At 32.5% G+C, this 72,089-nt stretch overlaps 1 protein-coding gene across 2 annotated transcripts; it reads left to right on the forward strand.

Annotated features, from left to right (window-relative positions):
* Positions 1-5,906: 5,906 nt before the first annotated feature.
* LOC142322949 (histone deacetylase 8-like) lies at positions 5,907-36,891 on the forward strand. 2 transcript variants are annotated; one of them, XM_075362042.1, is made up of 9 exons: positions 5,907-6,262; positions 9,515-9,713; positions 10,761-10,902; positions 20,425-20,531; positions 21,797-21,989; positions 24,382-24,554; positions 26,504-26,601; positions 35,288-35,393; positions 36,725-36,891. In XM_075362042.1, exons 1-9 carry the CDS (start codon positions 6,104-6,106, stop codon positions 36,760-36,762), a joined length of 1,215 nt encoding a protein of 404 aa, XP_075218157.1. In that variant the 5' UTR covers positions 5,907-6,103; the 3' UTR covers positions 36,763-36,891. The 2 variants fall into 2 exon arrangements, with proteins under 2 accessions (XP_075218157.1, XP_075218158.1); XM_075362043.1 differs by having other exon boundaries at positions 24,382-24,551.
* Positions 36,892-72,089: the final 35,198 nt, after the last annotated feature.

Below are 72,089 nucleotides of genomic sequence, written 5' to 3' on the forward strand. Positions count from 1 at the left end.
GGTATAGTAACACTCAAGTCCCAAAGGCGAAACCTTACTCCTTTAGTTAAAAATTTTTATGAACTTTATTTTGGGTATAAAGTCGGGCACCAAACAAGGGCCTGGACCCCACATATCTGTTGTTTATCGGGTTCTAGGCTTTTCACTGCATGGAAAAACAGCATACACCAGATGCCATTTGCTATCTCTATGATTTGGAGGGAACCCAAAGATCACTCTTCTGTTATTTCTGCTTAACAAACATTAAAGGGATTATGTCAAAATCAAAACATACGGTGGTGTACCCTAACTTGCAATCTGCAATGAGACCAGTTACACACTGTAAAGAATTGCCCATACCAAAGCCTCCATAACGTGACATTAGATGAAGAGAGCTCAGAGTGTGATGGAAGTAAGGAAGAAGAAAAACAGTTTCTGGTGATACAATTTTTGAACAAAGCAGTTCATCTGAGCCTCATTTACTGATCAAGAAAATCTTAACGATCTCATATGAGATTTAAAGTTATCCAGAAAACAGGATGGAATCTTCTTCAAAAGAATGTACTTATCATAATCATCATTCTGAATTTAAAGACTATTTTTCTGAATAAAATTGTTTAATGTTTTGGGACATCGCTTCTCTTATGGAGACACTTTGTAATGAACATAACCCAACAGAATGGAGCTTGTTCATTGTATTCTCTAAAGTTAGTTTAAAAGCTGTGCTTCTGTGTAATAGCAATAAATTACCAAAAGTACTTGTGTCTCACTCTGCAGTGTGAAAGAAACATATGAAAACTAATATATTGGAGAAGCTTCAATATGCAATGTATGAATGGAATATTTGTGGTGATTTGATACTCTTGGTCTGCAGCTTGGTTGCACAAAGTACTGTTGTTTTTTGTGTGAATGGGATAGTAGGGACAGAAAAAACGATTTCATTGGAAAAGAATGGCTTAAACGTGAATTGCTCATTCCTTAACAGAAAAATTTGAAACTTGACCCATTGTGTAAAAATGAAAATGTGTATCTGCCTTTGTTACATATCCAACTAGGATTAATGAATTATGTAGTAAAGGCCGTGGACAATACTCCTAGTTTTTGTACTTAAAGCAAAAGTTTCCTAAAGTTAATGATGCAAAAACTAAAGAAGGAATATTTGTGGATCCATAAATACGATCACTAATGCATGATGAAAAGTTTGAGGAACTATTGAATACACTGGAGAAAGCAGCTTGGCAAACATTCAAAAATGTTACTAGAGTTTTTTGGGAAATCAAAAGGCGGAAAATTACCATGATATTGTCAACAATTTTATAACATATTATAAAAATGTGGGTTATAATATGTCCATAAAAGTACACTTCCTGTACGTGCACTTAGATTTCTTTCCGGAAAAATTTGGTGCACGGGGAACACTTTCAGCAGGAGATTTCATCTATGGAAAAGCAGTATCAAGGCAAATGGAATCCTATTATGCTGGCCGATTATTGTTGGACCATCAAGAAGGATAGTCCACAGGTGAAATATGGAAGAAAATCGTCAATTCTTACTTTCTAGATGAGTCAAATGTTTGAATATTGTGTACTAACAATGCAGAAAGTATTAAAATGTTTGAAATTATAAATGCCTCTCTCAGAAACCTTGTGTGATGGGGAAAAACCGATATCATATTTTGTGATTCGTTCATGTCTTTATCATCTGGTACTGTATCCAACATCAATCTCTCCATATGCTCACCGAATTTACTCCCTCATCTTGATTGGTCTGTTTAAGATGACTTTCATGGCAGTGATCACAGACCAATTATTGGTTTCGGTGTAAACTGTGAGGTGAAAAGAAGGCCACGGAGATGGATTGTTGAAAAGGCAGATTGGAATGAATACCATAAAGTCTTCCAGTCACAGTATGACGATGGTGTGAACATCCTTGACCCATGTTTGTCTTTTACATCCATGATACTTGAGAATGCCAACAGATATATCCCACAAACATCGGGCAATCCTAGACTCCTTCCGTTCCATGGTGGAATGATGATTGCAAATATGCTATTAGGAATCGACGGCAAGTACACGTAAATTTAATCGTAGGCCTACAACTGAACATCTAAATTTATACTGCAAGGGTAGAGCGGTATGCCGTTGAGTATTCTTGAACGCTAAGAGGAAGTCATGGACGAAATACGTAAACACTATCTCGCGCACTATTCCCACGTTACTGTGTGGAAAAGTTCCGTGCAATTTTCGGATCACCGAAACAATATATTCTCGGTGTTATTGATGAAGGAGAACTCCTTTCATCATCTTCGGCTGTGGCAAATACTTTAGCAAAATCTTTCCGCTCGGTGTCTCTCACTTCATCATATAATAACGATTTTCAAAAGTACAACAGATAGAAGTATTATCGTTAAACATTGGTGTTTCGGTTGGTGAATTAAACGCCCCATTCGTATATAAGGAATTGATAACACGCACTTAAAAACTCACGTGACACTTCCTTTGAACCAGACAATATTCGCATTAGTATGCTTTCACGCCTTTCTAATTCCGCATTTCAACATCTTTTAAATATTTACAATGGTTTATTCTCCGAACAAGTCTTCCCGGCTGGTCAGAAGCATTTATTATACCAGTACTAAAACCTGGTAAAGACAAAACCAACCCCTCAAGCTACTCCCCTGTTTCTTTGACAAGCGTTTTGTGCACGGTAATGGAGAGAATGGTAAACCGCAGGCTTACAAGGTACTTTGAGAGACATGGCTTTCTATCTCCGGAATAGTGTGGTTTGAGACAAGGACGATCTTCCATTGACCATTTAGTGTCAATGGAAACAGCCGTACAAAATGCTTTCCTAAACCACCTGTACTTCGTCGCTATCTTCTTTGATACAAAAAAGGCGTACGACACGGCCTGGCAAAGTGGTATTCTTGACACCCTCAAAGAATCGGAAATCAAGGGCAATATGCTTGCTTTTATCCGGGGATTCTTAAATCGCCGAACGTTTCGTGTTCGTGTGGACGATTCTCTCTCAGGTAGTGTCATTTTGGAGAATGGAGTGCCTCAAAGTAGTTTATTAAGTGCCACCATATTTTCTGTAGCCATAATTGCCTGCACAAATTGTGTGCAGGCTCCTGTCTCATGTTCTCTACTTGTTGACGATTTTGCTATTTACATTGCGAGCCGTTCAACACCCACAACAGAGAGACTTACAGAACACTATATCTCACCTTGAAGCTTGGTCCTGGATTACCGGTTTCATGTCTTCATTCGACAAAACAAAATGTGTAGTCTTTTCTCGGCTACGAAACCCTTCTATTCCGTAAGCTTTACTGAACGGAGAGCTTATTGCTATCTCTCCTTACGTCAAGTTTTTATGTTTATTTTTTGAAAGCCATCTTACTTGGGTCAAACATATAAAATAATTAAGAACAAAATGTTCCAAACTTTTAGATATGATGCGAGTCTTTAGTAACACCAATTGGGGAGCCGATCGCTCATGTATGATACGTTTTTATTATTCCTTTGTTCGTTCACGTTTAGATTATGGTTGTGTCACGTACTCTTCAGCTCGTCATACCGTGCTTAAAACACTGGATGCTGAAAATCATGCTTTCCTTCGGCTCGCCACAGGCGCATTTAGATCAAGCCCTGTCGCAAGCTTACTTGTAGATTGTGGTGAACCATCACTTTGGGATAGACGAGATCAGCTTTTATCTTATTTTGCTCGTCTCAAAGGACAGCCAAATCACCCGGCTTTTGACGCAGTCCTTAGAAATCCTAATTTAGGAAGATATGAGGACCATCCACGTTGTACACCTGTAGGTGTCCGTACCTGAGGTCTACTGCAGCATATAAACGTTGACACATTGTCATTCTTTCCAACGTATCCGTGTTCATATCCTCCGTGGGGAATAAACCTTATACATTTTACGTTTGACCTTACGAAATACAATAAACAATCAACACTACCTACTATCTTCCAGCAAATGTTTCAGTGTGTTCTCTCCAAGACGAACCCAGATTCGGTTCCAGGTAATGAACATGCAGATGTAGTTGCCAAAGAAGCATGTAATCAACCTCCTTTCACCACCCGAGTTGCTACTTCTGATTTTATTAATTATGTAAAACAATCTCTAAGAGCAAAGTGGCAAGGTGACTGGACGGCTACCGTTGATAATAAACTCCTGCAGATTTAAGATTCTGTGTTGCCATGGGACTCCTCATGCAGAAAAACTCGTCGTGAGGAAGTAGTCCTCTTCGATTGCGGATAGGAAATACGAGTCAAACACGAGTACCTATTGTACCTAATTACAACTTAAGGATGCAACTCAATCTATGCAGTCAACTCACGTTACATTTACTACATAATAAATAGTAGCATAAAAATTGTAACTATATTTTTAATAAATTTAATATTTCATAAGTATTTTGGTCACAGAGTGTACTTTATTAAATACTGGAGCCACTGATTATTTGTTGTAGTGCTAGGTTTATTTCTTTTTGACAATGTAAGAATGATATATGATAAAATTCTTCGAATGAAAAGGATAAGTTAGGTAAGAGTAAGTTTATTCATTACAATGATGTAAATATAATTGTGTATCTAATGTACTGCAGCCATTTAGATAGAGCCTGTTCAGTGCGTTTATCGTGAAAGCAGTTAAATTACGCTAAAGACAGCAGTTTACGCTAAAGACGTTTTTTGTTGTTTTGAATTTGCTGATTAACGAACATGGTGCCGTTGAGTTCCTACATCTGTGATCCTTGTTGACTTCCTGATACCGAGAGTAAGGACATGTCACAACCTATGCGTCTTTACGAAACTGACGGTGTTGTAAGAGTTTGAATAAACGTACTTTCTGGTCGAAAAGTCAATATGTATATCAGAATATTGACTCGAACTGGTGGCTACCCAATTTGAACCACAGCTTTATGCGTGATACATTTTCTATACAGAAAATGTTGGACATTCGAACTGACAAGTGTTACTCGATGTCATGGTGAATTGGGTAAGGGTCCGAATACAGTAGTCGAATGAAATAATTTCGAGAAGTATTTGTCAACTATATTGAACAGCATAGGCAAGGTAAAACTGGAGGAAACGGTATAGTCGTCGAAATCGATGAGAGGCGTTTTCGGGACGCAAACTCGTGCTGGTCGCCTCTATTCATATAATGGGTTTTCAGTGGCATTTGTCGTGAATTTGGCAAGTCTTTCGTTATGAAAGTTGCTGACAGAACGATTAAAATCCTGCTAATTGTTACCAGAGACAATGTTGATGACGAGAATATATTATACTCGGATTCCTGGCGTACGTATCAAACCGATGTACTGGAAATGGAAGGGTACCGGCGAATCAGCAGTACCATTTCGTTGATTCTTACAGCGGTGTTCATACTCAAGCCATTGAATACTGGTGGGGGTCGCTGAAATGGGGGAATAAAAAACACAAGGGAACTGCCAAACACCACATGGAATCCCCAGTTCACTGAATTCACGTGGCGTCGCATGATAGAGAACGAGAACCCGTTCCAGAAAATACTCATTGCAATAAGAAACACCTGGCCACCGAAAGTCGCCATGTGGCAATCAAGTAAATTTTCCTTGATCTTTAAGTTGGGATAATTAAGTAGTCCGTAAATTAATAATGAATAAAGAAATTCATTTGATAATGCCATCGATTTTAAGGGAACAAGTGGTGGCGCTGGCTTTCAATAAAAATACCTCACAAAGTAAATATTTAAATAGAGTCAATTCTTTTTTTATATTTAATCATGTCTTAATAAATGAACTAATTTGAGCTACAACCGTCGGCGAAAAAGTTAGTAGTCGTAATTAAAATCACTAGATTTATTTGATGTTAATTATAAACTGAAAACGAAATGGTTCATTCAACGGAATGGTTCATTCTTTACCGAGTGTCAACTTGAAGAAGTTAGGCGGCATAACCTCAAAATTCTCAAAGAAGATGTTGTGTTCCCGCAAAGGTTTAGCTATTCAGATTCAGTAGCTGATTTTCTATAAAAAAAAACCATCGTGACTTTTAAATAAGTGAACCTGTTGTGATAAATACATCAGTTATTAATCTTAGTGTAACTAATCGTCGTATATGTATAAAAATCATCATGAATAGTTCTGATTGTAAATTAGGAGTAACAAATATCAAACGGAAAAGACCGGTAGAAGATGCAGATGAAAGTAGTGGTTTTCGTCCGAGGGTTGTTTATGTTATAGATATGAAACTTCTGTTTGAAACGACTAAAATACCCCACATTAAAAACAGAGTAAGTTATCTTAACTTGTGTAGTGTTAGGAAGTAATGCACAATTAAGTGACATTTATGCATATTTTCAGTATCGGATGCTTTGAATTTAACATTATATGCTGTAGTAGTAGTAGTAGTAATAGTTCAGATGTTATATATTTTAAAATTATCCTGTTGTGCTTCTCTGTACTATGATGTCTTGATATTATATAACATTTTGTAGATATATTACTGAATTGAAAGGTATACATTTGTATAAAATAAAATCCTAACCCATTTACATGTCATTCTATTATCTTTTTGTAAAGCTGAAAATTGGACAATAAATTATCATGAAGGAAAATTAAATTTGTTAGCTATTTGCTTTGAAATGAAGCTTGTATAATTCCAATATGTTGCTACCATAATAATCACACAGGTAGTATAATCAGCCCACTGGGCTAGTTTAGTGATTAACACATCATTGTAAATCAGCTGATTTTGAAGTCAAGAGTTCTAAGGTTCAAATCCCAGTAAATTCAAATCCTACGGATTTGAATTCTATATTGTCGATACCAGTGTTCTTTAGTGGTTGGGTTCCAATTAACCACACATCTCAGGAATGGTTGACCTGAGATGGTACAAGACTACACTTCATTCGCATTCATATACACATCATCCTTTGAAGTGATACCTTATGGTAGTTCCAGAGGCAAAACTGAAAAAGAAACAATTAGGATTTTACATCAAACTTTTCTGTTTTTTTAGGCAGTCTGTTTTCATTAAATGAGTGAGAGTGAAAAATGGCAGAAAGTTATATGTTTACATTTCTTATTAAATTTTCAAATTTTATGTTTGCTTTATTTTCACTAGCCTGAACAATTTACACGTTAGCTCTTTTGGTATAAAATTCTTACGTTTATCGAAATTTTATTCTTTTTTTAATAGAAAATAAAATTAAAAATTTAGTATTGTAATTTTTTAGTACGTTGTATTTTATGTATACCTCATAAAATAAATAAAGTTCAGTGCTACTGAAATTGATGAAATTGAATCATTTACTCTTACAGAAATTTTATTTTAATTAATCATATTTTATGATTTATTTATATTATATTATATTTATTACATTCTTTAATTTATGATTTCATGAAATCATAATTTTTAGTTTTATCATTTTCCTACCTAGTAAATTAAATAGAGATAAAAATTTTGATATATTAACATTAGAGAATGGTAGAATCGTTCATGGTTTTCACCATTTCAAATCTTGGTAGTACTGCAATTTTTAAAAATTAGTTTTTTCTAAATCTTAACAAATTTTTTGTTATGGAAATCCTTTGTTCAAGATGTGGTTTTACAAAATGTTTTGTCTTTTTATTTAGTATGAGTGGTCACTCTGTGAGTGGTGTTTTATATGGCTGTGTAGTCAAGAGATAGTACTTTCAGTATATTGTTGAGGTCATTCTTAATTTCCCGCATCTCTGCTAAGAGCTTAAACCAATTTTCAGTCATATATATTCATAATTATGTTGTTGACAGTCTGTGAGTAGATTGAGTTATTTATGAAAAATAAATGAAAGAGAATTTTATGTGGTAATCAAACTTATTCATTTTTAAGGTCAAACTACAAATAAAATTAAAGCCAAGCTGGTAAATATTATTGTGAGTCAACTCCATTGGTTAGAATAATTTGTAAGATGTTTGATTATTTTTAGAATGGTCATATGAGCACAAACAATGCTGAACTTTTCAGATGGGTTGTTGAAGTTACAACTACAAAAAATATTAAAAAAAGTGTGATATGGTGATGGATGAAAGAAGATTAAAAGTATATGAGATTGTTAAGATAATAGGATCTAAAATGAATGAGTGCATCATATTTTACATGAATATTTATTATGCAAAAACTGTTTGCGAAATGGATACATGTTTGCTCACAATTGTTCAAAAATGTAAACATTTCTAAGCATGGTTTGGGGCTATTTCAACGTAATCAATAGTAATTTTTATTTCATTTCATAACAGTTAATGGAAATTGGGTACATCACTACCAACCTGAAACAGTCAAATCAAACTAATAATATCTGATTAAAGTTGAAGAATTTTCCCCAAAGAAGGCAAAAACAATTCCATCAACAGGAAAGGGACACTGACGTTTGGGATACTTATGGCATAATCTTCAGAGACTTTCTGGAGAAGGGTAAAGTGATAACTAAGCAATATTATGCATCTTTTTGCTGGATCAACTAATTGAGGAAATAGAGATAAAAATGATAAAATATTAACAAAAAAGAAATCTCCTTTTTATCAAGACAATGCACCAGTTTATTTTTCTGCAGTTGTGTCAACAAAATTTTGTGATTATAAAATTCTTCCGTATCTTCCTTACTCATCAGATGTACCACGTTTGACTTCTTATCTTTTTCACATTTTGAAAAAGTGGGTTGCTGGAAAGAAATTTACACAAAAGGGTGTAGTTACTATTTTGAAGACTTGGATAAATCATATTATTAGTATGGGATCAAAAAACGTAAGCATCATTAGATGAAGTATATAGATTTGAAAGAAGATTATTGAGAAATAAAAAAGATTTTTCCTGAAGAATTGTGTCTTTAATTTTGCGTGGTCTAATCAAACACCCCTTGTAAACTAAGATAAGTTGAACCATCCTTCTCTGATATTGATTTTATGGCCTTAGTTCAAAATTTTTTGGCTTGATCAGTAGTAGATATATAAAAAAACACTTTTGTCAGCACGTTTACCATATATATATATTTTTTTTTTTTTTTCGGACATCTTTTGGTAAACAGTGTTTATGGTTAAAATAAATTATAAAAAAATTGTAGTCATTTCATCAATTGGATTAAAATCCAGCCCTCTGTTAATAGTTTTGTTCTATTTAGCTGCTATGGGTGTTACTTCATAATCTAAGAAATCTTTTATTGATGATTTCATCACTTTCCATTTAACTTTCACATTTTCACCATGATTTATATTTGTGGAAGAGAAAGTTTGTTTAGGTATTGGCATAGCTTTTATTTTCTGACCAACAGAATTGTGTGAAAAATCACCAAAAATGATGAAAAACTATATAAATAATGCAATTATGAAATTATATACTTAAATGCAGTTAATAGGGCACCCAGATATTGTTTTTAGTGTTGACACCCTTACTTGAATCAGTATTATGCATGTGTAACATGCATAATACTGTATGTGCATGTACTTTATAGGTTTTAATATGATGATTAAAAACTGGGTTATTCTTATTTTTGGTTTTTAATAACAGAATTTTGTTGTTGATCATCTTATTGAATCATATAAATTGAAGCAATTTATGGAAATTTGTGAAGCAACACCAGCAACTGAAGATGATCTTAGATGGTTTCATGCTTCTAATTATATTGAACATTTGAAAATAGAACGAAATATTGATGATGATGATGATGACAATTATACTGATGAAAATGATTCAGAATTTGGACTGGGTAAATTTATTTATTATTATTATCTTATTTGTTAAAATTATTTTATTTAGTCTACAATTTATTTTAATTTTATTAATTTGTTTTAATTATTACTCTGTTAATTTGGAATGAAATCTCTATATTTGCCTTCATATTCCATACCTTGTCAGAATTAATTAAAATTGAAAATATATTATTTTATGGTGTGGTTAATCTGAACAGAAATTAAAATTGTCTTAAACTTAATCTACAAATAGTTTAAGGGTGTAATGTAATTTTTTTTAGCAATCAATATGGCCAGCTTTAACATCTGTGATTTATTTATGCACGCACTCCAATAGTTTTTCCTTTTTTATTTCTTCATTCTAAGAATATATTTTTAATGTGCATGAATCAAAAATGTTTCTTTCATAGTCTTCTTTTGAGATTATCCTGATTTGTTTAACAGATTCAGATTAGGGAATTGGAATGTAGTATTAAACCTTCTAAAATTTTATCAGAGATAATTTTGAATTATTCTAGTGAATGCTAAATTGTGATTTTTTTTCAACACATCACTCTAGATAGAAGATAGTGGAACATGTACTTTAATAAGTATGAACTTTAAATTGTCTTCCCCAGGTGGCTTAATAGGGAGGCGTACAGAGTAGAATTTTAGAATTATTTCTTATCTCATTTTCTATCTTTCAACCATTCATTATTCTTTGTAGACAGATAATTATTATATCCAACTGACATGTGCTAATTTTATAATCTGTTATCCCGGAAAAGAGAACAGAATTGTACACTGCGTTTTCTTACAAACAAATACTACTTATACACTTCGAATTAAAAAAAAAAAATATATAAAAGTCAGTGATTAAAACAATGTTTAGTAAGCTGATTATTATTAGTTTTTAGCATACTGTGTGCATTTGAATTTATGTGCATATTGTATACATATTAATACTCATACATTACTGCAAATCATTGGATAATCATCATTGCTGGTATTATTAAAAAAATATGTTTACTCCTTTTAGATTTAAAATGAGAATATTGTCATTTGAAAGTTTTTTATGGTTACAGGTTATGATTGTCCATTACTAAAGGATACTTTTGGATTTGTATGTAGTATTGCTGGTGGTACATTAACAGCAGCTGATAAATTAATTAATCGTACAGCGGATATTGCTATAAATTGGGCAGGAGGTTGGCATCATGCTCAAAGGTAAGTGGTATTTATAATAATAGCTTTTACTCATTCAGAAATATCTAATATTATGGATTGTGTGTAATTGCCACTGACAATTTTTGTATAAATTATGGAGCAATGGATGGCTTTATTTTTATTATGGACATTGCAGTTTTATAAATGTTGATAGTAAAAGTGCTTGAAGGAACAAGAAATGAAGTTATAAAAATCTAATGTTTGCATGTGAATTTCATAGTTAAAATGTGTTGTTTTTATGGTCAGAGTTATATCTTGTGTAAAAATTTATTTTTTTTAAATTGAATTTGATGTTTTAAAAGAGTTAATCACCCTTTTTAACTCTGAAAAATGAAATATTTTCTTAGTGAACATTCAATCGGTGGCAAATATGTTTCAGAATATAGTGAATCAGACAAGTCTTAAGAAAATAAATGTGCAGTGTATAAGAAGAAATATAATCAAGAGTACATAAAAGAATTATCATGTTTTATTTTGATGGCCAAGTTGACAAATTTCATGTTTTTTACTTTTGTTAATGAGATTTTTAATTGTGCATGATGGTTGCAATGATTACAGGTGATAGTTTTTTTCATTTTTTTTTTTTTTTTTTTTTGTCTTCAGTCATTTGACTGGTTTGATGCAGCTCTCCAAGATTCCCTATCTAGTGCTAGTCGTTTCATTTCAGTATACCCTCTACATCCTACATCCCCAACAATTTGTTTTACATACTCCAAACGTGGCCTGCCTACACAATTTTTCCCTTCTACCTGTCCTTCCAATATTAAAGCGACTATTCCAGGATGCCTTAGTATGTGGCCTATAAGTCTGTCTCTTCTTTTAACTATATTCTTCCAAATGCTTCTTTCTTCATCTATTTGCCGCAATACCTCTTCATTTGTCACTTTATCCACCCATCTGATTTTTAACATTCTCCTATAGCACCACATTTCAAAAGCTTCTAATCTTTTCTTCTCAGATACTCCGATTGTCCAAGTTTCACTTCCATATAAAGCGACACTCCAAACATACACTTTCAAAAATCTTTTCCTGACATTTAAATTAATTTTTGATGTAAACAAATTATATTTCTTACTGAAGGCTCGTTTAGCTTGTGCTATTCGGCATTTTATATCGCTCCTGCTTCATCCATCTTTAGTAATTTTACTTCCCAAATAACAAAATTCTTCTACCTCCATAATCTTTTCTCCTCCTATTTTCACATTCAGCGGTCCATCTTTGTTATTTCTACTACATTTCATTACTTTTGTTTTGTTCTTGTTTATTTTCATGCGATAGTTCTTGCGTAGGACTTCATCTATGCCGTTCATTGTTTCTTCTAAATCCTTTTTACTCTCGGCTAGAATTACTATATCATCAGCAAATCGTAGCATCTTTATCTTTTCACCTTGTACTGTTACTCCGAATCTAAATTGTTCTTTAACATCATTAACTGCTAGTTCCATGTAAAGATTAAAAAGTAACGGAGATAGGGAACATCCTTGTCGGACTCCCTTTCTTATTAGGGCTTCTTTCTTATGTTCTTCAATTGTTATTGTTGCTGTTTGGTTCCTGTACATGTTAGCAATTGTTCTTCTATCTCTGTATTTGAACCCTAATTTTTTTAAAATGCTGAACATTTTATTCCAATCTACGTTATCGAAAGCCTTTTCTAGGTCTATAAACGCCAAGTATGTTGGTTTGTTTTTCTTTAATCTTCCTTCTACTATTAATCTGAGGCCTACAATTGCTTCCCTTGTCCCTATACTTTTCCTGAAACCAAATTGGTCTTCTCCTAACACTTCTTCCACTCTCCTCTCAATTCTTCTGTATAAAATTCTAGTTAAGATTTTTGATGCATGACTAGTTAAACTAATTGTTCTGTATTCTTCACATTTATCTGCCCCTGCTTTCTTTGGTATCATAACTATAACACTTTTTTTGAAGTCTGACGGAAATTCCCCTTTTTCATAAATATTACACACCAGTTTGTATAATCTATCAATCGCTTCCTCACCTGCACTGCGCAGTAATTCTACAGGTATTCCGTCTATTCCAGGAGCCTTTCTGCCATTTAAATCTTTTAATGCTCTCTTAAATTCAGATCTCAGTATTGTTTCTCCCATTTCATCCTCCTCGACTTCCTCTTCTTCCTCTATAACACCATTTTCTAATTCATTTCCTCCGTATAACTCTTCAATATATTCCACCCATCTATCGACTTTACCTTTCGTATTATATATTGGTGTACCATCTTTGTTTAACACATTATTAGATTTTAAGTTATGTACCCCAAAATTTTCCTTAACTTTCCTGTATGCTCCGTCAATTTTACCAATGTTCATTTCTCTTTCCACTTCTGAACACTTTTCTTTAATCCACTCTTCTTTCGCCAGTTTGCATTTCCTATTTATAGCATTTCTTAATTGCCGATAGTTCCTTTTACTTTCTTCATCATTAGCATTCTTATATTTTCTACGTTCATCCATCAGCTGCAATATATCGTCTGAAACCCAAGGTTTTCTACCAGTTCTCTTTATTCCGCCTAAGTTTGCTTCAGCTGATTTAAGAATTTCCTTTTTAACATTCTCCCATTCTTCTTCTACATTTTCTACCATATCTTTTTTACTCAGACCTCTTGCGATGTCCTCCTCAAAAATCTTCTTTACCTCCTCTTCCTCAAGGTTCTCTAAATTCCACCGATTCATCTGACAACTTTTCTTCAGGTTTTTAAACCCCAATCTACATTTCATTATCACCAAATTATGGTCGCTATCAATGTCTGCTCCAGGGTAAGTTTTGCAGTCAACGAGTTGATTTCTAAATCTTTGCTTAACCATGATATAATCTATCTGATACCTTCCAGTATCGCCTGGCTTTTTCCAAGTGTATATTCTTCTATTATGATTTTTAAATTGGGTGTTGGCAATTACTAAATTATACTTCGTGCAAAACTCTATAAGTCGGTCCCCTCTTTCATTCCTTTTGCCCAGCCCGTATTCACCCACTATATTTCCTTCCTTGCCTTTTCCAATGCTTGCATTCCAATCTCCAACTATTATTAAATTTTCATCTCCCTTTACGTGTTTAATTGCTTCATCAATCTCTTCGTATACACACTCTACCTCATCATCATCATGGGCGCTTGTAGGCATATAAACGTTAACAATCGTTGTCGGTTTAGGTTTTGATTTTATCCTTATTACAATGATTCTATCGCTATGCGTTTTGAAATACTCCACTCTCCTCCCTATCTTCTTGTTCATCACGAAACCTACTCCTGCCTGCCCATTATTTGACGCTGAGTTAATTACTCTAAAATCACCTGACCAAAAGTCGCCTTCCTCTTCCCACCGAACCTCACTAATTCCTACTATATCCACATTCACCCTATCCATTTCCCTTTTTAAATTTTCTAGCCTACCAACCTTTTTTAAGCTTCTAACATTCCACGCTCCGACTCGTAGAATGTTATTTTTTAATTTTCTGGTTTTTTTCATAATGAACATAAAAAATTTTGAACTGGAAAGTAGGTTTAAATCATTTACATCTTCTCAGCCATACAAATCTCCTCTTTCGTGTTCGTTTCTGGATTACAAAATATGGATGCATTACTTACAGAAGCCCCTGGATAATCCAAACTAATAAAAATCTGTGGCTGTTCAGATTACATAAATTTGGATTATCAAGGGTTCAACTTAAAGATATAGGATAGGTTGTTGAGGCGAGTTTTGGAAGTTGAAATAAGTGCTGTAACTCTTTATTTTAATATACAAACAATACTTTTATTACTGTATTGATATTTTCATTCTGAAAATGGATTTTATTATTGTTCCATTAAAAAGTTGGTAATTTTTGTCTGTTTCATTGCAGTTAGTGATTTTTCTACTGTGTTTTTCCGTATTTGAGCCAATAAAAGTAGTTTATGTGGTGTAGTGCGGTTCTCTGTTGCTCACTGAATACTGAATACAAGTTGTAAAACATTTCATTGCTTCTTCTTGCTTTATGCTCTTTGATCCTACTTCTGTTTCATCATCATCATAATTTTCATCTAACCCTTGTAATGCTTCAATAATGACATCATCAGATTTAAGTTGGAAACATTCTTTTATGTCTGCGTTAATCCAGTTCGTAATATCTTCTTTTCTTATTTCCGGTTCAAGGTTAACAGTTCTAGTCACTTCTTCCACACTTTCTATTTGTTTACTTAGACTAGTGCCTACATTTTCATTATCTTTAATCATAGAAGGTAAAAGTTTTTTCCATGTTGCTTGAGTTAAAGCTTTGTCAATGAAATCCCAAGCAGCAGCAAGAGAAATCACAACATTTTTCAGATTAATTTTTTTTAAGCACTTTACCATGTCATCATTTTGAGAAATGACTTGGAAAAGAAGGTCTTTTCTATTTTTAAGTTTATTTGACTGGATCATGTTTTGGTCCATTTGTTAGTCTACTGTGCTATAAATCAACATGAGTCATCAACAATCAAAACCTAGTTAAAAAATCAGTGTAGAGAGGAACGTGATAAACACATGGCAAACTTATGGTTTGTTGTAGATTTGGAAAATACCAAATGTAAAATTAATTTTTTTTTGTATTTTCTCGTTTTGAGTTTGGATTACCTGGTATTGTGGATTACCCAGGGTTTGGATTATTCAGGGGCTTCTGCATTTGTCTCCAATGAATTACTGATGGACTATCCCAAAAACTGGTGATTTTTATATTGAAAGATCTTTTTATACATCTACTGTACTGCTTCTTTTTAACATTTATTTGCTATCCTCTCATAGTTTTGTTTAGATGTAGTTCTGTTTTGAAAAATCGAAGCAAAAGCATTTAAAATTCTAATCCTAACTAATTTCAATTTCCAATGTGATACAAACTTATATATATTTAAAACTTAAAACTTATTGTATACTGCAAATTGGATTAAGTACCTAATGCAGTAAAAATCAATTAATAAAATTAAGTATTTTTAAATGTGAAGTAGACTTCATTTCACAGAATTTAGTTTTATTGATCAGACATTTTTTCTTGTTTCTTTTAATTTTCTTTAAATATGTGAATAAATGTTGACTTAATATGAATACGTTAGTAAAAATTGTACTTGTATTCATAAATTTGATATATTAAAAAAAATTATATATATAAATTTTCATCAGTTAATCTTCAGTAGTTTTTTTTTAAATTATGAATTACTCTTGATTTTATGTTGTTTCATACATACATGTGCGCGCACACACACACACACACATATGTATGTATGTTTTATATATATATATATATATATATAAAATCAAAAAATATAATATATATATATGTAATAAAAAAAATAAACTACTGAAGAGAAATTGATGAAAATTTGTACACACATTCTTATGGTGTAAGTACATAATCAGAAAGGATTTTTTGAAATTCCAGGTTTGAAGGGTTAAAATGGAGTAACAGTGAAATTTATTATTTTTATGAATTTCTCGGTAACAATTGAAGATATCAACATAATTTTTGGTGTGTGTGATCTTTATGTGAATATCTAAAATCCAATTTCTACATTTTTTTGAAATTTTAGGTTTCAAGGGTTAAATCATTGAATTTTCTTATTTGTTGAATTCTCGGTAAAAAATAAAACTGCCAACTTGATTTTTGGTGTGTGTAATCTTCATGTGTATATCTAAAAATCAATTTCTGAATTTTTCAAAATTGAACCTTAAAGGGGTGAAGAAAGGTAAAAAAATGTTGAACAGTGATTGCAAATTTTCTCCATTTCTAGCTACACTAAATTAGATATTCAGTAGATTTGGGCTTGCAAATACGCTTCAGATAACTATCTAAAAACCATTTTTGGGGTTTTTGAATTTCAATTTTATAAGAGGGTGCGTCAGTGCATGGTGTGGTGGCTTAACCAACACAGCCACTGCCGCTGTTATGGTATTTGCAACATGACTGACTCTCCCTGCTTCCAGTTACTTAACTAAAAAACATAAAGTAAAAAAAAATTGACCTTGACAGGAAACGTAAGTAACCGTATAGTGTGGGCAAAGCCTTGACAGGGATGTTAATAGATACATGCTATATACTATGTACTCATGTTTGTATATTTACATCTAGATATATATAAAATTGTTTGTAAAATTCCTACATTGATTTAGTTTTGTGCTAGGCAATTTTGTCCTATTGTTCAAGCTAACAACTCTTGATTACTGGTAGTTAATTGAACCATAGTGACTAAATCTTGATTGTTAGCATAGATATTCAAATCTAAATTAATGCTAGATGTTTGATTCGGGATCTAATAACCTGCAATTTTTCCATAGTTAAAAATATGCAAAGTAGTTGCTGATTTCTTTTTTATCACCTTATTTTTTTTAAATCAAGAAATTTTCATATAACTTTTATTGGTAGAAAAAATGTATGTTCCTTATTGTACCTCAAGAACTATGTATATTCAGCTGATTTCCATTGAAAGAAAAACTAAAATGATTTCATTGTAAATTTAATTAAATACTCTGTTAATAACAAAGTTCATGTTAGTGGTACCATTTTATGCTCATAATTTCGTTAATGTTTGAGTAACCCAATCATAAAGCCTTCCCTAAACTTTGTCCTATGCACATGGTTTAAATTGTTGTATTGATAAGTGATTATTAATTCATAAAAATGAATATTTTAAAATTACTTCTACTTCAAATAATTTGAAATACAGTTAATCAAAACTGTATGAAATAATTAATTCTTATCTTGTTATTAATTTTTAAATGTATTGAAGATAAGCAACTAAAATTATCAATATTAAATTATCATACTATATTTTTGTAATTAAAATGTAAACGGCCAAAGTCATTTTCAATGTACCAATTTTTGTTAATTAATAAAGTTAAGAATGGGTTGATGCAGTTCACTGGTTGCTGTTTTTTAATGACTGACGAGCATAGCAGTTAATTCAATTAAAAAATATATATATAATTTCAAAATATTATTTAGTATAAGGAGCTGAACATTTTCAACTACAAAAATTAAAAAATAGTTCAAAAACTCATTGAATAATGCATATTTTATGAAAATTTATCAATAAGCAAACATAACCTAATTTCAGTATTTTATTTTATTTGCCTAAAATGGACATTAAATATTAACAATATGCTTTGTAATATAATATAATAAACAAATATAGTAGCTTGTTTAGTACAAATGTTTAAAATCATTCCGTCCTGTTGTAAATTGAACAAATTTCATTCTTTTAGTAAAAAAAAATGTTCAAACAATATGAAAAAAATCTAAAAATAACATTGTTTTTTTTGTTGAAGAAAAATTTGTTGCAAGCTGGAGTCTAGTACACTGTTGTAGATAATGGCCACATTTTAAAAAAATTTTTACTAGCTACTGAAGAAAAAAAAATACTAATGATTTTAGCTGGTGTAAATTAATTTATCTCTGTAATCAAGCAATAAATTATATAATAAAAGTACGAAAGGTTCTTTTATATAATATTTTATGAATTTATTTTATTAAACTATTTCAATATGTAATTCCTTTTTTAGAATAATCTTACTACAATAGTTTTTAATTTTACCTCAGTTTGCGTATTTATTAATATTCAGATATTCTGTTGTAACCAAGATCAAAAAACTTAATTTCGAACAAAAAATATTTAATGGGAATTAAATCTTTTTTTTTATATACTTGGTGTATCTTATTGAATCCAACATTTTGATTTTCATAGCTATAATTTCATTATCATTCTTATCAGCCTTTTAAAAACGTCATAAAATTTGTAATATTAACCAACCTTCATGGAGCATCTGTGCCTTTCATATGTGTATAAATATTTCATTTTTGTTTGTGATTTTTATATCATTTTTATGTTTAGGTTTAAGTTTGCTATATTGAATCTACTACTTTTAATTTCATAATTCTGAGATCATAATAATTTTCTACCACTGAAAGCCTGTAGTTATAATATTTTTACAAATATTATGTAATTTTTTGTTTTGTTTAATCATGTTATATGCTACATTTGAAAATTTTCATTTTTCATTTTGACTTCAGCAACTTCAAAAATCTCTTATTGTAAATTTTCATGATAACATTATTTAATTCTATGGGTTATGAATTTTTCAATGTGATCTTGTGTTTAAAAATTTTTACTTTCCTGGCATCATAACTCTAGAGCTTTGCAGTAAGAAACAAATTATAGTAATCAGTCAAAAAATGGGATATGGATTTTTTGCATTTCTTGACATTTCATAACCCAAGGACCCCAAAAAACAAAGAAAGAGTGGGAGTAATGTTCATATGTTCCATGCATGTGTTTGAAGCTTAATAACATTTGACTGGAATAACCGATTTGATGAAATTTTGTAGACTCATGTATATGGGGCAGTTTGTTGGTAAAACTTTAGGGTTAATATCTACAGTTGGTGAGGGGTTTTTTAGGAGGCAAATTTCTCAAAATTTTATGAACATAAAATGTACTGAGATTAATATAAAGTGGGGACTTTATATTAATCTCAGTACGTGCTTGCTTGCTTATCTTAACATTAAAAAAAAAAAAAATTGCCCCAAAATTCTCTCTTCCTCAAAAATTGAAAAAAGATATCCTTATTTATTGCAAATTTTTTAATGTTTTTATAGGCATAGTAGTAGTGGTGTAAATGACCCCAAAAAATAATACTTTGGTTGCATTGTGGTGGTGGAGGAGCCAATCAAAATTAAAAATATAGATTTTTTGAATTAAGCCTTTTGGGTTTATTTAAACTTTTAACATTATTACATAGTAACTTTTTAATATTTTAAACTTTTTTACCTTTGTTAACTTTTAATAGTATTACAAGTTTAAATAATAAACTTTTAGTAATAATATTGCAATAACATTTCATTATAATTTACTCCAAAAGAAGAAATCCAAGGTAAATTTTATTAGTGGTACATTTTTTAGTGGAAGTTTTTTAGTTTCTTCTATATTGTTTTTACATAGTAAACGAAGAAAGTTCAAAAAAAAATTTCATGGAAGATGATTTTAGTGAAAAAAATGCAGATTTTTAAATTTTTATTTATTTAATTATATAATGTTAACATTACAATAAAACTTTATTAAAATTACCCCCACTCCAAAAAACAAATCTTAGGTAACTTTTTCATATATAATATTATTTTTCCATTATATAAGAATAAATAATTAATGCCAGGAAGTATTACAACTTTGCTGTCAGATTTTAATTTTTGTGTTTTTGCCTTTTTTTTTTTTTTTTTTAATGAATAAACTCTGCTATTTAAAAGAGATTACAAAAAATGTTGTTCAAATTCATGGACTGACAATTTATTTTAAAACAATATACTTTTTATGTGTTAATTTTTCTAATTTTTAAGTTGTTATATACTTAAAAATAAAGATAAGTTCAAAAAAACTAGTAAAACCTTCCAGTTTTTATAAGACTATGATATGTAAAATTATCAATTTCATCTTAGAATTCATTGTAGAATACTTTTTTTAATTTAGTATTTAAAAAAAAATTATTTTAATTTTTTTTTTGTAATTTCTATCAGAGATGGAGCAGAAGGATTCTGTTATATTAATGATATTGTTCTTGGGATACAACATCTTCTTAAAGTATTTAATTATGTTTTGTATATAGACTTGGATGTGCATCATGGTATGTATTTATAATCACTATTGTTGCTTTATTCCTCCTTTCATACCTAAAATATCTGCAAACATTTGGTAGAAGATGCTCCTTTTTTAGCTTATGAATCCTTTTTCTTTTAATATTAATATATATTTTTTACTTTGATTTTTATACACTACTCTTTGTATATAAATCACTTTTATTTTAATAAAAATTGTGTAAAAGATAATTATTTATTTTAGATTTACCATAGCTGTTAAATTTTGTTTTATTTAATTACCTGTTGGAAGACTTAAAAAGATTTTGGTATGTACCAACAACTTCAATATTACATTGTCTTATTTATGTTTAAATATGTGTTAAAATAAGAATGTCTTGTCAGTATGGTCGTGCTGTGTGACAAAATGGTATACCTTTCACTTATACTGTTGCTCTAATTTATTAGACCAGTTGAAACATGTTTTGTATGTTTTTGTTCCACTAAATTGAATTTACTGTTGATTTGAAGTAGAATTTTCCTATTGTGTATGACATTGTTTATGCCATTAGTTTGGATTTTTGTTTTTTGATATTTCTCATTATACCTAATTTGATTTTGGGCTTACTGATCCCATGAAAAACTTGGGGAGAAACTAACTTGGTAGGTACTAACATCACTTTACAGAGATTATCTTCTCATCTTCCTGACAGTGGCTAATTTCTACTTGACATTTGTTTTTAACTTTTTCATGTGATATCAAAGAAAAACATGGTTAGTTAATAAATATCCTAATAAACTAAGATCTTGATACTTAGGGATAAGTACCACAAAATTCCCTTCTTACAAGAACAAATGAATAACTTGGATTATTTTCTTTTTTTAAAAAATTCATTAATCGTGGTCAATGACTACGTAGCATAATTAATGACTAATATGTAACATAATTAATGTTACAGTAGTGTTCTAAAACAACCCAAGAGGCTTCTGCACCTTGTTTGGCCAGGCAGGTTTATTATATCATGTGCAGATATACTATTGTTTCCAATGCACCCCATCAGTTCACTGTTGATAACTAGCAAGTTCATTAAAAGAGTTGTAAATCAGTAGCAAATCAGCCTTGACTTATCTTATGTGCTTATGGAGCTTTCAGAGCTGCTGTACGGAAAAGCGTAGATATTTATTTGCATGAGCTTATTTTCTAGCAGCAGTCTTGTATAAGATGGACAGGCTATTAGACTGAGACTGTTGATTGTATTGGATTGAGGTTTATTATTTTAATGGAATATAATGTTTTGTATTTTGTAATTTTTAGGTAATGGAGTAGAAAATGCATTTGCTTTTACTCGGAAGGTTCTAACATTATCATTTCATGAATTTGAGCCTGGATTTTATCCTTGCTCTGGTTCAGTAAATGACATAGGATTAGGTAAAGGGAAATATTTCACAGTAAATGTACCTTTACGTGAAGGCATTTCTGATTCACTTTATTGTGCTGTCTTCAATAGGTAAGCTAATTAATTTATTCTCTCTACAATTTGTAAACAAATGAAAGTTTGTTTGGGCACCAGTCCTAAACAGCTTATTTGTTTTTATTGAAACTTATATGTTGATTTGATTTTGGTGTGATCTGAATGTAGTGTATACAGAACTTAAACTGAAAAAAAATTAAATAAAAAAAAATAGTTTACTTCTACTAAAAAAGGATCATTTGTATGTTAAAAAATGTACTAATTTTAACAAATAAATACTTAAATGTTTGTTACCTGTTTTTTTATTTAATTTTAAAATTAGTTGATCAAAATAAGAATTATGGTTGCTTCTCTTAGGATATTTTATGAAAAAGAATTTATTAAGTACAGGATTAATTGTACTAGAGCTGTGGCATATGTACTTTTATTTATGAGTATATTTCTTTTATATCTTTTTATAAGCATGAAAAGCTATAAGTTAATATTCAGCCATTCACAGATCTTTTGTAACATTTCCTGCTCTATGGAGCTGTTGGTTTAAGAAATATTATATTTTATAATGTATTTTTATCCATTATAATAGCTGTTGAAAACTAAACAAAACTATTTCTTTCCTGGCTATATAGCTGTACTGTAAAGCTCAACACTATACTATGTAAGTAAAAGTATACTAATAGGGTCAAATTTTGCATGTCAGGATTTGTTTTATGATTTTCTAACAAAAAACTCTCTTCTAGCATTGAAAAGTTGATTTCTGTATATGATTTTTGTCTATGGGGAATTGATGCCATTTAATTTTGGTCAAAGTGGGCTGCGAAAAGGACCTTATAAATTCCATATTTCATATTTCTACTTGAAGAGTAGGTAAACTTTTTCACATGATCTACTTAGTTACTTTCTGATGGTGTTTTGTCTTATTCAAACCCCAATAAAGGATTGGGGGCAGTAAATGCTATTTTCTTTTTTGTTACTTTGGTTATATATTTGAGTAATTTCATTCAGGGGCGGGGATAATTTTTTAATAAGCTTAATCTTTTTTTGATTGATATCTTCAAACTGGAGTAACCAATTTTGATGAACTTTTACAATTTCTAATGGATAAGGGTCATTGATTTCATTTAGTTTTGGTTACAATTAATCTTAGTGGTAGATTAATATATATGTATCTAAAAACTTATAATTTTACTTACAAAGTAGAATAAATTTGTTAATTCAGTATCTCTTAAGAACATATACTTTTGGTCTATTGGTATACCCCATTTGACGTTAAATTAAAAGGTTGAGGGTAAAAAGTTTTTTCATATGTAGTAAAAATGCCCTTACTTATTGACTAATGCTCTTAAATAGACTGCTGAAGTTGAAGTCCTTGAAGCCAGAGTTTCAAACTCTTCCTGATTCACCGGGAAAATAATGCAACTCATTGCCAGCTTCTTTTTTGACCCAAAAGAAATTTACAATTAATTTTTTTAATTAAATGTTACACTTTTAGCTGCCTTTCAGTGACATTGGCACTACTTTTGCCAAACTACTGTTAGTGCAACAAAGCTGTTGTCTAGATGTTATTCATTATTGATAATTTATTTTAATGATAAGTTCAAAGCAGTAAAGGAGGATTGGTTAAAGGAAATTGAGTTGTTAAGAAAAAAAAAACTGATTACTTTGAATGTAGGTGATGTGTAGAAAAATAAGAGAAGATTTAACAGAAATGAATCCAAACAGAATTCCTTTCAGAAGTACTAGTAGAAAGAAGAAAGAGATGGCCAAACTGCATTGAGAGATTAAACAGTGGAAAATTATCTGTTGAAGTTTTGAAGATTGAAAAAATTGATGATAATCTCCAAGGGGCTCTATTCTGATATAAGAATTTTATTAATTTCTAAAGAATTATCCTTTCTTTTTTTTTATTCACTGAATTAGTTCATGCATATTTCTTAAATTTTAGTAAATGAATACTAACAACAAAAAATATGTAAAATATATTTTTTTGTTATAAAAAAGTGTTGAATCTCTTGTAGTAATTTACAATTACATTTTCAGTTTTATAGTAGGTTTAATAAAGATTATTGAAAGCATCAGAAAAGATGTTAACAAAACCATAAACTTTTAAACACAGTCAGTTCATTAAAAAAAAGAGATACAAAATTTTATTTATGTATTTTTACTTCATTATTTTTAATTTTTGTTTATTTCTTAGAGTTATTAGAAACAAGAAGTGGGGAAAATAAACTTAATAAATAAATGACTATTTGTTAATCATAAGTTTGTTTTATTAATACTTTACAATAATGTAATTTGTTTCACTATAAAAAAGTATTTAAAGAAACATTAGTTTGGATTTATACCATATTATTCATAAAAAAAAAAATAAAATAAAAAAATATATATATATATTTTACTGTTATGTTATCAAAATGCATTTTTGTTTAAGGGTTGCTTGTGCTGTTGAATCAATATATAAGCCAGATGCTGTTATTGTTCAATGTGGATCAGACGGTTTGGCCCATGATCCTATTGGTGAATTTAATTTAACACATGAAGGTTATGGTCAGTGTGTACGTACTATTCTGAAATGGAAGAAACCAACATTATTTCTTGGAGGTGGTATGTTTTTGTTTTAAACAATTCATAGAAGTGAATGAATCATTTATAGATTGGTTAAGTTATAACAGAGGAAAAAACCTAAAAGTAGGAAATTAAACTGAAAGTAAATCAAATTATTAATTTTTTAATAAAAAAAATCCATGATGGTTTTGAAAAATTACAAAAGACTGAAGCTGTGGTTAAGATTGTTGCAAACAATTTTTACTTAAAATATTTCAATTTTTTTCTTCTTTTTTGACAAATTAATAATAAACTCTGATTAAATCATTCACGTTCTTTCATTACTTTTTTAGAGGTAGATCATATTCAGAAGAATTATGAAATTTTAACTCTGACAATTAATCCTAAAGGGAGAAAAACCTATTAATGTTAGCATTTGTTTGTGTGTCATAAAAGTACAGATCCATGTTGATTACTAAATCTACTATAATTGGCTGATATTTGCTGATGATTGTTAGTCAGTGTTATTGCATTCAGCTACTGGAACAGTTACAGTAACCACATGTTTTACTAATAAGACTGTGAACAGATTCATTTTCTCTTCAGAACACTTTAATATGCTTAAACTCACTCTGATGTATGTACACTTTTAGTAGTATGAGTTAAAAGTAACCCTACTCCAATTATCTTCTTCCTTCTCCCACTACTTTCTATATTTCTGTCATCTGAAGAAAATATTTTCCTCCTTTAAAATTTGTATTCTGTCCTTTACAATGATGTAATTTGCATAAATTTTCTGCTACTGTCTAAATATTTAATACATACAAAATTTTTTTAGAAATAATATGAGTGAAACTTATTCCTTCCATTTTTTCTCCACCACTTATTTCTCAGGTATTTGGAAAAGGTTTCCTAATATTTTTCCTGATTAGTTAAGTGCAAGTTACATGACAAAGGGATTAAATTAGTCAGGATTGAAAACTAAAACTTTATTCATTCAATTTCAAATGAACTTTTTCAACAGTACATCTTATCAAAAAATGCTAAACTATCAAAATTTCATAATTGGTTTTTTAGTTTTTTCAATGAAGATATACTGAAGCTTTTTTAAATGAATTGGTTTTTTAGTTTTTTCAATGAAAATATATTGTTGAAGCTTTTTTAAATGTTAAAATTTATCATTTTTATATTTTTCTTGTATGATGACAATTTTTAAGAAAAATGCAAAAAAAAATATAAATTTGATTCTGCTTTGTGAACTACTATTGTGTTTATTTAGATTGATGTCTAGCATTTTTTTTCTGTTAGCTTTAATTTTAGATCTGTAGCAAAATTTGAACTTCTCATTATTGGACTGCAGAGTTAAACTATAATGTAATTTGAAAATTAATATTAAATAGTTTTTATAAAAAAAATTTAAGGGGTTTATTTATTTTTTTTTTTTAATTAAGCATTTGTGCTACAGTTTTTTATTGAAATGAATTTGAAAACAAGAAAACACTCAAAAATGGTTACAAAGAATGTTTCTAAACTGTTAAAAATCATTCTAAAACTGCTATTAGAGTGTTTTCTTGTTTTCTAATTCATGAATTGTTTATATTATCAGTGACAAGAATGCAAAAAGTTGTTTTTTAATGTGTGAAAATTATTTTCAAGTTGATGATTGTGTCATCTAGAGATTTTAAAGAATCCGGTGCGTGAATGAAGGAAGTAAAGGATATATTACGCCAACTTTATCTTTCTAAAATTTGCTATTGTCTTTGTATGAAATTTAACTTGCGTATTTAGAATACAGATGATGAACTTTTCTTTATAAATTGAATTTATGCTATAATTTTTTTCAGTGCTGTCTAAGCTTTATATGATCTTAGGTGATAATAACATTCTAAGAGTCATTGTAGCCTTATTAGTATATTTGTATGTTTAAAAATATACTAATTTTGTTTATAAATCTTAAAAATTGCAATCATTTTTTTCTTTAATTTTAAAACTAAAAATTCAATTTTTAGGTGGTTATAATATTGCTAACACTGCACGATGTTGGACCTATTTGACATCCATTATACTCGACGAAGAAATAAGTTCAGATATTCCTGATGATTTTAATGTAAGTGTAAATTATGTAATTATAAACTAACTTTAGTTGTTATTCTTTGTAAGTTAGCTAGATTTATAATATGAATTATTTTATGATGCTTGATTTCTACAGTATTACAATAGACACTTTTAACTGTTATTAAACACTTATTAACAGCTGTAATATCTCTGTAAAGGATCATGTTTTGATTAACTAATACTACTTTTTCTTTTATAATTTGGATTAAATGTATAACATAATGCAAATCATTATTTTTAAGATCATGAGAAAATGTGAATTTTTAATTTTTTTAAATTAACAAATGAATATTATACTAAGTGTAAAATACAGTGGATATAATTGAAAAATTAAAAGCCATTTAGAATAAAAATATTGAAAATGATTTAGTAATTATAATAAAAATCTAATTGTAAACCAGATAAAAGTTCCGTTGAAAGATTCATTCAAGAAAAGATAGTAATGTTTTTTTTTTTTTTTTTTTTTTTGTCTTCAGTCATTTGACTGGTTTGATGCAGCTCTCCAAGATTCCCTATCTAGTGCTAGTCGTTTCATTTCAGTATACCCTCTACATCCTACATCCCCAACAATTTGTTTTACATACTCCAAACGTGGCCTGCCTACACAATTTTTCCCTTCTACCTGTCCTTCCAATATTAAAGCGACTATTCCAGGATGCCTTAGTATGTGGCCTATAAGTCTGTCTCTTCTTTTAACTATATTCTTCCAAATGCTTCTTTCTTCATCTATTTGCCGCAATACCTCTTCATTTGTCACTTTATCCACCCATCTGATTTTTAACATTCTCCTATAGCACCACATTTCAAAAGCTTCTAATCTTTTCTTCTCAGATACTCCGATTGTCCAAGTTTCACTTCCATATAAAGCGACACTCCAAACATACACTTTCAAAAATCTTTTCCTGAGATTTAAATTAATTTTTGATGTAAACAAATTATATTTCTTACTGAAGGCTCGTTTAGCTTGTGCTATTCGGCATTTTATATCGCACCTGCTTCGTCCATCTTTACTAATTTTACTTCCCAAATAACAAAATTCTTCTACCTCCATAATCTTTTCTCCTCCTATTTTCACATTCAGTGGTCCATCTTTGTTATTTCTACTACATTTCATTACTTTTGTTTTGTTCTTGTTTATTTTCATGCGATAGTTCTTGCGTAGGACTTCATCTATGCCGTTCATTGTTTCTTCTAAATCCTTTTTACTCTCGGCTAGAATTACTATATCATCAGCAAATCGTAGCATCTTTATCTTTTCACCTTGTACTGTTACTCCGAATCTAAATTGTTCTTTAACATCATTAACTGCTAGTTCCATGTAAAGATTAAAAAGTAACGGAGATAGGGAACATCCTTGTCGGACTCCCTTTCTTATTAGGGCTTCTTTCTTATGTTCTTCAATTGTTATTGTTGCTGTTTGGTTCCTGTACATGTTAGCAATTGTTCTTCTATCTCTGTATTTGAACCCTAATTTTTTTAAAATGCTGAACATTTTATTCCAATCTACGTTATCGAAAGCCTTTTCTAGGTCTATAAACGCCAAGTATGTTGGTTTGTTTTTCTTTAATCTTCCTTCTACTATTAATCTGAGGCCTAAAATTGCTTCCCTTGTCCCTATACTTTTCCTGAAACCAAATTGGTCTTCTCCTAACACTTCTTCCACTCTCCTCTCAATTCTTCTGTATAAAATTCTAGTTAAGATTTTTGATGCATGACTAGTTAAACTAATTGTTCTGTATTCTTCACATTTATCTGCCCCTGCTTTCTTTGGTATCATAACTATAACACTTTTTTTGAAGTCTGACGGAAATTCCCCTTTTTTATAAATATTACACACCAGTTTGTATAATCTATCAATCGCTTCCTCACCTGCACTGCGCAGTAATTCTACAGGTATTCCGTCTATTCCAGGAGCCTTTCTGCCATTTAAATCTTTTAATGCTCTCTTAAATTCAGATCTCAGTATTGTTTCTCCCATTTCATCCTCCTCAACTTCTTCTTCTTCCTCTATAACACCATTTTCTAATTCATTTCCTCCGTATAACTCTTCAATATATTCCACCCATCTATCGACTTTACCTTTCGTATTATATATTGGTATACCATCTTTGTTTAACACATTATTAGATTTTAATTTATGTACCCCAAAATTTTCCTTAACTTTCCTGTATGCTCCGTCAATTTTACCAATGTTCATTTCTCTTTCCACTTCCGAACACTTTTCTTTAATCCACTCTTCTTTCGCCAGTTTGCATTTCCTATTTATAGCATTTCTTAATTGCCGATAGTTCTTTTTACTTTCTTCATCATTAGCATTCTTATATTTTCTACGTTCATCCATCAGCTGCAATATATCGTCTGAAACCCAAGGTTTTCTACCAGTTCTCTTTATTCCGCCTAAGTTTGCTTCTGCTGATTTAAGAATTTCCTTTTTAACATTCTCCCATTCTTCTTCTACATTTTCTACCATATCTTTTTTACTCAGACCTCTTGCGATGTCCTCCTCAAAAATCTTCTTTACCTCCTCTTCCTCAAGCTTCTCTAAATTCCACCGATTCATCTGACAACTTTTCTTCAGGTTTTTAAACCCCAATCTACATTTCATTATCACCAAATTATGGTCGCTATCAATGTCTGCTCCAGGGTAAGTTTTGCAGTCAACGAGTTGATTTCTAAATCTTTGCTTAACCATGATATAATCTATCTGATACCTTCCAGTATCGCCTGGCTTTTTCCAAGTGTATATTCTTCTATTATGATTTTTAAATTGGGTGTTGGCAATTACTAAATTATACTTCGTGCAAAACTCTATAAGTCGGTCCCCTCTTTCATTCCTTTTGCCCAGCCCGTATTCACCCACTATATTTCCTTCCTTGCCTTTTCCAATGCTTGCATTCCAATCTCCAACTATTATTAAATTTTCATCTCCTTTTACGTGTTTAATTGCTTCATCAATCTCTTCGTATACACACTCTACCTCATCATCATCATGGGCGCTTGTAGGCATATAAACGTTAACAATCGTTGTCGGTTTAGGTTTTGATTTTATCCTTATTACAATGATTCTATCGCTATGCGTTTTGAAATACTCCACTCTCCTCCCTATCTTCTTGTTCATCACGAAACCTACTCCTGCCTGCCCATTATTTGACGCTGAGTTAATTACTCTAAAATCACCTGACCAAAAGTCGCCTTCCTCTTCCCACCGAACCTCACTAATTCCTACTATATCCACATTCACCCTATCCATTTCCCTTTTTAAATTTTCTAGCCTACCAACCTTTTTTAAGCTTCTAACATTCCACGCTCCGACTCGTAGAATGTTATTTTTTAATTTTCTGGTGACCCCTTCCTTAGTAGTCCCCACCCGGAGATCCGAACGGGGGACTATTTTACCTCCGGAATATTTTACCAAGGAAGGCGCCTCCATTGTTGCTATGTGAAAATGCAGAGAGCCACATTTTCTTGGAAAAAAAGCAGCTGTAGTTTTCCATTGCTTTCAGCTGCGCAGTACTCAGAGGACTGAGTGATGTTGATACGGCCGTTTAAGTCATTGTGACTCACGCCCCTAACAACTACTGAAAGAGCTGCTGCCCTCTTTCAGGAATCATTCCTTAGTCTGGCTCTCAACAGATACCTCTCCGATATGGTTGCACCTTCGGTCCAGCTACTCTGTATCCCTGAGCACTCAAGCCCCCTCACCAACGGCAAGGTCTCATGATTCATAGAGGAGGGATAGTAATGTACAAAACATAAAATTCATAATCATTAAAAAATTAGCACATCAAACACAGTTAATAACTAATATAATATTTTAATAAAATAAAAATAAAACTCTAATATATTATTGATCCTCCTCTATGAATCATGAGACCTTGCCGTTGGTGAGGGGGCTTGAGTGCTCAGGGATACAGAGTAGCTGGACCGAAGGTGCAACCATATCGGAGAGGTATCTGTTGAGAGCCAGACTAAGGAATGATTCCTGAAAGAGGGCAGCAGCTCTTTCAGTAGTTGTTAGGGGCGTGAGTCAGAATGACTTAAACGGCCATATCAACATCACTCAGTCCTCTGAGTACTGCGCAGCTGAAAGCAATGGAAAACTACAGCTGCTTTTTTTCCAAGAAAATGTGGCTCTCTGCATTTTCATATAACAATGATGGAGGCGCCCTCCTTGGTAAAATATTCCGGAGGTAAACTAGTCCCCCGTTCGGATCTCTGGGTGAGAACTACTAAGGAAGGGGTCACCAGAAAATTAAAAAATAACATTCTACGAGTCGGAGCGTGGAGTGTTAGAAGTTTAAAAAAGGTTGGTAAGCTAGAAAATTTAAAAAGGGAAATGGATAGGATAAATGTAGATGTAGTAGGAATTTGTTAGGTTCGGTGGGAAGAGGAAGGCGACTTTTGGTCAGGTGATTTTAGATTAATTAACTCAGCTTCAAATAATGGGCAGGCAGGAGTAGGGTTCATAATGAACAAGAAGATAGGGAAGAGAGTAGAGTATTTCAAAACGCATAGTGATAGAATTGTTGTAATAAGGATAAAATCAAAACCTAAACCGACAACGATTGTTAACATCTATATGCCTACAAGCGCCCATGATGATGATGATGATGATGTATACGAAGAGATTGATGAAGCAATTGAACACGTAAAAGGAGATGAAAATTTAATAATAGTTGGAGATTGGAATGCAAGCATTGAAAAAGGCAAGGAAGGAAATATAGTGGGTGAATACAGGCTGGGCAAAAGGAATGAAGGAGGGGACCGACATATAGAGTTTTGCACGAAGTATAATTTAGTAATTGCCAACACCCAATTTAAAAATCATAATAGAAGAATATACACTTGGAAAAAGCCAGGCGATACTGCAAGGTATCAGATAGATTATATCATGGTTAAGCAAAGATTTAGAAATCAACTCGTTGACTGCAAAACTTACCCTGGAGCAGACATTGATAGCGACCATAATTTGGTGATAATGAAATGTTGATTTGGGTTTAAAAACCTGAAGAAAAGGTGTCAGATGAATCGGTGGAATTTAGAGAAGCTTGAGGAAGAGGAGGTAAAGAAGATTTTTAAGGAGGACATCGCAAGAGGTCTGAGTAAAAAAGATAAGGTAGAAAATGTAGAAGAAGAATGGGAGAATGTTAATAAGGAAATTCTTAAATCAGCAGAAGCAAACTTAGGCGGAATAAAGAGAACTAGTAGAAAACCTTGGGTTTCAGACGATATATTGCAGCTGATGGATGAACGTAGAAAATATAAGAATGCTAGTGATGAAGAAAGTAAAAGGAACTATCGACAATTAAGAAATGCTATAAACAGGAAGTGCAAACTGGCGAAAGAAGAGTGGATTAAAGAAAAGTGTTCAAAAGTGGAAAGAGAAATGAACATTGGTAAAATAGACGGAGCATACAGGAAAGTTAAGGAAAATTTTGGGGTTCATAAATTAAAATCTAATAATGTGTTAAACAAAGATGGTACACCAATATATAATACGAAAGGTAAAGTCGATAGATGGGTGGAATATATTGAAGAGTTATACGGAGGAAATGAATTAGAAAATGGTGTTATAGAGGAAGAAGAGGAAGTTGAGGAAGATGAAATGGGAGAAACAATACTGAGATCTGAATTTAAGAGAGCATTAAAAGATTTAAATGGCAGAAAGGCTCCTGAAATAGACGGAATACCTGTAGAATTACTGCGCAGTTCAGGTGAGGAAGCGATTGATAGAATATGCAAACTGGTGTGTAATATTTCTGATAAAGGGGAATTTCCGTCAGACTTCAAAAAAAGTGTTGTAGTCATGATACCAAAGAAAGCAGGGGCAGATAAATGTGAAGAATACAGAACAATTAGTTTTAACTAGTCGTGCATCAAAAATCTTAACTAGAATTTTATACAGAAGAATTGAGAGGAGAGTGGAAGAAGTGTTAGGAGAAGACCAATTTGGTTTCAGGAAAAGTATAGGGACAAGGGAAGCAATTGTAGGCCTCAGATTAATAGTAGAAGGAAGATTAAAGAAAAACAAACCAACATACTTGGCATTTATAGACCTAGAAAAGGCATTTGATAACGTAGACTGGAATAAAATGTTCAGCATTTTAAAAAAATTAGGGTTCAAATACAGAGATAGAAGAACAATTGCTAACATTTACAGGAACCAAACAGCAACAGTAACAATTGAAGAACATAAGAGAGAAGCCGTAATAGGAAAGGGAGTTTGACAAGGATGTTCCCTATCTCCGTTACTTTTTAATCTTTACATGGAACTAGCAGTTAATGATGTTAAAGAACAATTTAGATTCGGAGTAACAGTACAAGGTGAAAAGATAAAGATGCTACGATTTGCTGATGATATAGTAATTCTAGCCGAGAGTAAAAAGGATTTAGAAGAAACAATGAACGGCATAGATGAAGTCCTACGCAAGAACTATCGCACGAAAATAAACAAGAACAAAACAAAAGTAATGAAATGTAGTAGAAATAACAAAGATGGACCACTGAATGTGAAAATAGGAGGAGAAAAGATTATGGAGGTAGAAGAATTTTGTTATTTGGGAAGTAGAATTAGCAAAGATGGACGAAGCAGGAGCGATATAAAATGCCGAATAGCACAAGCGAAACGAGCCTTCAGTAAGAAATATAATTTGTTTACATCAAAAATTAATTTAAATGTCAGGAAAAGATTTTTGAAAGTATATGTTTGGAGTGTCGCTTTATATGGAAGTGAAACTTGGACAATCGGAGTATCTGAGAAGAAAAGATTAGAAGCTTTTGAAATGTGGTGCTATAGGAGAATGTTAAAAATCAGATGGGTGGATAAGTGACAAATGAAGAGGTATTGCGACAAATAGATGAAGAAAGAAGAATTTGGAAAAATATAGTTAAAAGAAGAGACAGACTTATAGGTCACATACTAAGGCATCCTGGAATAGTCGCTTTAATATTGGAAGGACAGGTAGAAGGAAAAAATTGTGTAGGCAGGCCACGTTTGGAATATGTAAAACAAATTGTTAGGGATGTAGGATGTAGAGGGTATACTGAAATGAAACGACTGGCACTAGATAAGGAATCTTGGAGAGCTGCATCAAACCAGTCAAATGACTGAAGACAAAAAAAAAATATTATTGATGTTTACATTAATACAAATGATGTTGAAATTCTAATCCAAGATTTCCAGTTTTTCAACTCCAATTTTTTTTGGTTCGCCTAAATTTTTTTTGGTTTTGGAATAATTTTCTCAGAAAATACTGGAAATACAGTTCTGTGTTCCATTGTTTTCAATCTTTATTTTGAGGATTGCATTTAACCTCTAATTTTGCTCAGTAATTTATGTCTGTTAGAGTTTTAGTATACAATTATTTCACCTTTATAGCAGAAATCTGAATGAAATATTTAATCAGCCATAACTTGGAAACAAAGCATTCCTAGACTTGTTTGTATGAACCTTTTTCACGTTTTTAATAAGAGGAATTTGCATATATAGTATGCCAGAAACTTAAGTACAGTTCTCTTCATACAAGAACAACAATCAAGATTGAACGACAAGCTGATTTGATTATATTTTTGATTTTAATGAAATTGTAGAAGCTAAGGTTGTACTAAATGGTAAGCTCTGTTTATTAAGTGCTTATTAGAGTATTGAAAGATGATCTGCGTATAAAACGAATGAGAAATTGTCAATTTTTCATGTGAGAAATAGTCATTGTTGCTTCTGATATAGCAATTTTTGTCAAATAAAAATATTGCAACGTGTCTCATTCATCTTGCTCACCAGATCTAGAGGCTCTTTCTCTATAAAGACAGTATGAAAATTAATGCATTCAGGACATAAAAACAACTATGGTCCTTCAATTAGACACTCATAAAAGAGAATTTCCACAACTGTCTTAGAAAGTGGCAAGATCAATGTAATAAGTTTATTTGAAGCATGGGAGAGCAAATTAAGAACTAATGTAAGCTAGCATAGTTTTTTAATAATATTTTTATTTATTTTTTTACTTAAATATTCACAATATTTCTTTATTATTCTTAAATAGTGGCATGTGAAGATTTTTAATAATTTTAGAAGTGTTCTTAGCTCATTATTGTAATACTTATGGTAATTTCAAGTTCAGTTGAAGGGGCTGAACTATGATAGAAAAACTATAAAAACAGTTAATTATGCAATTCAAGTAGCATAAACATGTTTTTATTGTTTTTAGTATAAGTTAGTATTGAGTTTTACCATCTACTTATTTTCAATACACAGAGACACTTCTTCCCTCTTTCATCTTGAAGGTTAGGGATTTATAATTAGTTAGTTTGTGACATTGTTTGTACTCTAAAAAATTAATTTTCGTCATTTAAGTAAAGGATAGCTGTAAATTAAGCAATAATCTGTAATTGCTGAGATGAATAAATAAATAATAAAAAAAAAATTGCTATTCAATAACTTGTATATGTACTATAAGTATATTTTTTTTATTCTTTAAAGATAGCTGCTGACCATATATGTTTGTTATTTATGTTGGCATCTGGGTTGTAAAACTTATCTGTTGGATGAAAATAAAACCAAAACTATATGTTTTAGGTTGATAGATGCATGCAGTATTTCATTGTCTTTTGTTTTTATAATTATTTCTTTATGTTAATATCCAGGTTGTTACTATTTTCATTTATTTTATCTTTTATAGTATTTTAGACTATTTGGTCCTGATTATGAATTGAGAGTGACTCCATCAAATCGTAAAGATATGAATACTTCAGAATACATTGATAACATTGTCACCACTATTATGTGTAAGTTTTAAAATAAATTTTTAAATATAGTTTACAGTCTTACCTAGGTCCTTGTAGTTAAGTAACACGTTTTGCTAATATGTCTGCAGATTTATAGGTGTATATGATACTCATATATAGGATTACATATAATAATCGATAAAAACTCTAAAATATTCAGAAATTTGGTTAAGTAAAGGTTTTCTTAGCAATCTTGTAATCGTAGTCTATGTAATGGTTGCAGTCATGATCAATTATTTGTTGTGTGTAGTGTCTGAAGTAGTTTTAAACAAATTTTTTGTAGCTGAACTTAGAAATTTTCTAGAAAGGTTTTTGAGAAGGGAATTTCATATCTTGCTTTATAAATCATTAAGAATAAATTATTGAAGTTTTATCTGAAAAATGTTTCAAGAAAACTAAAAAATTACGTTTATAAAACAAAAGCTAATGGTACAGGTTATGTATCTAATAAACACACCTTTCCTTAAATTTCTCTTTTGTAAAATGCTTAGTAAAATTATGAATAAATGCTTCAAAGTTCTATGAAAAAAATATTGTAATTTCATTGCAGTCTACCCTTAAAATGTGGAAATGTTTAAAGAGGATTTATATTTCAAAACTGTTGGGAAGATATAACAAAAGCATTATGTTAAAGACAAAACTTTAATATCAGAGAGCCATTCACATTTTCCACTCGCAGATCAAATTTCAAACTGATCTGAATACACTAATCACTGTATAGATTTACTGTTATGAGATGTTTTATTTGGATTTTTAAGTTACTGAAGAAATCCAAAGAAGAACTTAAAAATTCATTATCTGCCTGTGCAGATATAGATTTTTAATTTATATAATTTTTTGGTACAAAAAAGAAAACGTGATTTGATTATTTTATGTACTTGACATCTACATTTAATAAATTGCGCCATTTCATTCATTTTGATGCTTTATTCCGATATTGTTAGTTGTAATGTTTTCAAAAATCAAATTTTTATAATTGTTTAATTTTACTAAATGAGGTCTTATGAAAGATTGTTTAAACTGAACTATTTTGAAAGTTTTCCTGGTGTTATGGTTAGCTTTTCAAGTTCTTAATCTACTGGTCTTGCAAGACTGAAATTTTTCATCTGTTAAATTTTACAGTATATTTTTATTTTCTTTTAAACCTTACTTGTTGAGAAACTATAAATCTTTATTATGTGAAATTATTTTCCTCAATAAAAAATATGTCAACTTATCACAGTATTATATTAAAAATATTTTTAGAAAAAAATAATTTTTTATATAATGTTTTAATTATTTTCATTGTAATTTTTGGAAACTGTTCATAAATATAAACTTTTTTTTTGCAGGTAATGTGAAGAATATTACTGAAAATAGCATGTCATAAAAGTTACTATTTGTAGTAGGACTCCTCTGAGAACTGAACTAATTTTATTACACACAAATGTTAAAAAATGTTATATTAGTTTTTTTTTTGTTTTCAATATGTATTAAAGTTTTGTCATTTTTTTGGTAATGTGTGTTCTTTACTTTGTTATGTGCTGTACAGTTGTATGAAGTATAAAAACAAAATTTAGTAAAATTTTCAGTTATATATACTAAGCCTTTCTTTTGAATCATGAAACTAATTAGAAAATTAATAATGCTTATGAAAGCCGTGACTGTATTATTTAGTATGAGAGAAAAAACTTGCCTATGAAAAATTGTAAGAACCACTTGATGGAAAAAAACTGATTTTATACCTTATTCTATTCTGTATTATTCTTGGATTTTTTTTTTGTGTTCAAGGTGAATTATGTTTAAAAACCAGTCCGTTTTCATGGTCGTGTAATTTCAGTATTCGATAACTTTAAGTGATTGATAAAAAAATTAATGTATGAGTATTTAATAAGTTTACCTATTATATGAATATTTGTTTTTCTCTTGGTTGGTTTAGTATGCTGGACATTTTAAAAAACCTCTTCGGTCTAAGCTAAGATAGGATATGTTTTTTTACTTTGAACTAAATGTTTTGACAACACTACTGTAGTATGTATATCATTTTTACCAATTTAACAGTTGGATAGTAAAAGGGTTTTGAAGAATTCTTAATAAAACTGGTGGAATCACATAGGAAATAGTTGTATAATGAATATCATTACCCTCAGAAAAAGGAAATAATGTACTAGTTTAACATATACTAGATAGGTCATAGGAATAACTGAAAGCGGAGACAGATAATATAAAACAACATAAATGAACTATTTCGTACGAGATACAGTACATTATATACATTATTTCTACTCAGCAGTAGAAAAAATATAATAATGAAAATAAACGCAAATTTATTTTTCCTAAAAGCTAGATATGAGTCAAAACTTTGAAAACATATTCAAAATACAGTAAAAAAATTTAAATACAGTAAAATATGAAGAGTGCACATAATCAAATAACAGATGCTATAATAGCTGATAATAATTGTAATAACATGTCTAACCAATGCATCGGATGATTGTAACTTTTATAAAAGAGAATGGTAGAATGAAATTTGAGAATCCCATTTAGATTTCAGTTGACCCAATTGAGTCTCTGATGCTAAATGTATTGAAACAACTGGAATGAATAATATTTTTTTAAATTTTGATTGGTAAGAACACATTTCAGTCTGAGTGAAAAAATAATACTTAGAAGTTCCTGATTTAAGATTTTTTTATCATGAAGCTTTACCAACTAGGAGAGTGAAAGAGATAGTATTTATTATTACTAAACAGGTGGTAGGGTAAACAACAGCACAGTTAACAGATTCTTTTGCTTCTGTGGAAATCACCAAAAAAAAAACTGCTTTACATGTACAGGTATGACCTGCAGGAGTGGATGTATAATTTGAGTTTGACTTTTGACTTAATTGGATAACAACATTATTAATCTTTAAGGCTGTCTACTCATGAAGCTACTGAAAACTGATTAGTTTTCATGATACAGTTTTACCAATCCTCTTACTAAAGTTTATCATGGCATTTAACTAAAGTTAGTATTCTGAGTATATCCAAAGTTTAGTTTATCTGAGTGATCTAGTTTTACCAATCTCTCTTGTTTGTATTTTGCTATCATGTGGCTGGAGCAACCAATCGTAAAACTGTTTCTACATGTGGCAGAAAGCAATAAATTTAGAGCAATAATTTTTTTTGCCAAACAGATAAATCTAAAATCTTTTTGTTTCTTTTAAAATAATAAAACATCTTCATCACTGGAAAAAGTACTGCCTTGCACATTGCGTGCATTTGACTGATGCAGTTTCTGACATGACTGAGTAGCACTACTTATGCAGAACCATGTCAATAGCCAGTTTATAATTAGTTATTGATTTGAATACTAACCAATTACATTTTTTTGACTAGTGTTGTGTGTGTGGACAGCTTTAATTTTGTTTTTCTTTTACAATCTTAGTTTTAATGAAATTCTAATTATAATAATAGTAATAATAATAATACAGAGTGATAGAGTGAGCAACATAAAACTGAACCCATAACGTAACCACTGCAGAATTGATAGGTTATGTTGGAATGAAATTTTATGAATGATACAGATAAATTAAATAAGAAAAACATAAAGCATAATTTAAGTGTTGAATTTATTTACCTTATTGTTACAAAATATGTTCAAAATAACCACCCTAGGCATCAATGCACTTTTGTGCTCAACTGATCAAATTGAGAGTCATCTGACACAAAGCTTTGTCAGTTGGGTTGATTTCTTGTTGAATGTTCATCAATGTTGGGGAGATTTGATGCATAAACTTTCTCCTTTAGTAGCCCCAAAGGAAAAAATCCCAAGTTGATAACTGTTGGAAACATTGAGGCCACAGTCCTCTGCTGACAGCTTGTTCATTTGTGAAAGCTGCATGAATGCAGTTCAGTGAAATGTTTGATGTGTGACACATTGCTCTGTCTTGTTAGAAGAAGCTGTTTTTTTCCATTATCAGTAAGGTAAACTTGTATATTGACAGTTCGGCCAAAAAATATTGGTCCCACTATACGATTACCGGAAACGGCACACCAAACACCAATTTTCTCAAGGAGAAGTAGACACTCAAATATCTCATTAGGATTCCTTGTCATCTAATACCTGGTGTTCTATAAATTAACATGGCCAGGTAAATGAAATGTAAATAATGTTTTCGAGAAGCCAGTTATAATAATCAAGTCGTTTCGGTTTGTCTGTCTTTTTCAGTTGTTGCACAGTTGTAATGCAGTATGGTTTAAATTTTAATTCATGAAGAATTTTATGACAAGATGTATATTTAACACTAGATTGTTGGGATAACTTGCATAGTAAATTTGTTGGACTGGCAGTAATTCTCCTTTCAGTATCGGCAATGACCTGTGTTGTCCTAATGGAAGGTTGCTTATTTTGTTTTGCATTTCAAATCGAACCTGTTGTATGCCATTTTTTAAACTAAATTGTATATACTACTCTTCGCAGGGATACAGGCATTCAGAAATATTCCTATGAATGCATGGCGTGATTCTTCAAACGACCCAGAACGAATATAGGCCTCAACTATAGCTATCTTCTCCTGGATTGCTGCACTCACAATTTTACACTGCAACAAAACATATACTGCACTTACACATAACCACCTGTCAAATGGCAGCAACAGTCAGTAGTAATATATACATCCGCTAGTTACACTAGTTGAACCCACGAGGTTGGTCTAGTGGTTAACGCGTCTTCCCAAATCAGCTGATTTGGAAGTCGAAAGTTAACAGTGTTCAAGTCCTAGTAAAGCTAGTTATTTTTACACGGATTTGAATACTAGATCGTGGATACCGGTGTTCTTTGGTGGTTGGGTTTTCAATTAACCACACCATCTCAGGAATGGTCGAACTGAGAATGTACAAGACTATACTTCATTTACACTCATACATATCATCCTCATTCATCCCCTGAAGAATTATCTAAACAGTAGTTACTGGAGGCTAAACAGGAAAAAGAAAAAGTTACACTAGTTGTATGAGAGTCTTTTATAAATAGTGTTGGGTAGCAGTTTCAGTATGGTTTTAGTTTTATGTTGCTCACTCTGTATAATATAGTGTAATTATAATAGTATAATAATAAATTTTTTCTTGTTAAAATGAAATGGAGTATTACATGAAAAAATTATAAACCTTTTAATGTCTTCAATTAAAATTCTAACATCTATAACAGTCACTATAAAAAACAATAATTTGAGTAAGTCTACTGACAGTGCCTAAAAAAATTGTTATAGCAAATTGTCATAATTATAATGTGCAAATCAAATCTAACACCTATAAAGTATGACTTAAATTCTTATAGTAATATATACTAAGCCTTTCTTTTGAATCATGAAACTAATTAGAAAATTAATAATGCTTATGAAAGCCGTGACTGTATTATTTAGTATGAGAGAAAAAACTTGCCTATGAAAAATTGTAAGAACCACTTGATGGGAAAAAACTGATTTTATACCTTATTCTATTCTGTATTATTCTTGGATTTTTTTTTTGTGTTCAAGGTGAATTATGTTTAAAAACCAGTCCGTTTTCATGGTCGTGTAATTTCAGTATTCGATAACTTTAAGTGATTGATAAAAAAATTAATGTATGAGTATTTAATAAGTTTACCTATTATATGAATATTTGTTTTTCTCTTGGTTGGTTTAGTATGCTGGACATTTTAAAAAACCTCTTCGGTCTAAGCTAAGATAGGATATGTTTTTTTACTTTGAACTAAATGTTTTGACAACACTACTGTAGTATGTATATCATTTTTACCAATTTAACAGTTGGATAGTAAAAGGGTTTTGAAGAATTCTTAATAAAACTGGTGGAATCACATAGGAAATAGTTGTATAATGAATATCATTACCCTCAGAAAAAGGAAATAATGTACTAGTTTAACATATACTAGATAGGTCATAGGAATAACTGAAAGCGGAGACAGATAATATAAAACAACATAAATGAACTATTTCGTACGAGATACAGTACATTATATACATTATTTCTACTCGGCAGTAGAAAAAATATAATAATGAAAATAAACGCAAATTTATTTTTCCTAAAAGCTAGATATGAGTCAAAACTTTGAAAACATATTCAAAATACAGTAAAAAAATTTAAATACAGTAAAATATGAAGAGTGTTTTTAAAGTCCATTTTGAAATAAAAGCAAAACTGGAAAATATGAGCAAACTATAATCTACGCTTAAAAACTACATTTATTTGCTACTTTTCTACATAGCTGTATTCAACTTCCAATACATATTTCATAGTGCTTCACTAACTTCTTCATTCCCTCTTCAAGAAATTCCACCCCTAATGATTTAAACCACACAATAACGCCATATTTCAATTCATCGTCATTGTCAACTCTTTGTGATGCTAGCTACTGTTTAAAGTGAAGAAAAAGAAAATCACTGGGAGGTAAGTTGGGGCTTAGGGTGGATAATTGAAGATTTTCTAATGAAACTTTTCCAGTTCCCTCACTATTTGTTTTGTCATGTGTGGTTGGGCATTACATGTAAAAAAAAATCCTGTGGAAAGGCATCTCATGTCATTTGTTTTTGATAATGCTAAGATTTTTTAATGTTTTACAATATATGTTGGCATTTATCAAATTTGCAGTTCATAAATTCAACAAGTGAAACACCCTTGTCCAAAAAACTGTAGCCATAAGCTTCTTTACTGAATGTTCTTGAACTTCTTCAGTTTATGAGATGATGAATGCTGTCATCACATACTGCTGCTCTGTTTTGATGTCAGATAAAAAATCCAGGTCTAGTCTCTGGTATCAGTGTGATACTAGAGACGATTCATTACCCCATTTTTGTAATGCTGCAAAAATTCATGTGCTGCAGCAAGATTTTTTTCTGTCAGGCATGGTAATGCTACAAAATTTCCATTTCATATTCTCATGCACAAACTTCCAGCTTATATGGTGAATTAATCACAAAACAATTGTGGAGCTGTAACTCCTGCCTTCTCGAACATTTTCATCAACTTTCGCCGCTAAATTCTTCATCATGAATGTTTGTTCACTCTTCTCAAAATGAATGGTACCACTGTTTACTGTTTTACTTGTCACTCATATTTGGCTTGTAAACATAAAAAATTTGCCTCTGATTTCCAGCTGGAGAACTATTTTTTGCCATCAAAAATCGGATTACTTATACTTCCACTGGGAAGGATCATGTATGGTAGCAATCATTATAAATGAATGAATAAATAACTAATAAAAAATGACTAAGCTGTTGTTCTAACAACTAAATATTGATCGAAATAATTGAAGTACACAAGGGCCATCTGTTTGTGTATCAGAAAATTCAAATTGGACTTCAGTTTAAAAACATGGCTTGTACTTATACCTTATACAATAAAATTATATAATTGTAACATGTTTGTTTCAAAAATATTTATTAGTAAGAAGAGATATATGCTTATAATAAAAAGTTAAAAACCTATGTTTATCTATTATTACTGACAATCAGTGTGGATTGAACATTTTAGTTCAGCAAAATACACAAGTGTGTGTGTGTGTGAAATGCATGTGCATTTCACACACATACAGACACCCAGACAGTGAGAGGGTGAGAGAGAAGATGGTGTGCTTTTTATCAATAGGTGTCGTCAAAAACTAACTTAAACCACTTTCCATAATTAAAGATTTAAATATTTTAATTTTTTTTTTTTTTTAGTTATCTATAAATGGTGTGAAACTCATATTGGATATGTTTAAATTAGGGGTGAATGATTAAGCTATAATCAATGATAATAGTAGATAGATGTTAGATAGTAGATAGATGACATGGAACAGAGAAGTGCGATAAATTTTGTGTTTGACTTTGAAAATCTTTCATTAAAACTTATTCTATGATACAGCAAGGATTCTGTGATGAATCATACTACAGCATATAGTTGCCCCATCAAATCTACGAGGTTGTGGCATCATGTGCTGATATCTCATATTGTTTTCCAAAACATCATTTTTGCGCATAATTATTATTTTTATTTAATTTTTAACTTATAAATAATATGGGCCCCTAAACAATACATTTATGTTATGTTTGACAAAGTCGTGGTCTGATGGTATTGTTGAGGGACTTCATGTGCCGATTAATAAAGGTGACCGTTTAATAGTAATTCATGCTGGAGGAGAAATCAGTTTTATTCTGAATGCATTACTAACTTGGAAAGCCAGTTTGAGAAGTCGCCACTACCATGACAACATTGACAACCATTGACAACAGACAATTTCATGAAATGGGTACGTGAAAAATTGATTCCAAACCATTCACCAATTTCAGTAGTAGTTGTTGATAATGCCCCTTATCACAATATATGTATTAATAAAGTGCCAAATTCTGACTCCAGAAGAAAAGATATGACCGATTGGCCAGAGAAAACCGATATTCTGTATGGTTAAAAAATGTTGAAACCATAGTTATATGAATTAGTAAAGTTACATAAAACTAAAGTATAAAAATATCGCTGGATGAACTTTTGAAAAATCATGGGTATCGTGTTCTTAGACTCCCACCGTACCATCCTGATTTGAATCCGATCGAGATGGTATGGTCAGCTGTAAAAAGACATGTGGCAAGTCATAACAACATTTTCTTTCACAAATGATGAAAAATTAGCTACGGAGAAAATTAATTCCATGAATAAAGATGACTGGAAACCCTTTTTTGTAAAAGTAAAAAATATTGAAAAAGAGTATGAAAAACTGGAACCGCTGATAGATGAAATAACAGAATGTTATATTATATGTTTAGACTCTGATACTGAAAGTGAAAATGAAAATGACAGTAATAGTGATTCGTTTAGCGAGGATGGTGAATCTGCTAGAAGTTTGAATTAGATGCATGAAGAAAATTCAAGTAAGTTTTTGTGTATTATTAAAAATTAATAATTTAGTACAAATAAATGTATTGTTTAAAATTATTAAATCTAAATATGATCGTTATTATCGCGTACAATATGATAATAAGTAATACTTTAATTAGGTATACAGAGTTGATGTTTTCAGACTGAGTAGTAATACACAGTCTTCTTGTGATGTCACAAGCTCAGACATTGGCTGACTGGGCCAAGTATACACGTGGTGGAAGCGGTTTAAAGATGGTAGAGAGTTGTTGGATGACAATGAACGAAGCAGGAAGCTGTCAACAGTTGTTCACTATGAAAACGTTGCGAAAGTGTGCATGCTCCTGCTTGAACAACCCCATCTTAGTCTTCGGGCCATAGCAGAAGAGCTAAACATTGACAAAGACGCGGTATGTACAGTTCTAACAGAAAAAATGAACTGCTGAAAGGTGTGTTCTTGTTTGTTACACACTTCTTGATTGAAGAACAAAAACAGGTGAATTGTTCTTGCGCTTAAGACTTTGTTAAAACTGCCAATAGCGACCCGAATTTATTGTAAACAATTGTAACTGGGGATGAAAGCTGGTACTTCATTCCTGGAGTACAAAAATCGGCGAAAGTCAGGCAGCAAAAATCATGAGTGAAAACAATAGTGATTGCATTCTTCGACTCAAAGGGCCTGATTGATCATGAATTTGTCCCAACTGGTCAAACCGTGAATTCTAAATTCTATTTGGATGAAACGCCTGATGTGTCGCATTCGTCCAATCCGGCCCAAGTACCGGGATCCGGGCAGTTGGACTTTCTTGCACAACAATGCTCTGGCACACATGATAACAGTTTTAACATGTTATTATGCTGCAAATCAAATCACTGTCTTATCCCACCTACCCTATTCAGTCAACTTGGCTCTAGCAGACTATTTTCTGTTCTCAAAACACAAGTTGAAGATGAAAGGCTGCTTTTTCAATGACATTCCGGCCATCCAAAGGACTTGCTTTGAGCAGTTGAATGTGACCCCACAAAGTGATTTCTCCAGAATGTTTGGTGGGCTCTAACGGCACTGCTATTAGTGTATAACTAGAGAAGGGTTCTATGTAGAGGGCTTTCTTTTTTCTTTTAGCCTCCGAAAACTACCATTCAGATAATACTTCAGAGGATGATATGTATGAGTGTAAATGAAGTGTAGTCTTGTACAGTCTCAGTTCAACCATTCCTGAGATGTGTGGTTAATTGAAACCCAATAGAGGGCTGATATGAGTAAATCCGTTTATATTTCAATTGTATTTTTATTTAATTTAGATTGGGAACTTGTTAGACATACTGTGTACTAAATAGTTTTTAAATAGTAAATCCGCTTAAATTTTTAGTATTTTTATATGTATTAAGCTGTTGTACTGTGAATAAATCATAACTGATTTGTTGAAGTGATAAATTAATTAACTGATTTCTATTGCTTAGTGCAGCAATAATTGTTGCATTGTGGTTAGGCATTAAAAATTGTAAATACATTATGTAATAATCTTTTTATGAATGTAATTCTAGTTACTGTTTAAAACTAAGTCTAAAATTCTATCATTATTTATATGTAATAATAGTAATATCAGAATTAAATTATATCAGCAGTTTAAAAGAAAAATTTGGAAAATACAGCTTGTCTGTTAATTTAAAAATGTGCAATCTTCTTTCATTTGATTTGAACAATCTTATAAACAATTGTTGTATAATCATTTGTCCTTATCTGTTCAACTTAAATACACAGCTGAGGTTCTCCTTTTACTTTAAGGAAAATTCCATTATCAATGTATAAATTAACTACATATTTTTTTTACTATTGTTTTTATGGTAACTAGTTTTAAATATCTCCTGAGGATCTATAGTTTTAATTGTACCAGTTAATTGTAGATAGGTTCCATTCTCTGTACATTATAAATGGTATAAATAATTTTTTTTTGTATTTTATTCATTAGACCTTGAGTAAATCTATCCTAATTAAGTTTTCTTTCACCAAGTCATAGTCCATGAACAGAAAAGTGTAAGTGTCAATATAGATTATATAATAATAAATTCATAACCAACTAGGTTAGATCTTCAATTAATTTAAGTTATACCTACTTGTCATGAGTGAATAATACTAAAGTATTTGTGAGTAAATAATACTGTCTGTAAACTTATTTTATCAACAAATTAGCTCGAATGCAGGACTTTTATAGATCAAAGTGTTAAAGATCTAGTGCTCCTGCCCCAGAATTTTATTAGGCATTTTAATCTTGGAATAAAAATTATGTAATAAGAAGGTATTTGATGATTTGAACAAATTATGATGATGTGAATTACTTTCTATTTATGGGAGACTATTTACTAGCTTCACTAAAACTATCTTTCCTATCTCAAGGGTTCTAATATAAATGCTCAGATAGAAAAACACAAGTCAAACAGAGAATCTCATTTTTGGTATGTTGAGCCCATATCCATTAGAAGAAATTACTGAAACAATTCAGATTAATTAGAAGGTATCACTGTTATATCCAAACCTTTTATTCATTAAGTTATTCAAAACTTGTTTGCTTGTATGTTGTACAGTATTCTTATTTTTCAGCATTATTTCAGCTCTACTTCTCATCTTGTTGCTGATTTCAACTTATCTCTCCTTCCTCAGCATATTTTCTTCATCCCCTCTCTCTATACTGTTCCCGCTTGTGGTTTCTTTAAGGTAAATACATCTTTTTCATTCACTATTCCTCTCAATGATATACTCCCCTCAGAGATTGTCTTGGCATTTGCATGTCTGCTGCACGTTTCATCTTTTTTTCCTTCACAACAACAGCCCAGCACTCTTAGCTGTCATCAAAATGATCACACAACCATTTGCATATCTGGGCCTTAAGTGTTGTTAGCATCATTTTGTCTTTTAAAATAGCTGACTTTTGACCACCCTAACTTTATTGTGTATATTTTAAATTGGAGAAATTACACATTGAAAATTAGAGAAGAAGCTGTGATTATATGTTAATATTCATTAAATAACTGTACTAAAAGAAGAACTACACAATTGTAGTGTAGTATAAATCCTACAGACTGTATTGTTCTTTAGAGATTTAATTATAAAAAAAAGAAGAATCCACAGGTCTGAAATAATACCCAAGACATTATACATGCTTAAATTCTTTAAATCTTTGTGAATTTTCTATAAAAGACAGGTAAGATTACGACCACTATATCCTCCCCGACGGGGAGTCTTAATCTTTAAGACTTTGGGGGTTGGCGTCCTCACGGCCGTAGCCTCTGCAGCTTTTCTTCCCACTACACACTGAGCTGCAGAACACTTTACACTATACACATATACCACACCAAGAGCACTACATAAATTACAACATATACCCTTACATAACTACACAACATTCTACACTGAAATTTCTTACATTTACACTTGGTGGTGTAGCGACATCATATAAAATTTAACCTTAACCAAACGTGGGAACTACCGTGTCGATGGGTGAATGGCTCTACGTTGTGAGTCTCGAATGATGTACTCTGCGCACCAGGGCGAACCCAGTTGTATTTTTCTCTAGCTTCAGTTCGCGTGCGCTCTGCTGGAGTGGTCCGTTTTTTCGCCGGTACTCATGGGAACAAAATTTCAGTTCCAATTATAAATACTATGATGGTTGGTGGTCCGTCTGAAAAAACCACCAAACCTAGTCTTGTGAAGAGGCCTAGGTCAGCTTTGTCTGACGAGGATAAAAGTCCGATGGAAGAGAACTGCAAATCATTAGATTTGATTTGTTGTTCTTCGAAATCGTCAAGAAGCCTCTGTTAATGATATAAATTAATGCTCTCATAATGGCAAAATAAAAATTAAATTTATATTTATTGAATTTTTGATTTAGAAGTGTTGTAAAAATAGCATCCATCCTTAGCCAGAAAATGTTATGGGGAAGGTATATTTGTTTTGATTCGTGAAAAATTGTTTTTTTCCTGAATTATTATGTATAAGCTTTCTTACAACTAATGAAAAAAGTTGAAAAATGTGGCTCTTGAGGCTGGCTGCCCTCAATATTTTACTACCTAGAAGAAAAATTAAATTATGAAATTGGGACCCATGGTGATCATACACCCCAAATCTCTTGTAACTAAAATTAAATGGTATCTGTGACTTATACTTAGAAGGTATAGACCAAATTTTTTTAAAAATCAGTTTATCCCATCTCAAGTTGTCAACGTAACGATAACTAACTTGAAAGATTTATTATATCCCCACCTTTGAATAAAATTACATACTCAAAATGATATACTTTTTGTAATGAAATCATGTAATTAGTACCAAGAATGTAAGTTTAAAAACAGAATTGACAAAAAATAAGAAAGTCATATTCCTCCACTATATTATTATGGGTTTAAAGTTTGAAAAAGACAAAATGTCACCAGAAGGTGTCTTAGCTATCTGAGGGGCATTATATGAAATTACTTCCAACAAAGAACATAGTAAACGTAGAAAATTTAAAAATAATTTTGAAGGTGATTTTTTAGCTGGAATAGGAAAAATAAAAAAAACCTATTTTTTAATTGTTCAAACTTTTTTGGGTTTATTTAAAAATATAATGTTAATTTTATAATAAAACTTATTCATGGGCAAAAAAAACTTTTTGGTGGGCAGAGAGAGACTTCTACTCGTCAGTTGACAGACTAGCCGCGGACGCCAAGTAGAAGTCTTATCTCCCCCAATCACGCGCATGAATGTGCTGAATGAAATAAGTATTTTACGGGGTCCAACATAACTTAGTTTACAGCAAAGAAAACGAAATCGATTACTGTGGAATAGATTTTATATTATAGTACAAGTATTCGAGTACAACGTGTGCAAATTTCAGGTCTTAATATTGACAAATGAGATCGCAGAAAAGTTTTGAAAAAAAAAATTATCTTGGCTCCTGTAGGTCGTAGAGCAAAATGTTTTTTTTTTAATTCGTAGAAAAATGGCAGCTATCGGACGGTAATAATGCCATTTCGATGGAATTCTATCTTTAAAAAATAATTGAAGTTTTCTCGAGCCGAAAAAAAGTCGATTTTTTGGTCAGTTTTTCGTATATTTGCACAGGTTAGTATAACAAAGAAAATTTTAAGCCCCGGATGGGTCACGTAGGTGCATTACAGTACAAGTTATTCGAATTTTAAGAAAACTTCTTCTTTTTTAAAAACTCGATTTTTGCAAAAACTAATGAATATTTTACAGAAGTAAAAAAAGTTATATATTACTCGCCAAGGACTACATATTCTTGAAGTTTCGTCAAGTAATCCTTTTTCATTTTAAAAATATTAATAATTGAAGAAAACGTTTTTTTTGCAGTAACTAATTACACAAACTTTCTTCTTAACTCTCTCCTCTAGGTATTGTAATATCTTATAAAGAGAAATTATAATTAAATAAAATTCCGTATTTTTAGATATTTGGTTTGGTTTTTATACTCGCCGACAACTAAACCGGTTTTTTTCTACATGGTTGATTAACGGTGTATCAATTTCTTAAATTAATTCGTATAATAGATAATATGTTTATTTGTAATTATACTGCTTTTCATTAAACTATTGGGCTTACGGGAAAATATTCGTATCGAAATGACAAAAATTATTTGCGATTTATCAATATGTTTTTTCTAGATAGCCCGGAGTTCATTAAAGTAAAAGTAATTACAATTTACCAGTAAAATTTACGGATGAAGGTTTAACAAAAACCTTTATAAATTTTGTCAAATTAACTTGTTTGAAACTATTAGTGCTCATTTTTAGTTAAACAAATAATAATAATTACAAATAAAATTATAAATTTCCTGCCCAGGTGTGTTAGTCGTAAATACAGTGATTTGCGACAAAATTAAGTTGGGATATTTCATTCAATTAATACAATCCAGATTAAGCAAACTTTTTTAATACCATCTGTTTACAAAACTTTTACTTTTGGAATAAATTTCCGGTGAGGCATTGTTGCAGTTGTGTGCATACGTTTTGGTTATGTTAAAATTTTACATTAATTATTTTAAGCTGTGAACAACATACAGTTTTGAACAGAAAATTAATGACTTCATTCGGACAAGCTGAATATGTAGATTTCTTATACATTTTTCAGCTGTTAATACGTGGACTATTTGTTCATTATTTTCTATAATTTTCACGATAAGCAATTGCAAAATTACCAGTTTTTTTATGGATAAGCTTTATACTTTATAATTTTGGTTCTACCATTTGTGAGGAAAAATAAGATTTCAATTTCACGTAGGTTTTTTTTTCTACAAAGGTACCTCCGTAAAAATAAAGTTCTACGCAAGAATTTAATTTTCTATGAGAATAATTTAATTCCTGTTAGATCATGGAGGCGTTTATTTAATAAGTAAATTAAATTCTTCTTATTTAATTTATTTATTAAAAATTGCATCTTCTTTATTCTTTCGTTTATACCAAGAATTGCTTGTTAGTTCAAAATTATATTCTTTAAAAAGAGATTAAAACTTAATGAAAGTTCAACCTAAACTTTTAAAAATGTAATGTAATGTGTTTAAATTTAAATATTAGTAGTAAACAATAATTCTTAATATGTAAATAAAATATTATCAAACTATGGAAATTTTTTTTACATTTATTGATGACCTGGAACCCCTATGGTGCAATGAGTTACCCTCTCAATACATCGAGAGGCAAGATTCGTACTTGAAATTTGGGCCGGATAATAATGATAGAAGAAATATTCAGCATAATCGATCATTAATTAGTATCAATTAATGATTAAATTATTACCATTTACTGTTTATATGGAATAAACTGACAAAACTACCATCTGACTTCTTTTGACGTAAGCCATTTTAACCTTCCCAAGACTTTATTTCTAGCTATTTAAATTTCAACATTCCATCCGAAATTGATGTTTTTAATTGGCGCTCAGTTTTATCTTGATCTCATAAAACAGAATAAATTTATATGCAGTTATCGCTTCTCGGCCTCTGGCCCCGAATTGCAAACTTACATTGCATTACCGGTTGCTTTTTCAGCAAGGGCAGTGTTCTATTTTCTCGTCGTCGGGGCTGTACAACGATCGGTGGCGGTTAGTCAACCTACGTTGCTGCAAAGTGTTACACAAAACAGTGGCGAAGTGTGTTGCAGTAGTGCCACCATCGGCTAAATAAGGGCGTTTCCTTTGTCTGTTGGTGTCCCTATTTCGTAGTTCGTGAGGTCAAGGAAACTTCAGGTCTTCTGGCAGCTTCGGGAAGCGATTTCGCTCCGACCTCGCCGGTAGTCTATATTAGGAGCGTTTTAGCTTTTGACTATTCGAGCGAGGTTGTGTAAGAACAGACAGCCGTGCTTGGACTACATTTGCGGACGCTCACCTGGTTTTGTGTCAGTTGGTAGGTTCTTACAAGCTGTAAACGTAGTGCCTGGTGTTGTAGCTGGTGTAGGTTTACTTTTAGCGGCGGAGGGAATAGCCTGGACGACTTGGTGGGTTTCGCCAAGGACTTGGTAGCCGTTCCGGCTACCCCGCGGGTTCCGGCTAAGGATCCCGTGGTCTGCGTAGGGGAGGTACTCCTACCCCATCAGATTCAGGTGGCATTGCACGAAAAACCTGCGGTAGCCTCTGCTTCGAGTTGTGCAGAGAAGGCGGTAGCTGGAACTGCACGAGGAGAGCACGGTGGCGAGGGCCGAGCCAAGTCGGAAGGGCCTCCTCTTGCGAAGTCGAGGGTGGCTGATGACAGTGGTCTACACTGAGCGGGAGGTGTCTGGAGGGAAGCTTGTAAAGGTGAACTCCGGGTCCAACAGTTTAGGGCGGGGTATGTTCATACCATGAAGGAAGCCAAACTCAAGTTTTGGCAAGACTCCATACGCGAGTTGCAGCGCAGCCCCTGGCAGCTCGCGAAGTCATGTTACCGGTCAAAGCATTGCACGTGCTGTCCAGTGTTCGATGCGGGGTCGTGAACACACTTTAACATCTGTGGCAACTTACCAGGCGTTCCTGGGTACTCTGTTTCCAGATGCTCCGGAGGGTGAAGCAGAAGTTGGCGTTTGGGCGGGTGAGACACCATTCCCTGGCGTACGGCCAGGTATATAAGAGCCTGTATATGTAGACCGAGTTGTTTCTCGAATGGCACCGGGGATTTACCAACTTGACCTGGATATTTTCTATCATCTGCTGCCTGTCATAACAGAGCCGCTTGGCAGGCTGTTCTCGGGGTGCCTAAGCTGGAGTTGCTTTCCGACTTGTTGGAAGGTAGTTTTAGTGAGGATGAGGGTATCAACCCATCAGCCTCTTGCCGGTAATCGGCAAGTTGCTTGAAAAGCTGGTCCTCGAACGGCTCTGGGAAAGCATCGATGTGAACGCACTTCTAAATCGAGGCCAGTATGGCTTCATGAAACGGGTTGGCACCGAGGATTGCATCTTAAATGCTCTTGCCAAGGTTGAAGGCGCCGACTGTAAATATGTTTCGGCAATTTTTGTTGACATAGAGGCAGCATTTTCTTCCTTGTGTTGGGGTTCTGTTCTGTAAGAATTGGAAAGCCGCAGTGTTCCCGTAGCCTTGCAGGCCGTAGTGCATTTGTCTAATCGTACAGCTCTGTTTAGAGATGCGCACCTGGCTGTGGAAAAGTCCGTCACCAGGGTAAGCCCGCAGGGTTCCTTTCTCGGTCCCCTGCTGTGGAACCTGGTATTTGACAGATTTCTGGGACTGACAATCCCAGAAGAGGTCACTGTCCAGGCTTTCGCTGATGACTGTCTCCTGTTAGTTCGTGGTAATTTACGACCGCAGCTAGAAGACCGAGCGTAGACGGCTTTATCGACCGTGGAGGGCTGGATGGACATGCAAAATTTAAAGATTTCTGTGCCCAAGACGAAGTTTATGCTTCTCAAGGGTGCGGACAAATTATCGTTCAGTGGTATTAAGTATAAAGGCTGTGTGATCAGCCGAGCTAAAGTTCACAAGTGTTTTGTTTGATGAGAAGTTGCTGTTTAGCAACCACATTAGGCAAGTTGCGGCGGGCGCCGTCTCTGTGATGCACAAGCTTAGGAGGATTACTCGGATGATTACGGACTGTCATTTATACATGGTGTACCAAGTATCTTCGAAAGTATTGCCTCTTTTGCCGCATAGGTTGGACAGAAATAGAACACTTATTCAGAATTTAAGGAGTGCCCAGCGCAGAGCATTAATAGTACGCACTGGTATTTTTAAAACAACCTCCTACGAGGCTACCACCGTATTGGGAAAGGTTCTCCCAATCGATTTAGCGGTGAAAGTTCGGGAGCCATGAGGAAGTTGCGAAGAGGCAGGGAGGCCGAGGAATTTTGATGCGGTTTCGAGCCGGGCCTGTACCAGAGTGGAACGGTGATCACAATGCACCGGTTCTAAATTTCATTCAGTTGCCCATCTCCTGCCCGAGGAGGAGGCTTTACAGCCTCGCGATGGATACATGGCACCAAGAAAGGCGTACCACAACAAGGGGAAGGTCCTTGTATAGATTTATACAGGACTTGGGGGGATGATATGCCTCTCCTTCGTTTTTAAGGGCAACGGGTGCCCAGGTGCTCTCCAACGACGCGAACTTGAACCAATATTTGTTTTGGTTCCGTCTAGCAGCTGATGAGCTGTGCCTCTGCGGGGAGGTCCAGTCGAACAAATATATGATGTTCGAATGCCCAGCTCTTGGGGGGACCAGAACTTAGGCCACTCTGGAACTTAGAGGTCAAGGCGAAAACTGGCCACGCATAAGCGGCGAGTCAACGTGGCGTGAGCCGCATTGTCGGACCGTGTGGGTGTTCCTTAATACCGTTGCTTTGTTCAACCGACTTAGAGTGCATAGCTCTATGTGTAACACTTCAGACACATGGAAATTCCAGTTACTAAACAGAAAGATAATGTGTTAACTAAGAGAAATATTCTTTCTATTGCTGGTATTTATGATCCTTTCGGTTTGGTTGGACCGATTGTGTTCATATGAAAACACCAGGTGCAAGAATATTGTGCCAAATTAATGTAATATCAAATGTTTTAAAAATGGATTTTTTTAATTTTTTAAACTTTTCTGGTTTTTTTAAACATTTAATAAAAGTTTATTAATAAACTCTTAATATTAACAGTACAATAAAACTTTTATCATAATTTATCTCCCCACTCTAAAACTAAATTTTAGGTTAATAGGAGTACTTATTGGTTGTACATTTTCAATGGATTTTTTTCCATTTACTATTGTAAACGTAGAAAAATAAAACAATTGTCTTGGGAGGTAATTTTGGTAGTTGGAAACAGACAAAATTAAAATTATTACTACTTTGTTGTCAGATTTTCTGTTTTTCTTACTTAGAAAGATGTCTTAGAATAACTTTTTTTTTTTTCAATCAGCCTTTGAAATAAATGGTGAAAAAGTTTGAAAATTGTTTTCTGTTATTTTTATGAAATTATCAAACCCCACGGGAAAGTAAGTAATTAATTATTTTATGAAAAAATAATAAAAAAAAACCAATAATTTAGTTCTTGAACCGAACACTCTTTAAACATATAATTTCGTTCTTTTTTATTTCTTTTTTCAAACAAAACAGTTATGTTTTATATTAAGCTAAGAAATTTACTATTCCGTTTCTCAGTTGTGAATTAAATTATCTTTAAATATACTTGCGTTATAAAAAAGTTTGGATAATCCAAAAATAATTAATTATGTACTAAAAAAACCCATGTTTTGTAAGAAATTTTCTAGGTTTCAACTATATCAAATCAACAAATTTATGAAATTTTAAAGAAGGGCTACAATTTCTCGGTACCATCGTTGTTACGTGCGTTTGCATATTTTAATATCATATGAAAAAAACCCTAAAAATTGCTTTTAGTAAGTTAATAACAGCATACAAAGAAACTAATGATATTTTTAAATTAAGCTAGATTCAGCATGGTTTGTAAATTGATAGGTCATTTACTACTGCTATACCACTGAATTGACGTCATTAGGAAGGACATACAGTTGTTTAAACTAGATAGGCATGGAAGATGGCCGTTTATTGCAAATAAAAGAATTTGCAAAGAAAACCTTCAACGTTTTAGCCCAGGAGTAATGTGCCTCCTACGATTATCCTTAAGTCATTAGCAAAAATTAGTTTTAAATGTTTGATGTAATTTTAATTGAGTAAATTAGATTAGTTTATTGCTCAGTTGGAATTAAAAGGAATTCTCATTATTTGTTCATATGATCGATTTTGCATTAGCCATTTTCTCAAATTAATAAAAATACATTCATAAATATTTGTTTTATAATATGACTCAGTATATTAGTCGTCCTTTTAGAAGCTTGATTTATTCTTTTAACAGTATGGGACGTCATTTTATTACATTTTGGATTAAAAAAAAGATAAATTTGATTTTAATAAGTTACTTTAGATAAAGGTAATGATATAAACTATTCTCTTTCGGCAGTATCTAAGAAAACTACTAGGAATTAGTATAGAATTTAATTAAACAGGTATAACCCGTAAATAAAATAATTTTACCTGGTAGACAAATAGCTTTTCTTTTATGTCTGTGCCTAAAATAATTACCGATTATAGTCCGTTCCTATTAATAACGAACAAGATAATAAAAGCAAGTTGATTATTTACATGTAATTTATAAAAATAGCTTTCAAACGTTACTTTTATTGTACACGTATTTGAACATCTGAGTTAAAGGGAAAATCACAACCGGGTTTAAAATATAACAATTCAATTTACTTAGAATACAGAGAATATATTTAGAATACCTATATTAAAGGAGAAATTTTAGTTATATGAAAAATGGGGCATAGGGTTTTTTTTGCAAATCTTTAAGTTTTAGTTAAATGTTTCTATCTTTCAAATTTAAAGATTTTAGAGATCTTTAAATCTTAAGTTAAATTTATTAAATCTTTAATAAAAATATAGTTATAATTGGCATTGGTATCTATTAAAATATAAATGCCGATGTAGCTTTGGCATCTATTTGATATTCCGAAAATATTCCATATTCCCAAAATGAAAATAAGTTTTTTATTACTTTCATAAAAATTATAATTTAATTTTTCAATATTTTTAAACACTTCTCTTTTAAATAATTTTTTTTTGTTAGGGATCACTTTATATTATTTTAAAAAAATATTCTTCTTTAATATTTTTAAAGCTTTTCTTAATCTTACGTATAACAAATCAATGTAATGTAATATGGCTTAAATACATGCAATGTATTAAAAAAATTACATTGATTACGGATTTCTTTTGCAAATTTGGCATTCTTTCCGGAATTACCCACGAAAATGTTTCTATTTTTTTTTTAAACCTATGTACTTGTAATATTGTGTTATATCTTAATTCATTAAAAATGATGGTATTTTAATGATTACATAAAATTATTTTGGAGAAACGAGAGTATAATTAAAAATTCATATAATGTGTTTTTAAATATAACATTTATTATGAATCATAATTACAGTTGCTTTTATAAACACAATACAGTACTTATTTTACTAAACGATAGTTATACTACAGGATGAAACTTACTTATATGTTGAAGTACCAAATTGAACAAATCTTCCTCATACTTACGTTGGTGACGACATAGAAATTCACATGAATAAGAATCCAGCAAACTTTATTTACTATTAATAAAGATTGCATCATTGTTGTATATCTAGCGTTAATTAGATGAGGTTAGCGAGCGTAGGTTATCTTTGGTTAGGTTATGTATGCGTACGATTCGTCGTATATAGTTAAAAAAAATTTGGGGGGGAAATTCCGATTAAGTACCGTAAATTTATTTGACCTAATTTACTTGTTTTAAGTATTCGTGTGGTTAATTCTATAGTCAGCAGAAATTTTTAATTATTATGAAAGGCAACTTACTTAATTCTGTTTTTTGTAACGTGACTCTAAGATTTAATGTTGAGGTTTTCATTTGTAATCTAATTAAAGCTGGGAAGTTTGAAAAGTGTAGCTGTATTAAAGTTATTGAGTTATGTTTTTTATACTGTTACAATTTATAATTTTGTTGTAATGCATGTTTATTAAATAAATAAATGTTACTAGAACATGCACAGTTTCTCACACTACTGTAACACGTAAATTCACAACCGTATTTTATATATGGTTATGAAGCTAAAAAATAAAATTCGAATTTTGCAGCATTTCGTTACAGTTTTAGTAGTAGACTACGTAGTTGATAATAGACGTGATAATAAACGTTTGATTCATACCAACTTAGGTTATGTTATCTATCCCGTTAAATGAATTTTCCAATTAAAATTGAATTTGTGATGGATTATGTAAATTTCTTTATATATTCGAATATACATGAGAAAGATACATATAGACGTCGTTATATATCAGTATATGTATCGTATATATGTTATCAGTTGAAAGATTTGGTAGAAGTAAGTCTTCTGGAAACGATAAGGAAGTTGTATCTATGTAAAAAAATGTATATCATTTAACACTTTAATTTTTTCATAAGTTCCATGTAACATTTTTCTATTACATTTCGATAGCAGATTTTTGCAACTATTTATTCAAGATATTAGAATAAAATTTTAGTTAAATTATATAAATATCTTTATTTATAAGATAGACGAAAATTATAAAATATAATCTATATTGTATATTATTGACATGATGTCATAGAGAAATATGTTAATTATTTAGGAGTGTACATCCCCCATCTTCTAGTTTGCTGGAATCATTATTTCCCGTCCGTGAAATTTTCTTGGAAGTTCAAAATTCTGAATTCAGATATTGTATCGAGAAGCAGTTAAAGAGTGTTTTTTGTTTTTCTTATATCTCATTGGCAAATTTGCCAAAAAGGAGGAAGAGGTGTAAAAAGTATACCTTTTTTAATTTCTTAAATTTTTACTTCGGATTCTTATCGATTATCAAAACTAGAATTTGTTAATGGTGAAGAACCAACCCCCTATCAAGTCGGAAAGTTGGTCAAATTATGTCGTCCAACAACGACAATTATAAATTGTCGTTGTTGGATCAACATTTGTTTTGTTGTTATGAAAATAGTATCGTTAGTGTTTAAAAACAGATATGGGAAGATAGTTTTTGTGTAAAACCTTCGGTGTAAGAAGAAGACGCGGGGATTTCGCTTCCGCGAATCGCTTAATTTGATAGTAGAGAGTTGTAAGTTATAGTAAGTAGTTGTGGTTGGAAGAAGCCATACGAAGGCTATATAAGTTGTGTAAATGCACTGATGGAAGTATCTCCCGAGGTATTTGCATCGGTAGCATCCTGATGGAGACCAAACTGAACTGTTGACTGTGATGTGTTCAGGTTTAGAGGGTTTAAAAGACGACCTCCGGTAAAGCCCATCAAGGTTAGGAATGGAAGCGGTGGTTTACAATTAGCAAGTCTACGGTCTATTTTACAGTTTGGAAGCGGGGGTGTGGCAACCGGGATCGTCACAAGGCAAGTGTCTTCTCCTACGGATTTCAGGATGAAATTATTGATCTTATCAGGTACCGTCAAATATCTCAATGTTATCAAATGTTACTTTTTCTAATGAATCATAGTGGTGAATTGGCAACAAATTCATTCTCTTTTATTCATAATAGATAAACCGGTTAGTGTTCTGATAAATTTTTAAGCAATATGAAAATTTGTATGGATCTATCTGCACTGCAAGAGAAATAGATGAATATGATAGGAATTTAATGGTGTTAGCATCGGAGAAGTTTCACAACCATAACCCTAGCTTTTCCTAAAACATTTTGTCAAAGAATATATTGACCTAGTTTCTTCAAATGAGAGAAATTCTTAACACAAATTTAGTTTTGGCTTATAATCATATCTTATATTAAAAATGTTTTAATACTGACTTTTGTTCTTTAAATAATCAGGAATAAAATAATACTGAACTGTAAGATTTGTTTTATTATTGATTTGCGGCTTATATTTGGATATTTTAGGCAGCTGGTTATTTTGGTAGTTTATTGAAGATGTAAACAAAATGTTTTCGGACGTTATCAGGTAATAGAATACAAGTTATAATGCATAAAATATGAATGATTTTATCATTTAAGCAATCTTATGACTGTTGGACAATGCTAAATATCAAAGAGTATTTATACAGTGCTATACAAATTAATAGCGACAGATTAAATTTCTTTTTTAATTGTGCGGTATTAAAATTCAAATATTCCCCTAAATACCTGATAAACAGTAAAATATTTCAACTATATGGTCTTATTGACCACGGAATTAAAATACTCTCTAAATATGAAAAAAAATCCCAGTTGGGTTTGACATTGTATACAATTATCTGATTATAAACATGTGAATCATTCTCTAATTTATTTCTTGTAAAATAAATAATGAAATAATTACTTCAGTGCTAAAAAAATTCATAATTTTAAATAAACTGCTACAAAAAAATAAATAAATTCTGACAAAAATAATTAGATACGTATGTATATAAACTGTATTAAATTGCTTCAGCGGCATAATATCCGTATATTTCTATATCTCATAAACTTTTTCTAATGAAAATACTAACAATACACATGTCAATAAAAAAATTTATAATATTTATTAAATGTTAGTTCTTTTCTTTACTGTAGTAGAAAACTCCAAAGATACATATATAAATTTTATTTTTCAGAAAAACCTTCAATGAGTTCAGACCTTTCTCCTAATACATAAACTGTTCTCATGCCGGCATAATTACATTTACATACATGTTTCCCCTTAAACTGTGGATCACAGCAAACTGTGAATTACTATTATTACTAGATACATTTTTCTTCCTCTTCGTACATATTAATACTAAAGAATAAAAAATTATCGTCTAAAAATTTCCTAGGAAGCAATATATTAGCATCCGGGAATAAAAATATCTTCCAGTGAAAACGTCACTAACCATGTGAAAGGAATTTATTGTTACAAACAGAAAACGGATGAAAAGTATAAATACAAACCAAGGACGTCCGTATTATTCTAATCACTACAGCCTTAAAGATAATCATTTAAAAATAAGGTTTTTGATTTTTTTTTATTTGATTGTTATTTTCTGCCCTTCCTAGTATTATCACTCTAACATAAATTTAGTATAGTGAGAAATCACGGAATCCAGACATGGACCAGACTGATGACTGTGATGTATTAAAGGGTCTAAAAGACGACCTACAGTAAAGCCTTTTAAATCTTGTTATTGAACCGGATTTTTTGATCGAATTTTTAATTTCCGTGAACACATCACTTTTGAAGGAGGATAAATTTATAATAAAGTTATTTTATACATTATTTTTATTTCTGTTAGTATTGATTAGACAATTATGTTTTATTTTATAACTATATATTAATACTATTATTATCATTTTAAATTAATACTTTTTGGCAAATTATATCCGTTATAATATAATGTACGGTACATATTCGTTTAGTTTTATTGTTATTCTTTTATATAAAAACGTTAAAATATACAATGTATTACTTCATTATGTGTTTAAAACATAAATAGTACAGTTAGTTTACTTATTTGCCAGATCTAGTCTAAAACGTTCAGTGCAGATTGCCTGACATTAAATTTTAAAAAAATCTTATAATTTTTTTGTTGTCTTATTATTAAAATGTAACTTTTCGAACAAACGAAATCGATTTTGGTACCAGTATTTATGATATTATTTGTCAGTAATATTTATTAATATTGGAAAGATATAGTGTTTTTACATAAACATGTCATATACTTTGTGGTATACTTTTTAAGTGTTATAATTGCACATAAATTACTGATGCGACGTCGACGGGACGCAGTTGGTCAACAGCGTTGCGGTAGATTTTAGAGAGAGGGTGGACTGTAGTATGTGTTCATAGGTAATGAATGAAGGCAACACCTTTTTGATCAATGAAGGATTGTTTAATTGTACGCCGTCTTGGCGGTTTAAAAGAATTTTGTAACATAACACTTGTAACTTATAATTTAACTTTAAAGATAGCAAACATAAGCTAAATAAACTAAAAATAATGTTCATCCGAACAATAATTGAGAGAGTCCATCCGGATACGACCGCCTTGGGTCAGGTATGAGTGTATATTGGCATAAGACGCTACGTACTGTGCTCGAGGGAGCAGCTAGTGACGTAGACCATAGTTTGCTGTGGGCACCCCTAGCCACCGCTAGGTTTCAGCACCCGTCGGCAAGAGGGAGTGAAAAAGTAGCAATTACATTCCTTTTTTTATTTTTATTTATTTTTTATTTTTTTTGTCTTCAGTCATTTGACTGGTTTGATGCAGCTCTCCAAGATTCCCTATCTAGTGCTAGTCGTTTCATTTTAGTATAACCTCTACATCCTACATCCCTAAAAATTTTTTTATATGAAAATGCAGAGAGCCACATTTTCTTGGAAAAAAAGCAGCTGTAGTTTTCCATTGCTTTCAGCTGCGCAGTACTGAGAGGACTGAGTGGTGTTGATATGGCCGTTTAAGTCATTGTGACTCACGCCCCTAACAACTACTGAAAGAGCTGCTGCCCTCTTTCAGGAATCATTCCTTAGTCTGGCTCTCAACAGATACCTCTCCGATGTGGTTGCACCTTCGGTCTAGCTACTCTGTATCCCTGAGCACTCAAGCCCCCTCACCAACGGCAAGATCTCATGATTCATAGAGGAGGCCTTTTTTATAGTATTTGCAAACGAATTTGATTTGCGAGCGGAACATAATTTATGTAGGAATTGATTAAATTTGCAGTCAGACAAAAATTAGATGTATAAAAATTTTGAAACAGATTGAAAAACGCTCAAAAACCGTTTTAAAATATAATTTTCCGCGTTTTATAATTTAATTCAAGAACTATTTTCCGTGGTAATTTTCTTTTTATGTAAGAATTGGTCTAATCTTTATATATGTTACGGGTTGATAAATAATTCTTTTATGTATAACATGAATCTCAGGTGAATAGTGTGTTAGAAGGTAGTAAAGAAACCAACAAAATTTGGATAAGGATTAATCTCCCGATGAGTTCACCATGACTATGATTAGCTCATAGTGACTAAAAAGTGCTATGAAAATTTCATAGTGATATCTCAAACGATTTCTGAAAAAAACTGTTTCAAAATTTAAAAAAAAAAGAAAAGAAACTTTTTTTCGGTAAATCTAATTTGAAGATATAACTTTATTTATTAATAACATACTGATTAAGATTAAATGTTATAAAAAAATATAAATGAAACAGACATCTTTTAAAAGTATTGAATATAGGTTAAAAAACAAAATTAGTAGTAGCAAAAATTAATTTTATAAAACAAATATGTATCATAGAAATAAATTATGGAAAATAATAGAAAAGTCCCGAATTTTAAAACTTCTTAAACTAAGAAAAAGATTACTGATGTAGAAAGAACCATGCTACAGAACATGCCATGCTGTTTCATGAAGTATGGACAATACTAATCTAATGTTTCATTTCTATAGAAATCCCAAAAAAATTAAAACAGAACTCCAATCATACAATCATACTGACAATTTTATGAGAAATAAAAGTAGTATATAAATGAGGACAGATGTACTCAATTACTGCTCCGTGATTTACCTACTGCTCACAGTCCAAGCACTATTTTGTTCTTGCCGGATTTTATTCTGAATTTATAGAAAAAAATCATCTTTTCTTTTTTTAAACAACTACACAAAAAAATTCCTACATAGTAAGAAATATTTTGAGTGATAACATTTTTAGCTGCTTAATTATTAAAAAAAAAATGAAAACTATAATTCATAATCATAAACAATTTTAAATTAAAAAATGAAACAACTATTGGAAAAATAAATCATAAAGATTAAATGTTTATAACCAATGTTTAATTCACAAATTAAATACTGAATTAATATAAAAAATACAATTTATCAAAATTAAATAAAATATATACTATGATGTGATCCGTGTAATGATTCTTGTCAATATCAATACAACATAATAAAAAAGAAAAGAAATTTCTATTTTACCCCCACTTTTTAATACAAACATTCATTAAATTAATTTTTTAAATAAAAAAATTACTAATATTTGATATAAAAATATTAACACATTAGAGTTAAAATTTTTACATTAGATTTTTAACATTAGAGTTATATTGCAATTATTAAATTGCAACATATTTACACACATCTTACATAATAATAATAATACTGCCCTGAGGTAGATAATCCCCACGTCCGGAACACAACATCTATGTTCCACGTCCAGGGCGGCAACAGCTGTACCTTTGTACATCACATATAGCTGGCTAACGGGGTTCCGAGTAAATTCCTCGGTTATGCTTTGTTAAGTTCGACCTGGTTCCAACTTCAGGTCACTAAACGGACTGGTTTTTTGGCTACCTGCAGGAAATGGAATAACAAACGATTTTGGAAATTGATTCATACCACTCTTAGAGCTGGCGATGTGGCGGCCAGGGTCAATGTTATTGCAGGTGTAACGGAGACCCTTCCGTTGTCCACATGCCCCCTGCGATGGCAAGCATGTAGCAATGGTGCCCATGTATGTCGGTGCATGGGAGCTCTGAAAGCTTCGGTGAGTAGGAGCCTGGAGTCAGTGCAGAGACTGCGCATCCGCTCTCTGCCAGGACATATGCCGGTTCCACCGGAGTACCGGATCGGACCTCCAAGGTTAGTAGCCCTGGAGTGGGGGTGTACCCCGGCGGCTAGCCTTGCTACAGAAGGGATCCACTGTTCATGAATATTGAACAATCAAACGTGGCAGAGGGTACACGTAAACACCCTCGTTTAGAAACCTCCGATTCGCCGCAAGCGAAGAGGAAAAAAAGTAAAGAATCTGATAGGATAAAGAAAGATGCTGATAGAATCAGTAAAGAATTAAAGAAAAGTCTATTTGGCTATAGCGCACCAAAGCCAAGATTTTTAATTATTACAAGGGAGAATGGAAACTTTCAAAAAGTTAGTCCATTCCTTATCGCAAGAGAGGTTACAAATTGTGCTGGTGGTCCTGTCAAGGAAATTCGTAAAACTTTTAATGGATTGCATGTCGAAACCATCAACGACATGCAAAGCCAGAAAGTTTTGGCGTTGAAGAAGATCGGTGAATTTGCGGTTTCTGTCCAACCGCATAGCACACTGAACTCATCCAGAGGAGTTATTGTTTGTCGCGATCTTCTTAATTGTACAGAAGAAGAAATTGTGCAAGAAATGTCGAGTCAGGGAGTAACTCAATGTCGCAGACTTACTATGAGAAGAAATGGTGAGATTCTTCCTTCGGCCTCGCATATTTTGACATTTAATAGGCCGAATCTTCCTGAAAAGGTACGAGCTGGCATCCATCGGCTTGATGTACGAGCTTTCATCCCGCAGCCGATGAGATGTTTTAAGTGTCAATGATTCGGACACACAGCAGCAAGATGTGAAGCGCAGGAAATATGTATATGTGGAGAGAAAACACATGAGGGTTACCCATGTAAAGACCCTCCAACCTGCGTTAACTGTAAAGGGCATCACAATTGTCGTTCAAGAAACTGCCCTACATATAAATTAGAAACAGCAATTCAGGAAGTTAAAACGCTTCAGAAGGTAAGCTATCCTGAAGCAAAGAAGATTGTTAATAAGCGTACACCACGACCATCGACTTCTTATGCAGAAGCAGCGGCTGCCCCTTCCACATCTAAAATTAATGTGGAGCAGTTGCTTAACACGATGGCACCAAGTCTTGCGACAATGATTGAAAGAATCATTGATTCAAAGATTGAGTCGACTCATCAGAGAAAACAAAGTAAAGATGAGAAGGCTCATCCCCGGACTGACGCCGTTGACATGAGAGACACACCAGCGCCGTTTAAAAAAACAGCTAAATCTGCGATTGTAAAGGCACCAACTTGTGTAAGAATTAAAAATCTTGATTTATCTGACAAAGAGAAACAGATCGCTCCGTCGTGTAGTCACAAATCTAAAGAAATTGTGACAAGAAAACCTGAATCTGCGGAAATGGAGGTGCAAGTTATTATAGAAAAAGCACCAGGCGCAGATGAAATAAAATCTGTACCAATAGAGCCTCCCAAAGCGCAAAGACCAGCTTCGGTGAGAGCATCTATTTCAGCCAGACCCAGTACTGCAGTAGAGATAGAGTCCGGCTCATCCGCCGCGGAGACATCATCGCACATTAATTTAGATTCTTTAGCAAAGATGCTAACAGCGCCGGCGAAAGTTTCATCAACTGACGTCAGCCGAAGAACGTCACTGGCATCCGAAATAGAGGAAGACGATGCCATGTCTGAGGCCTCAGATACGCTGTCATCAGAGGTTGAGGCCGTCAAAAGAATGGAGAAACGTAAAAAAGGATGGCCGAAAGGAAAGCCTAGAAAGTAATTTTATTGGATCAGAAGTTATAAGAAAAGTAAAATTTTGATCATATTTTGACACATGAAAATGTGAAATTTTGAACCCTTTTTTTTATTTTTTTTTGAAGTGGATGGGGCTAATGACCAAAGTAGTCGATGCCCCTAAAAACCTCAAAAAAAAAAAAAAAAAAAATAATAATAATACTTTTTTTTGGGTGGGAGGGGGGAATGCATTTACGCACATAGTGTCAGGCTCCCACTACCGGTCTTGTCCAACCGCCATCAACAGACTACTAACAAAGAACCATCCCCCTTTCTACCAGGACTCGACCCGGAACCGTCGACGCTCGTACGACTTGAAGAGTAGTACGTGTCTTTCGTGGAGATATGTCTCCGTCAGGGCAGCAGCAGCAGGGGTAGCAAGAGTTGGCTACAGAAATGTTACAAATACAGTCAAAAAGATTCTACCTAGATGTTAAACAAAATAAGATAGGTCGATTTATAAACAGCTGAAATTGGAACTGACGGAAGGCGGAGCCAAATCTTCCTTGCATTAAAACAGCTGCAAACTTCAGAGACCGTTTGACAACATTTAGTGATTTTTATGAATCACCAAATCTAGAAAACGTGACTGAAGATGGAAAACTAAAATCGGATATGATGGTTAAAGATAATAGATTATATTATCTCGATCTTAAAGAAACTTCTCGGGTTCGATTTTTGAGAGTGTCACAAACAATAAGAAGGGGAAGGCCACGCACGCAGATTGCTATACTTGCTCAAGGTACGATCGAGTTCAGAGATGCTCTACAATGTGGTTTTTGACTTTCCTAATTCTAACTTTTGTTGTTTCAGAATAATTCAGAAATCAGTTTATACAAATTATAGTCTATTTATTATGCAATTGGCAATTTAAGAAAATATATTACATCTTTTCTGATATAAGTGAAACACAATATATATAGTCGTATATGATGAATCCCACTTTTGGGGCTTGTCTGCAGTAGCCAGTGTCTACACTGCAGAGTTATACGCAATTCAGCAACCTCTTCGTTATGTATTACATTACAACGAAGAGAGAGTGCTTCTCTCCTCCGATTCCTTAAGTGCAATCACTGCTTTAAGGAGTGGCTTCTAGCATGATGCACTTGTTCAGGATATATTGGCAGCATTTAAAAACCTTAAAGATAACTGCAAACAAAGCATCTTGATCACTGCCAGGGACCAGCAACCACAGCCAGTAGTTTTTGCGAGCCGTGTTCATCGCAGTGGTAATAACAGCTGATAACAGTGAGAGAAGAGTACATCACTAGTATTTCAGTGCGGACAGTAGGTGAATAGAAGTTCGGTGAGTTATTGGTAAACAGTAGTGAATGTAAAAGTATGCTATTTATTCATGAAGTGTAGGGTAGTTCTATTGTAAACAGTAATAGTAATAATAATATTTGCAGAAAGTAGATTGTATGAACTTTAAACAGTTCTATTGTTAATTTGTTATTAATGCAATATTAGCTTCTGTCAGTCATTATAACGTTTTTAGTAATACGGACTGAATTCTGATATATTAATTTAACGTTCATTAAAGAAGTTTTGTTTTTTCTTTGAAACACGAGTACAATGTTGTATGTTTTGTATACGTTTTCGTTATTATTATCATTATTGTTATTATTTTTAATACTTTTTTTGCTTATATAACTTTAAGTAATAAGTTGTATTTATAAAAAGATATTTCATATATTAGTCTTTCAGTATCGTTGTCGACTGCGAACATTCGACACTGGTGTCAGAAGTAGGATATTTAGAGCGCTAGTGTCACCGGTTGTTTATATTATTTGAAGGTTTATATTTTTGAAATTGTTTTTTAATTAGTTCTTGGTTTTGATTGCTGTATTTTATTTTTACGTAATTAATATTTAGGTTTTTGTTATTAGTATTATTTTTTTCATAATAGTAGTATTTGGCTTTTAAGTTAATAAGGTGTATTTTAATATTTTTTTTTATTATTGTAATCGTATTTTATTAATAAAATGAAGGTTACTAATATATATAATTGAATTGTTATCCCAAATAATTGAAGGTATCAAAGATATATAAATGAAAATATGAGAAAAATAAAAGAAATTATGCTCGAAAACATGATTAGAATGGAAGGTAATATGAATGAAATTTTGAATAAAGTGGAAAGGAATATGAGAGAAAATAAGAATCAAAATGTGGGTAGCCTAAATCAAAATGTGAATAAAATTAAGAAAAAAATGGGTAATCGTGTGTATCAAATTGAGCAATTGTTAAGTAGAACTAATGAAGAAATTACAGATGAGGTAGAAGATTAAATCCGATTTTAATGGGTTTATGATAGATTTAATAAGTTAGAGGAAAGGTTATTTAAAGTCGACAAAATGTTATATCTGATTTAAATGATTTTATATATACTGTTCATTCGTAAACTGTCGGGTAGTTCTTTTATAAAAAATAAAACAATTCTTTTAAAGATTTAATGAAAAAGAAAAAAAAAATCAAATTTCATAAAAGTTTTGAAAGTTTGGAATGATGATATAATTAGAAAGAGTAATAGGTGAAGCCCTGAGGTAGGTAATCCCCACGTCCGGAACACAACATCTACGTTCCACGTCCAGGGCGGTAACAGCCGTACTTATGTACAATACATATAGCTGGCTAACGGGGCTCCGAGTAAATTCCTCGGATATGCTTTTCTTTTGACCTGTTTCCACCTTCAGGTCCCCTCATGGATAGGATTTTTTGGCTACCTGCAGGATATGAACAATTTATGGATTAGGAAGTGGACATATACCAAACTTAGAGCTGGCGATGTGGCGGCCACGGTCGAAGTTATTTGCAGGTGTAACGGAGACCTTTTGTTGTCCACATGCCCCCCGCGATGGCAAGCATGTAGTTAAGGTGCCCATGGTGTTCGGAGCATGGGAGCCCTGAAAGCCTCGGTGTGTAAGGGCCTGGAGTCAGTGCAGAGACTGCGCATCCGCTCTCTGCCAGGACATATGCCGGTTCCACCGGAGTACCGGAACGGACCTCCAGGGTTGGTAGCCCTGGAGTGGGGGTGTTCCCCGGCGGCTAGCCTTACTACAGAAGGGATTTGTTGTTCATGCAAATTGAACAATTAAACGTGGCAGAGGGTTCACGCAAACACCCTCGTTTAGAACCAGCCGTTTCGCCTGAGGCAAAACGGAGAAAAAGTGCGGAAACTAAAAGGATAGAGATTGAGGCTAGAAAAAGCTTACAAAAAGCTTTTTTCAAGAGCAATAATGCACCGAAACCTTAATATTTGGTTATTACCAAGGAGGATGGAAATTTTTCGAATGTGAGTCCTTTTCTCATCGCTCGGGATATAACCAAATGCGCTGGTGGCCCTGTCAAAGAAATAAGGAAGACCTACATGGGACTTCATGTTGAGACTGTAAATGATGTCCAGTCTCAAAAGATTTTAGGGCTTAAAAAGATTGGAGAACTGGCTGTGCATGTTGATCCCCACGGTACGCTCAACACCTCAAGAGGTGTGGTCGTCTGTCGGGACCTTCTAAATTGTACGGAACAAGAAATTGTTGAGGAGTTGTCAACGCAGGGAGTCATAGAGTGTCGCCGATTGAACATGAGGAGGAATGGCGAGGTCCTACCTTCAGCCTCTCATGTTCTCACATTTAACCGGCCTACCTTGCCGGAGAAGATTAGAGCGGGGATACATCGATTGCATCAATTGCAAGGGACAGCATTCATGTAGATCCAGGAATTGTCCTGTCTACAAAGAAGAAGTAGCTGTGCAGGAAGTTAAAACTCTGCAGAAAGTCAGCTACATCGAAGCCAAAAAGATTGTTAACGCCCGCAAACCCAGAGCAACAACATCTTATGCTCAAGCTGCGGCTACTATTCCTGCTCCTGCTTCAATTGCTGTAGATGAAAGTCAGCTCATCAGTAAACTTGCTCCGAACTTGGCTAACATGATTGAAAGAATTATTGACAATAAAATGAAATCTTTCGATATTAAAGATCCAATAAAGCCAAAGATATTAGTACAGCCTCCTCCCGAAGATAAAACAGCGAAAGCTGCTCTCGCTCTGAGGAAAACGGACGCCAAAGCAGAATGCCAAGTCCGTCTTAGTGAGATTCTTGATGACAAGAAAACGATAATACCTACAGAGACTGTTATGGAGGCTCCAAAGCCTCCAGCAACTGAGTTGGCCTCTAAACCCCAGAGGCCACAAAAAATCACACAGGGGGGCGAGTGTCCCCCCTCCCACAGGCGGTTGCCGGTGCTATCCCGGTGTCGGGGAGTGGCCAGGTTGCCGCCTCTCAATCGGCGCCTGAAACCGGCGCCGATCCATGTCCGTCGTCGTCGGCGGCTTCGGTGGTCTCCGACACGGAGACCGGAAGCCTTACAGGCGACGACCTTCTCCGCGAACATGCTGCTGTTCGCAACATGGAGAAGAAGCGAAAAAAAGGATGGCCGAAAGGAAAACCCAGACAATAATTTAATTAAAAATTAGTGAGTCGATAGTACAGTGGAACATCAATGGATGTTTTTCAAACATCCATGAGCTCCAACGCTTGGTACATGATGTAGACCCGATCTGTATATGTCTGCAAGAAACACATTTCCGCCGAAATGAAAATTTTAAATTAAAAGGATTCAATATATTTCGGCGAGATCAACCGCCAAATATAAGAGTTAGAGGTGGAGTAGCTATATTAACATCGACTAGAGCTACCACCGAAGCGGTTGTTCTAAACACAAACCTACAAGCGGTCGCCGTTAGAATGAAGCGTCCGATCCAGGTCACCGTCTGCAGCATATACTTGCCGTATTTTGATTGGAATAAGGATGACATAGCAAGACTAATTTCCGAGCTTTCCCCACCTGTTTTACTGGTGGGTGACTTTAATGCTCATAATTCTCTTTGGGGATCAGATCGAGTAGATCCCCGTGGAAGAGAACTGGAAGGGTTCCTGATGAATTCAGAACTTATTATTTTAAACGACGGATCAGGAACCTTTTTCAATGCCAGAGATGGATCGACGTCCTGTATAGATCTTGCACTTATAAGCGGATCGATAGCACCGAGGTACAGCTTCCATGTTATAGACGATCTGCATGGAAGCGATCATTTCCCGGTGCAAATTGTAACTGATGTTACAAGAGCAATATATCCCATCCCTAAAAGATGGTTATTTGAAAAGGCAGACTGGACGAGCTTCACAGCTAGAACGATACTCCCGGAAACAACTGGAGTTATCGGAGACGATGTCGACGCCATAACAAATGCAATAATTGAGTCGGCATCGAGATATATTCCCAAAACATCTGGGAAACTTACAAAGAAACCCGTTCCATGGTGGAACGATGAAATAAGTGAAGCTATAAAAAGAAAGAAAAGGGCGTATAACGCCTTTAAGAAGCGTCCTAGTATAGAAAATCTTGTTGCCTTTAAGAAATACAGGGCGTATGCAAAACGTCTTATGATAGATTCGAAAAAACGATCCTGGCAGCAATACGTGTCATCCATCGACAAAACTACTACTGCATCAGATGTTTGGAGGAAAGTGAAGGCGATTTGTGGGCGTAATGATTTTGCTCCCATAACTAGCCTTCAAGATGAAGATGAAATAAAAGATACTCCATACGAAATTGCAGAGCTGTTATCCAATTACTTCGAAAAGGCCAGCAAAACGGCCAACTACGAGGAAGGTTTTCGAACCAAAAAAGAAGAACTCGAAGGTCTACTAAATTTTAGAACTGAGTATAATTACTCATATAATGTACCATTTAAAATGGAAGAATTCGCGAAAGCGTTGGAAAAAGCAGGTAACACAGCTGCTGGTCCGGATGAAATCCACTATAATATGATCAGGCAGCTGAATACCACTGCAAAGTGTAGATTATTAGAACTTTATAATAAAATATGGCGGGATGGAACGTACCCGCAGCAGTGGAAAAAAGCTCATGTTGTTCCAGTACCAAAGAAAAATAAAAATTTAACAGACCCCAATAGCTACCGTCCTATTTCTTTGACGTGTGCTATGGGGAAAATATTGGAAAAAATGATTAATAATCGACTCGTCTGGGTTTTGGAAAAAGAAAACCTGATATCACCGTATCAAGCAGGTTTTCGACAATACCATTCTACCACTGATCAAATGATCAGCTTAGAGGACATTATATATAACAGCTTTATTACAAGGAAACATTGTGTCGGAGTCTTCTTTGATCTTCAGAAGGCTTTCGATATGACCTGGCGTCATGGTATAATGCTCCAGTTACATGAATGGGGCATTCGTGGCAATCTGCCTATACTGCTCAGCAACTACATGAATGACCGTACCTTCCAAGTACGCGTCAAAAATGAATATTCATGTGAAAGAATATTGGAAAATGGCATACCGCAAGGTTCGCCGTTGAGCGGTACCTTGTTTACCATTGCCATTAATAAATTGATATTAGCCATTCCAGTAGAAATCAGCAAAAGCGTCTATGTTGATGATCTGGCAATCGTATATGCCAGCAACAAGACTGCTATGG

Source organism: Lycorma delicatula, chromosome 4 (assembly GCF_047948215.1).
Source record: "Lycorma delicatula isolate Av1 chromosome 4, ASM4794821v1, whole genome shotgun sequence".
NCBI classification, from domain to species: Eukaryota; Metazoa; Arthropoda; class Insecta; order Hemiptera; family Fulgoridae; genus Lycorma; species Lycorma delicatula.

Coding starts and splice junctions, on each gene's coding strand:
- LOC142322949 (XM_075362042.1), top strand. CDS start 6,104: ATGAATAGTTCTGATTGTAAATTAGGAGTAACAAATATCAAACGGAAA. Junction 10,903..20,424: donor GGTTGGCATCATGCTCAAAG/GTAAGTGGTATT, acceptor AATTTCTATCAG/AGATGGAGCAGAAGGATTCT. Junction 35,394..36,724: donor CATTGTCACCACTATTATGT/GTAAGTTTTAAA, acceptor TTTTTTTTGCAG/GTAATGTGAAGAATATTACT.